The sequence below is a fragment of the Chelonia mydas genome, chromosome 5 (genome assembly GCF_015237465.2).
Source record: "Chelonia mydas isolate rCheMyd1 chromosome 5, rCheMyd1.pri.v2, whole genome shotgun sequence".
NCBI classification, from domain to species: Eukaryota; Metazoa; Chordata; order Testudines; family Cheloniidae; genus Chelonia; species Chelonia mydas.
Genome location: NC_051245.2, coordinates 126,578,369 through 126,650,457, shown reverse-complemented (window position 1 = coordinate 126,650,457; position 72,089 = coordinate 126,578,369). Strand labels below are relative to the sequence as shown.

Here is a 72,089-nt window from a genome sequence, read left to right as displayed (position 1 = left end):
TTTTCATTATACAAATGTACTGCAAAGAAAAGAAGCATAAATGTAGAGGAAATACCTGATTAGGCTAATGCAAATCAGCAGTAACTCTGCTGAAATAAATCGTGTAAAACTGAGCCATGGAATACGATGACCGCATGTGCACAGGATAGTTTCTTTCTGCATGCTTATCTTGGCCAAGCTGAACAAGCTTAAAAAACAATCATTCCAAAGTAGAAGATGGAGAGCAAGTGCTCCAGCATCCTAAACCAGCATGGTTCTATTGACTTCAGCAGCGCAACACAGATTCACCCAAGCTGAGACTTAGCACAACCAATGAATTAACTTCTAAGTTTGCTCACCATCTTAGTGATGAAGGCAGACAGCAGTCCTTTTGCAAAGGCCTGTTTATACTAGCTATGGGACAGAGAATTTATACCTGCTCGTTGCAAGTCTGTGTCTGAGCACACCTGTTCCTGCTCTTCAGGGAGGTTACAATTAGTTATAAATGTTCTTAGGCTATACAGTGGCAGTTTATACAGCAAAAACGTTGTATATTTGGCGACAAAAACAACTTTCTCAACATGTTAAGTACAAGTGTATGTCCCTAAGACTTGAATTAAACATTTTGTCCATCTGGTTCACACATGGGCTAGTGTAATAGAGCTGTAGAAAGTTTGGGGTGAATACAAAAAAGGTCAGGTCATCTGGTGTCAGGTTAAATCAAGTGTGAATCCTGCTGCTGTTGGATTGACATCCCTGATGACTTCCGTAAGTGTTTCCTAAGCACCCAGCAGTTCCTATTTAGCCATCTAAATAAGTGCCCAGATTTGCAAAAGCTTTCAGCATCCAGCACTTCCTATTGAGAGCAATGGAAAATTCCAGTTCAGGACGTAAATTACAAGGGGAATAGATTTCCACTTCTGTGTTTTTGGTTTGCTTCTGGTTACTTATCTAAATTGAACAACACAGAGTTTTGAGGTTCACCTACCACCCTCTATGAGCAGCAAGTGGCAGTTAGAGCTTCAGAAGGCACAAAATTTAATGTTTTGTTTACTCAGGGACTATATAAAATCTACAGCAATCTACAACCTATCCTGAAAAATGATCCCTCACTCTCACAGACCTTGGGAGACAGGCCAGTCCTCGCTTACAGACAGCCCCCCAACCTGAAGCAAATACTCACCAGCAACTACACACCACACCACAGAAACACTAACCCAGGAACCAATTCCTGTAACAAACCCCATTGCCTACTCTGTCCCCATATCTACTCTAGCGACACCATCAGAGGACCCAATCACATGAGCCACACCATCAGGGGCTCGTTCACCTGCACATCTACTAATGTGATATATGCTATCATGTGCCAGCAATGCCCCTCTGCCATGTACATTGGCCAAACTGGACAGTCTCTATGTAAAAGAATAAATGGACACAAATCAGACATCAGGAATGGTAACATACAAAAGCCAGTAGGAGAACACTTCAATCTTCCCGGACATTCTATAACAGATTTAAAAATAGCAATCCTTCAACAGAAAAACCTTCAAAAACAGACTTAAAAGAGAAACTGCAGAGCTACAATTCATTTGCAAATTTAACACCATTAATTTGGGCTTGAATAGGGACTGGGAGTGGCTGGCTCACTGCAAAAGCAACTTTCCCTCTCTTGGTATCGAGGCCTCCTCATCAATTATTGGGAGTGGACCACATCCACCCTGACTGAATCTGCCCTGTCAACACTGGTTCTTCACTTGTGAGGTAACGCCCTTCTCTTCATGTGTCAGTATAATAATACCTGCATCTGTAATTTTCACTCCATGCATCTGAAGAAGTGGGTTGTTTACCCACGAAAGCTTATGCCCAAATAAATCTGTTAGTCTTTATGGTGCCACCGGACTCCTTGTTGTTTTTGTATATAAAATAAATGTCTCTATTGTCAAATGAACTGTGTCAAATAACCTTCAACTAAACTTTAAGACACTACAGTCCACGGTCAGGAAATGAGTGTATCAGTATTTCATTATAATATCCAAACTTTTCACAGAAGAACAAAAGCATACTTGATACTCATCATGGTGGTGACAAGTGGTGCAGACTGCCATGTAGAGAATCTTGGGATCTACTTAGCCAGAGTAAATCGGCCTAGCTGCATTGAAATCAATGGAGCTCGGTTGATTTACACCAGCTGAGGGTCTGACCTGTGGTGGTTAGTAGCAGTTATGAAGAATCATTCTAGAAGTCAGAAAAGCAAATAGCCAAAGCTAATGTCAAATTCAGAATACATAGAAACAAAGTAAACCGCAGGATGAGACTTAACATGGCTGGAGGAAGGGGAATAGATGGCTCATGGGCTTGGCCATGGGGAGCAGTGCCTCACGTCAGCAGGTCAAAGCCAGTCCACATAACAAAAAATCATTTTGCAGCCCATATGAAATGAGTTGGTGGATATCAGAGCTATAGACACCTCAGTACATAGAACTAGTATTTGGCTATACCATTATGCTAGTTGGCAAATTTGATTCACACATTCCTTGTGGAAATACTGATAATAAACCATATCCTTCATCCAGATTTCTGCTTCTGGAAGTCAGGTTTTTAACTGATACTGAATAGCACAAACCTCATGCACCCAGACTAGACATGTGGCTTCTGGGAAGTTCAGTGCATGTGATAGGGAAAATGTCTAGTTTCAGAAATAACACTTAAAAAAAAAAAAAAGCATACCTGCACGACTCATTTATTAACTACAAGTAGAGGGACTCTGTGGCCAAGGTACTAATGTTAAGTTTCTCCCCATATTAATATCTTAAAGCTGATTGCTATCCAAGAGACTACCCATTATAATATGTAATTTAATCTCCCTCCTCCACCCAAAAATGATGTATTAAAGCATGAAAAGTAGCGACATACTGGGCCTACAAACAAACAAACAGCAGAAATAATCACAAACAGAATCATTTTGAAAATACTAATCAATTCAAGAATGCTAAGAAAACATTCAAGTATCCTTCAATCCAGTGAGAGAGCAGGAATGTGATACACTTACAGGCCCAAAACTACCCTCTTTGTTCCCCACTTATGCAAATGTCTTGTATTCTGTGTGGCTGAATGGGTCTGATTTGCAAACTGTCTCTAATCATGTCCTGGGTTGATAAACTCTATACATGTAGGTAAGGGAGTTCCTGTTTTATAACCACTTCAGCCTCAAGCTCTAGTCAATTCTACCAGGCACACTGATGGAAAAGCTTTGTGTTGGCTAACATTTCTCATGCTTGATTCTGCCCTCGGGTAATTTTTTTTTTTATGGAAGTCTGAACTAAAGCAGTTTAGTTACTTTGCCTGTGAGAACAGTGAATAAAATGCAATTCCTGTTATCAAAAATGAACGGAACCTTCTTTGAACAGCCTCCAGCCAAAATAGTTAGCACTTGGAAGGTGAAATTTGGCCTGGAAGAAGCCTGCTTTGAGAAATAGGGCCTTTCATTGTTCTGGAGGGAATTGGTTTTGGTAACGTTGCAAGCCTTTGATAGTCAGACACAGAGCATGTGCAGTAGATTTATGGTCACTAAACTTGTTACGGGTTTGCTCTATGTGCCGGCAGGGCATGCCTTATTCCAGATTGAAAAATCCGTAAGCCACAACAGCTGTAGCGTAAAGATGTAAAAGATGTGACAGGGTATGAGGAAGGCCTCCTGTATGCTTGCTTTGTAAGGTGCGTTGGAGGGATGCTAGTTCTAAGGCAATTTATGAGCTCTTGGTGATTTCCCCAGCTGCTGAGCTCCTCTGAGACCTAGCCAAGCAAACTGCCCAGGAGTAACTTTGTTCATGTGTGTACTCCCATTGCACAGGAGTAGGGCACTAGTGAAGTAATTCAGGAGTACTGAATGTAAACCTGTTACTGTATTTGCATAATGTTGCGAGCCAGCAAAGCTTCACAGTCATGGAAAGTGAAGTTCTCTTTTATGATTTTCCCTTTTTTCCCCCTCTTAAAAATATCACTTCACCACTCTGCCTCTGTTATGCCCTTTCACCCTTTGCCAGTCTATTTGACCTGTCAATTCTTCAGGCAGGGGGTGTCCCTTACTATGTGTATGTGCAGTGTGGCTCTGATGTAGAAGAGCCATGGCTACTGCAATGAATAATGATATATTTAGTATATTCCATGGGAAAAACTACGTGAACAGAACATTTAGGTTGCATGATTAAGCATCCAAAAGTCAGGACCTGGCAGTTAATGATGTCCATGAAACTTTACCTCATCCCTCTTGTGCAGCGTGAGCATTCAGTTCTCAATTGCCTAATCAAAACTTATTTCAGAAATGCAAACAGTGCTGCCAACCCCAAGCATTCACCAATCAAAAGGTGGCCCCTCCCCAAAATCATGAGACGGCTTTAAAATCATGAGACTTGGGTTCCTTTTGCCAGGGCCAGTGCACATTTTTAAAAATGGAAATGTCTTCTCACTGGAAAATGTGGTTTAATCAAACTCAATATTTCCCACAGGAAAATGTGAAAAATTTCACTGAAACCAAATTTTTCTATCAGGTGATTCAACACCAAAAAATGGGTTTCAAAAGGTCAGATCATTTAGTTTCAGTCAAAAAAGTTGAGTTTTCTACATCAACATGTCTGAAGCAAAACTTTTCAGAGGTTTTTGTTTCATTTAAATTTTCACTATTTTGACTTTTTGTTCTGATTTTTGGAATAGATAGTAATTTTGAAATGTCACAATTTGCCATGAAAGGACTATTCCTTTTTTCTGCTTTTTATTTGCCTTCTGTTTTTTGAGTCTATTTTCGAGATCTTTTCTGCAACTCTGAGGACTAGAAAACATACTTCTTTTTTTAAAATGAAAGCTGAGATTTTCATGTATTCACATAATTCCAGCAACTAAGTCTTCAAGAACGATACCAAGTATCACAAGACTCATGATAAAAATGATCAGAGTTGGCAACAGTGCAATGTATTTCTCAAATATTACAATTTGAAAAAGGGTGCATGAAATCACATTTGGCCCCAAACACCCTAAACAATTCCTGTCCCCCCACTTAGAAATAGATTGTGAACTGTCCTTGCCTGGGTGTGCCGGAGGATTGAGTCTCTTTGCATGGCCTCAAAAGGGCAATACATAAGAGCAGTCCCTTGAAAAGAAGCAGGGGAAAGAGTGTAGAGGAGGCAGGACCAGCATTTTGGCCCATAGAATGGGCTTGGTACAACAGAAGGAACAATCTGTGCTCTGCTAATGGGTCCCTGTGCATGCTGAGAAGCCCTGAAAGACCCTGTGCTGCCTGAGCTACTCTATCCTTTCGCTGTTCTATAGGAGAGCCTGGAAGCCACAAGCAGGTAGCGACCCCGCTGTGCTAGACACGGTACAGACATAAAGTAACAGACAGCCTCTGCCCTTAAGAACTTACAACCTCAAATCTTAGTGTTGCACCAGGGACAGCAGGAGGGCAAAAGGTTGCATGCAAATCACACCACATAGCCCTGAGGTCAAGATTTCAAAAATAGGAGCCTAAAGTTAGGCTCCGAAATTCACAGGAAGGCACCTAAATAAGGTGCCAGATTTCAAAAGTGCAGAGCACCCAGCAGCTCCGATGAGCTTCATCTGGGTGTGGAAGTGCTCAGCATTTTTCAAAATGGGGCCCTTTATTTGGGCACCTAAATAAAGATTTAGGAGCCTAACTTTAAGTACCATTTTAGACAATCAGCTTCAGTGTGTTCATCCTTCAGCTGTTTAACAGCTATCCATATCCCTCCTCACTTTCTTAATCACTTCTCAGAGGGGTAGCCGTGTTAATTTGGATCTGTAAAAGCAGCAAAGAGTCATGTGGCACCTGATAGACTAACAGACGTATTGGAGCATGAGCTTTTGCGGGTGAATACCCACTTCATCGGCTGCATCATGCTGTTAGTCTATCAGGTGCCACAGGACTCTTTGCCGCTTTGAATAATTTCTGTTGCTGCTCTCTCAACTCCTTCCACTTTGCGAACAATTTTTCTGGTCTGGAGGTGCTCAGCCCTGCAGGCAGTACTAGAGCAGCAAGCGCATCACTGATGTACAGGCCGATACCTCCCCAAATCATGACCTAATGTCTCTGCACATAGCTAAAACCTGATTTTTTTTTGGCAGGGAGGGCACATCACATGTCAGGACAGAATTAGACAAACTTTTTTGCTCAGCCTTTGAGAGCACATTAAAACTCGTCCATCAGTCAGAGCACCAGCCCAACTCTGATGCCCCGAAAGCATGTGTTGTATTTGATTTACATTGGGAGTGTGACTTAATATTATCACCTGTGTTTGTAAACAATTGGCTCATCAGTATTCCAGTGTTTCCAGCTCTCACAAATTGAACGCGAGCGTCTCAGTGTTTGGTTGTGGGTTTTTTTCCCTTCTTCTTAAAGCACCTGGATTCGTGAGAGAAATTTGGCTTTCATTAAAAATAAAAGGGGAAGTTTGTATCCTTGTGGTTGAAAATGTGAGGCTACAAATGGATGAAAAACCCAAAAGCAAATCAAAAGTACACAAGATGTATAGGGTTTTTTTAAAAACAAATCTCATTATTTTAAAACTGATCTCATGAGTTTTTGGTGCCTGACTCAATTTTTGAATACTGGGGGTTGGCAACACCCACGGGCATAATAACAAGGGGGCAGAGGGGACGGGGGAACTCATGAGGAAATAAAAAGATACTGATCAGCAGTAAAGAGCAGATTTAAGGCCCAGTCTCACAAGACTTTGGGCATCTACTCTGAGGTCCTTAGTGCCCTCAGCTCCCACCAAAATCCCCTCTGCTGGCCTCTACAGTTCTTATGCTTTCTCTCTGCCCCCTGCCCAAGCCCCACAGAGACCACTGCTGCCCTGCGGCTGCAGAAACCCTGCAGAGTGACACCTCTGCAACATGCTAAAAGAGGGGAATTGAGGGGATGGAGGTGCTTGGCAAGAGAAGCTACACTGTTCCCCAGCCAGGCCCATTCCCCATTGAAACAGGGTAGCGCGGGGCTCTGTCCTTGACACCAAATCTCTGACAGTTCCCATGCCTCAGGCCAAGAAGGGGCATTTGCTTAGCTCTCCTGCCTACTTGGCAGCTGTGACAGGGGCAGACACTACTTCCCATACACAGCCATCAGAGAGGCACTCCCTCCCTGGAATCATTCCCTGCCACAGAGGGCACTGAGTCCCAGAACCTGCCTCTGTGGGGAAAGGACAGGGCTGTGTGCCCACAAAGACTGTCTGCAGCTGCTGCTGAGGGTTCCCCCTCACAAATGGAGTAGCAGAGTGTGGGTGTGAGAACAGCCAGACCATGGAGCTGTACACACACTCAGGGACAGTGCCGCACCAGGGTCAGGACATGGCGTGCTGTCATGTTAGAGCCCGAGGGCTTTGCTCACTTCTTACTCTGTGGATGAAACCATTGGGAGTTGGCTGAGTAAGGACTGAAAGGGAGTTGGGACCCAGGATATGGGGCATTGACTTCAGTGGGAGTAGCAGCTGTGCAGCCTCTCACAGGTCGTGTTTTACCCAGAACCATGGCTCTCATCCTCTAAGGGCCTGATTCTGCAAGGTACTGAGTTCAGTGGGAGCTGAGGGCTTTCAGGCTTGGTTGGTTGGGACCCTAAATCATCACTGTTATTTATTTGTACTGTGGTAGGGTCTAGGGGCCTTGCTCAGGGTCTGTCAATTCATGTCTTTACACCAAACACATAACAAAAAAATTTTTTACAAATATGTTAGAAGCAAGAGGAAGGCTAAGGACAGGGTAGGCCTGTTACTCAATGGGGGGGGGGGGGGGGGGGGAAATAACAGAACATGTGGAAATGGCGGAAATGCGAAATGACTTTTTCGTTTCAGTTTTCACCAAAAAGGTTGGCAACAATTGGATGTCTAACACAGTGAATGCCAATGAAAATAAGGTAGTATCAGAGGCTAAAATAGGGAAAGACCAAGTTAAAGATTACGTATACAAGTTAGATATCTTCAAGTTACCAGGGCCTGATGAAATACACCCTAGAATACTCAAGGAGCTGACTGAGGAGATATCTGAGCCATTAATGATTATCTTCAAAAAGTCATGGAAGACGGGAGAGATTCTGGATGACTGGAAAAGGGCAAATATAGTGCCGATGTATAAAAAGGGAAATAAGGACAACCCTGGGAATTACAGACTAGTCAGCTTAACTTCAGCACCCAGAAAGGTAATGGAGCAGATAATTAAGCAATCAATTTGCAAACACCTAGAAGATAATAAGGTGATAAGTAACAGTGAACATGGATTTGTCAAGAACAAATCATGTCAAACCAATCTAGTAGCTTTCCTTGACAGGGTAACAAGCCTTGTGGATGGGGGGAAGTGGTAGATGTGATATATATTGACTTAGGCTTTTGATACTGTCTCGCATGACTTTCCCATAAACAAACTAGGGAAATACAACCCAGAAGGAGCTACTATAAGGTGGGTGCACAACTGATTGGAAAACCATTCCCAGAGAGTAGATATCAGTGGTTCACAGTGAAGCTGGAAGAACATATTGAGTTGGGTCCCACAGGGATCAGTTCTGGTTCTGTTCAATATCTTCATCAATGATTTAGATCAGGGTAGGCAACCTATGGCACGCGTGCCAAAGGCGGCACACGAGCTGATTTTCAGTGGCACTCACACTGCCCGGGTCCTGGCCACCAGTCCGGGGGGCTCTGCATTTTAATTTAATTTTAAATGAAGCTTCTTAAACATTTTTAAAACCTTATTTACTTTACATACAACAATAATTTAGTTATATATTATAGACTTATAGAAAGAAACCTTCTAAAAACGTTAAAATGTATTACTGGCAGGCGAAACCTTAAATTAGAGTGAATAAATGAAGACTCAGCACACCACTTCTGAAAGGTTGCCGACCCCTGATTTAGATAATGGCATAGACAGTACTCTTATAAAGTTTGCGGACGATACCAATCTGGGAGAGGTTGCAAGTGCTTTGGAGGATAGGATTAAAATTCAAAATGATCTGGACAAACTGGAGAAATGGTCTGAAGTAAATAGGATGAAATTCAATAAGGACAAATGCAAAGTACTTCACTAAGAAAGGACCAACCAGTTGCACACATACAAAATGGGAAATGACTGCCTAGGAAGGAGTACTGCGGAAAGGGATCTGGTGGTCATAGTGAATACAAGCTAAGTATGAGTCAACAGTGTAACACTGTTGCAGAAAAAGCAAACATCATTCTGGGATGTATTAGGAGGAGTGTTGTAAGCAAGATGCAAGAAGTATTTCTTCCACTCTACCCTGTGCTGATTAGGCCTCAACTGGAGTATTGTGCCCACTGGGAGCCACATTTCAGGAAAGATGTGGAGAAATTGGAGAAAGTCCAGAGAAGAGCAACAAAAATGATTCAAGGTCTAGAAAACCTTGAAAATTGAAAATATGAGGGAAAATTGAAAAAAAATGGGTTTGTGTAGTCTGGAGAAGAGAAGACTGAGGGAGGCCATAAAAGTTTTCAAGAACATAAAAGGTTATTACAAGGAAGAGGGAGAAAAATTGTTCTCCTTAATCTCTGAGAATAGGACAAGAAGCAATGGGCTTAAACTGCAGCAAGGACAGTTTAGGTTGGACATTAGGAAAAAATTTCCTCACTGTCATGATAGTTAAGCACTGGAATAAATTGCCTGCGGAGGTTGTAGAATCTCCTTCATTGGAGATTTTTGAGAGCAGGTTAGTTACACAAACATCTGTCAGGGATGGTCTAGATCAGTGGCTCTCAACCTTTCCATACTACTGTACACCTTTCAGGAATCCGATTTGTCTTTCATACACCCAAGTTTCTCCTGACTTAAAAACTACTTGTTTACAAAATCAGACATAAGAATACAAAAAGGTGTCACAGCACGCGATCACTGAAAAATTGCTGACTTTCTCATTTTTACTATATACTTCTAAAATAAATCACTTGAAATATAAATATTGTACTTACATTTCAGTGTATAGTATATAGAGCAGTATAAACAAGTCACTGTCTGTATGAAATTTTAGTTTTTTACTGACTTTGCTAGTGCTTTTTATATAGCCTGTTGTAAAACTAGGCAAATATCTAGATGAGTTAATGTACCCCGACAGACCTTTGCGTAACCCCAGGGGTACACATAACCCTGGTTGAAAACCACCAGTCTAGATAATACCTAGTCCTGCCATGAGAGCAGGGGACTGAACTAGATGACCTCTCAAGGTCCCTTCAAGTCCTACAATTTTATGATTCTATGAAATAGGCAATCCCTTGCCCAGAAGAGCTTCTTGTGGAAGTATCTTTTCTCCACAGCTTGCTGACTGGGAATGAGATGGGCCTTATACTTCCTGGGGTCTGTTCCCTGGTTTTTGATGGCTCCATGATAACTGCTGGTCTTTATTATTCTGGTATTCTTGAGATTGAGGTTTGAGGATAGAAAGTTGGGGAGCCAGGCTCCACGGAAGTAGAAACACATTGTAAAATCATGCAAAAAAGGACAGACACATTAATGGAGATAGCTAAGAGTCGGCTGCCATTCAGTTACATTACTGTACATTACTGTATATTATATATATATATATATATATAAATAAATTAAATTGATGTTTGTTGCAACTTCCACTACAGAGAGATGCTGTGATACTAATGAAATTTCAAAAGACAGCAACAAAAATCCTGTAGTTTGGAGTGGGCGGCAATATACTCAGAAAAATAAATTCCTCAGCTCCAGTCACCTTTGTGTTTTTAGACATGCTAGAGCCTACTCATTCCTTTATAAATAACTGGGGGAGAAACTGGCAGTAGCATCACCCACCAGAAAGATGGATCTTACCAAAGTCTACCTACTGACTGTGCCCCCAGAAAATAAATGTGGGTGAGGATCCAGAGTGTGTCCAAAAGCACACTTCATTTTTTGTTGCTTGTGAGTGCTTTTTAGGGGAAAGGTAGCAAGAGAAACTTAACCCCGGGCGTTAGGAAGCCAAACAGCTGTGTGCAGGAGAGGGGGGGAAGGAGCTCGTTAAGGTATCATCCCCACCTGAAGAGCTGACATCATGAGCCGGATGTTCAGCTGTGTCCAGAAAACACTGAGCACAGCTGAGGGTGGGATGAGACATAAAGGAGCCCTTGTGCATTCCCAAATCTTGGGGCCAGATCTGCCCCAGTCCAGTCTCCAGCTGGGTAAAGCAGCCTAAAGTCCACTGGCTGCCTCCAGCTTGCTCTGTGGGTTCCCGCATTACTCCCTCTTATGGGTATTTCATGGTGGAGGAGGGGCTGGCAGAGGGCAATCAGAGCCGACTCTCCTGCTTACAGTCTTATGAGGCAGAGTGAGACACCCCCCAACCCCAAGTTTTAATACTTCACAGACTGGGGGGAGGGGATAGAGGTCAAAAAAGGGGAAGAGGGAGGCACCAGAGAAAGGGGGAATCTTAGAGGATGGGGCTAGAGGAACCCTGGTGGTTAAGGACCAGGGAGAAGAAGAAAGATAAGAGACCCTGTAGGGAAAGCCCATGGGGAGAAGAAAGACACTTGAGACAGATGCCCCAGTTGAGATGTGGTAATGGGGGAACCCCCAGAGGCCAGGGCATAGAGACACCAGAAAGATGCCCTGGGGAATGCAGAGCTCAGAGGGAGGGCGAAATACACACATCATAAGGCTAACAGCCATGCCAAAAGCTGAACACTTCTCCAGTGCACTGTGAGGAAAGCGAAGTCATTAGGCTGCTAATCCAAATGGTAGCATGTGTCCCCTCTGCCTGCCTAAGCGCATCCCCTACTTGCACTGCTAACCTGTCATACACTCCGAGCAGTGCAGCGGGGCACAGGAATTGTGCTCTGGGGAAGGAGCAGCTGAATTCAGAATTATACTCCCCAGCTAGATGGAAGCAGTGTTGTCTGCACACAAGTGTGGTGGCATATCACCAGCATCCACTGTAGCTAGTTTCCATTTCAGGTTTTGGGGCCCCATTCTCTGAGGCGCTGTGCACCTGCAGCTGCCAATGACTTGAAGCTGGACTTGTGGGTGCTCAGCACTTTGGAGAATCATAACCTATCCCTTCTTCTTAAGAGCGTGATCCATCTAAAAGCCTGATCCAGAGTCAACTGGAGTCTTTCCGCTGACCTCACTGTGGCTCAGACCCCACGCTCCCTTTTCCCATCTCTGTAAGCTCTTCCTGGGGCAGCGGGGACAGTCAGTGGATGGTGTAGTTCTCATAGAATATCAGGGTTGGAAGGGACCTCAGGAGGTTACCTAGTCCAACCCCCTGCTCAAAGCAGGACCAACCCCAACTAAATCATCCCAGCCAGAGCTTTGTCAAGCTGGGCCTTAAAAACCTCTAAGAATGCAGATTCCACCACCTCCCTAGGGAACCCATTCCAGGGCTTCACCACCCTCCTAGTGAAATAGTTTTTTCTAATAGCCAACATAGACCTCCCCCACTGCAACTTGAGACCATCGCTCCTTGTTCTGTCATCTGCCACCACTGAGAACAGTCTAGCTCCATCTTCTTTGGAACCCCCCTTCAGGTAGTTGAAGGCTGCTATCAAATCCTCTCTCGCTCTTCTCTTCTGCAGACTAAATAACCCCAGTTCCCTCAGCCTCTCCTCATAAGTCATATGCCCCAGCCCCCTAATCATTTCTGTTGCCCTCTGCTGGACTCGCTCCGATTTGTCCACATCCTTTCTGTAGTGGGGATCCCAAAACTGCACACAATACTCCAGGTGTGGCCTCACCAGTGCCGCATAGAGGGGAATAATCACTTCCCTTGATCTGCTGGCAATGTTCCTACTAATGCAGCCCAATATGCCGTTGGCCTTCTTGGCAACAAGCGCACACTGTTGATTCATATCCAGCTTCTCGTCCACTGTAATCCCCAGGTCTTTTTCTGCAGAACTGCTGCTTAGCCAGTCCGGACAGTAATAACAGAGGACAAATAGATTCTGTTGAATTACACTGATGCAAATATGGAGGAATTTCCCTTTGCTTTTTGCTCTCCTCTTTCAGTACAGGCACCACTCTGCTGCCATTCATCAGTGGGTGCAGGAGATCTATCATCTGAAGAAACAGAGCCAAGTATTTGATTTGGATGCATGATTAAGTTGGCAATATCTCCTCCGTTCCCCCCCCCCCCCCCCCCCCCGCACACCCTTCACTTACATGCATTTTGCACTGAACACTAACTACATGGTGTGACTCATCACAAACAGCTTCTGTGCCTCCTTTGGGGAGATGAAGACTATCCCGAGAAAAAACATGCTGCTTTTTGAGTGGAGATAATGGAAACTGCTATTTCCAGAGGAAGTAGAGTGGTTGTCATTGTTTTGACTTGGATTTAGAAAATGCTGATCCTTTCTCGACCTTTCACTAGGAGGGCTTGAGGTTGGTATTTAGCTTGCAGGTTTGGAAGAAGGTTAGGTTACTGGAGTAATAAATCATAACTATGACTGCTCCCATTATATACATCACCACCATCACAAGGGTCACATTCATAACTGAGATCACTCTTATTGTCATGAGCCTCGATGCAAACTTAGGGGGTTACTGTCATTTTTTAGCATCACTGCTGGGCAGGGACGACAAACCAGTCTGGTCAAAATGCACATCTTCGCCTTCTCCTCAAGTGTTTTTTTTTTAAACCTTTGAAAAGGCTGTGATTAACCCTCTCTTCCTGCCATCTGCACTGTTCATGCTGTGTACCAAGCCCTGATGGAAACTGGGAGGGACACGAGAAAGCCTGTTTTATGAAATTTGCATGAAATTTCCTGCCATGTTTTACAGACTCAGAGTTTCAGACAGTCTGGATGTTCATCTACACCAAATCCTTCCCATCAAACAATCTGGGAATGAAGGTTGCCACACTTACATTGCTGTCTCTACGCTGCCACGATACTGCCTCTACCTCCCACTTCTGGCCTCACCCCAAACCAGAACAGCTACAGGAGTGGATGCTGAACACTTTGGACTCCCCATAGAAGGGCTGCCAGTGTTTCAGGGGAAAGGGGCAGTGGAGACAATACTCTGCCTTTCTATGTCTCTCGGGCTGGGAGTCATGGGATCGCTTTATCTTCTGCACACAACACTAGAGGCCACAATATGGCCCTACATTTTTTGTCATGACAAAGTATATTTATTATCTGTGGAGCACACTCCCCTCCAAAACCTGGACTTGAACCCTTTATATTTGAGTCTAGTCTAAACATTCCTTTGTGCTATCAAGCTGGGAAACTGACAGGCCTGTGCGGCAGCTGGTTATGGCTCCTTGTTTCTCTGCCCCAGACCTGAAATGTTAGAGCAGCCTTAAGGCTGTTCTAACGTATGCCTCCTGGTAATGGTTCCCTAGCGACCAAGTGCCAATGGTAATAGCAGAAATGCAGCATGCTTTAGCAAAAGCCCCACCAGCCCGTGCACACTCCTTGTGCTGGGGGATGTGAGGTGGATATAGGAGCTGGTTCTCTCCCAACTTAGAACCAACCCCGCTCATACTCAGAATTTCCCCTGTAGCAGGGCTTCAGCTTCCTTTATGCTGCCCGAGCATAAAGGGAATGTGCCCTGAAATCTTTCATAAGACTGAAATCTTTACTGCATGTCAAGCCTTACAATAAACACAATATTATGTATTGTCATACATTTCTGATTGACCCTGACCTGTATTTTATAAATCACTTCTGTCTAGAGATGCACCCTGAGTAAGACTAGTTCCATCTCTCTTTGGGGAATAGTCCCTTAGATGTACACTTAGGATCATTCTGATATCACATGTGAGTGAAGGTGTCTTGATGGAGACTCAGGCTTAATAGCTACAACTGATACTTCAGTTTCTGGGTCTGGGCTTGTCAAAAATACTGAAATATTGTCACAAGTATTAGGAGAGCAGAAAAAACTTATAAGATGTTCTATATTTACACATCTATCCACCCACCTACAGAAAAACCAAGCACTATAGACAGATCAAGAAAAAGAGCATAAAGCGGGACCAGGCCCAAATGTTGTGTTATAGTTTTGAGAATATGCTAATAAACTCCATTGTGTACATCATAGTGCATAATAAGTTTTGGTGCATTTGGAAAACAAATGACTGTGGGGATGGCAGGAATTGGCTGCCATTGAATCCTCCTGTAAGTTTTTTTAGGAAACTAAAGAGCAGAATAATTTCTGTAACTACTTTTTAGACCTCTGAGCTTTTCCATTGTCAGACTGTCCTAGTGCATAGTAAATCATATCGGAGTGTATCCGGGTTCACGTTTTCCCAGTGAGCAATGAGGTAAAGCATGCTCCAAGAAAGAATATCTGCAAGTGGGTCAATTATGGAAAACTTCCCATTGACTTGGATGGTGTAGCTTCAAGCCTTCACAGTTCAGCCCCACTGCAGTCAATGGCGAATCTCCCATTGAGTTCAATAGGGACCGGACAGCATCCTGTGGCCCGGACTTCCTGTGACGCTGCGACTTGTGCAGTTATTTACAGCAGTAGAAACAGTATAAAATGTACTTTGCACTAGAGCAAAATGACTGCACAAGCGCAGTGCAATAGAGAACCAGGCCTATGTGCTCAAGTACACAGAAGGAGCTAGCACACTGTGTACAAAGCTATAGCTGGAGAAAGTTTGGTTTGAAACAGAATGAACTTGGCAATAAGTTGCTGTCAGTTAGAGATATCTTACTGTATCTTGTGATACTACCACTTGTTTTAGATTCTAAAACATATTGATCATATTCTGGTTTATCAGATATAGCTGATTAGCCATTCACCAGCGGAAAGGCAAACCTGTCTTGATAAATCACTTGCAGTGTAATACCTATGGGTGAAGGTGACGAGATTCACAGGACGTGCTCTTTATGGAATTAAATTCACACTGGCACAGAGGAATTCTCAGCTTCAGCAAAGCTTTGATAAAAATGTAAAACCACTCTTTTCAGTGACTAGTCTGACAAAACAATTAACAATGCAATTTGTTTACAGATGAGTTCACCTGCCCCTCCCCATTACAACACTTGAGTGATCCTGAGCTAGCGGTCGCTAAAACTGAACACACTAATGCCGACTTTAGAATAATGATGCCATGAGGAATGGGGTGAATGCACAGCTACAGTAATGGTTTTTTTTAAGCTACATATCTTTATTGGCTCAAAGCATCGCTAACTACCCAAGAAATGGTGCTATTTTCTATACCATTGCAGGATGAATAAATGAAGAAGCTACACTCACATTTCACAGCAGATGATGTGGCAACCAGCAATGGAATGCACTCTTTTGTATGCTGGAACAATGGCTATGTGCATCTGGTAATTACAGACCCCTAGACCATTACATCCACTACTCTGGTACTACTCCTAGGGTGTTATCAGTGACCTCCTGCTTCCTTCTGAATTGTTATTAAACCTTATGAGCTAGTTTCTCATTTACACCAAGGACTGTTTACTCTGCTTTGTAAATAAGAATCAGGAGCTATGAATCTTCCTGAAGCTTAACGCCTTCAGAGGTGTAAGATTTACCTGGCACATGGCCCAGGATTTCTAAAAGATCACCTGCAGCTCCAAGATGAGGAGTCTGGTCTACAGCTCCACTCCTCTGGCACAATGGAACTTTCTACTCTAAGAGTAAAGTTCATCTGTGCAGGAGACACAGCTTTCTCAGGGCTGGTCCTACACTGTGGAATGAACTCCCCCAGCAATTAAAGACCATCACAAACCCCTCCAACTTCTGTTCCAAGCACAAAGTGCACCTCTGACTGGGCTTCTCTAGTCAGTGTGGACATTAAAATGTTTATTTAAATAAAATAAACTTACTACAAAATGTCATACACAAGTCGTCCCCCAACCCCCACGGAAAGGATGAGAGAATGAATTGAAGCACACACAAAACTGATGTTAGTGGCATTGCTGAAAACACCACTGCAAGACATTCAGAAACTATGGTGATGAGGGAAACAGAGGAAAAAGAAAGGAGGGGAATCATTATTTCTCCAGTGATACTGAAATGAATAGCTAATAATTAAAACACAATAATTTTCCAGCAATGAAATGCTTTATTTCATGTCCAAAAAGGTGCTTTGGTGGATCAGCTTTACAAAGCTGGGATTGGTGGCGAGGTGGCGGCTATTTTTGTACGATAGAAGTCATAAAGACTAGGCAGCAGAGCGAACATGCCATATTAGTGTATACTAGGGCAGATTCTGCCCTCGCCATCTTTGTTATTAGCAGCAGTGCTTAAGAGCCCAGTCACGGATCAGGACTCCATGGTGCCAGGCACTATACAAACACACAACAAAAAGCCAGTTCCTTCCCTAAACAGCTGTCAGTCTGAGTAACTACATGTACACCCGTGGACACCCAATCTTATCAATGGGATTGCACTGTGGTAAGCAAAGGAAAAATCTGGCCACTGGGTACAAGTTTTGCTCTTTAGCCATCAGAAATTCCTAACTTTATTAAGAAAAATTATCCCCGGATGGTGGTGGTGGTGGTTGTTTTCTGATCAGGGTGGTGGATGCAAAATTTATGGAGATATTACTTAGAATATTACATTTCCTAGCTGTCATCCTTTGAGATGTCAATTGAATAAGCAAATATAATGAATGAATTTTCCATGTACCATCAGTACAATTGCCAAGGGAAGAAGGGAAAGAATCTGCAGAAGTTTGTTATTTCTAGAGCTGATAAAGTAACGTAACTCCGACTCATAGTTTTGCAGCATATCCTACGTTATAAAACATCTTAAACGGGGGCGGGGGGGGGGGAATGCACACAGACAGCCCTAGAGAGAAAAGTGACCTATATGGTTACACATGGTACATCCCATCTGCCAGGAGCACCATGTAGGCAAACTGATTCCTTCTAGCTGCAACGCTGGCAACTTGTTGGAAGAAGGCAGCCTTCCTGGCACTGCCTCCTACCCCATAGATCAGCTATCCGAACTGCCTTGAGGAAAGAGAGGGTCCATAACAGGAAAGGCAGAAGTGCATGCCAATGAAGAGCGGCATTAATACAGCCCAAGAAGGCGCTCACAGGCAGGATCCCTCCCATGGGTGTGTAAAAGAATGTGCTGGCCCAAGGGACACCCTCGATCTCAGCAAGGAGTGAGGCTAAGATGAAATCCTGGTAGTGGGCTCTGCTGCTCCCCAGGGAAGGATGAGGGAAAGACGAGATCTCCTCCCACTGGCTCCTCTCTACCTTCCAGTGGACATCACATGGAGGGGCAGGTGTAATGTCACTCGTGATGATACCAGAGCAGCAGGTGCATGCACATGAAGCACATGTGGGTATGCAGCACTCATCTCCGTGACATCAGTGTTTAGTGCTACTCTAATGGTAGGTGCATGGAAGAATGTGCAACCACCGGGATTATTGTCAACCATAACGATGGACACTCATTCACAGTAGTAGACAGTTTATTTATATTAATGATCGCTGCTTTTCAGGAACTTTGTAAAAATCATCTTGATGTAATCAGATGGGTTAAAGCACAAAAATGAAAAATTTAATTATGGAGAGGCACTGATTAAGGTTTTAATGGGGCTGGCATCCCAGGGAGGCAATGAACTCCATTTTAATGGATGGAACAGATTACTCATCCTCTTGGGACAGGGAACAGCCCTGGGAGAGATTTTTGCATCTCTAATGCACAATCCCCTAGTGCTCCTCTGCACATGGTGGGGCTGTGCACTGCTCCTTTCACAGGGCTATGTCATAAAAGCCACAATCTAGACCCACACAATTAAAATCTCAACCTTAGAGGAGACAATTTCTTCTTTGAGTAGATGCAGATTCCTGGTAGGTGTGCGTGTAGGAGCCCAGCATGCTGGAGCCAGAGAACTTTTGTCTCGCAGTACCCCATAAGGGCGGCACTTGTGGTCTTAGCCCCTCCCCTGGCCATATAAAGGTGGCCCTGCTCCATCCCTGTCAGTGTAAGTTTCACGGCTTGTCTCTCGCACCAGCAGAAGTTGGTTCCCATTTTGAACATTTGCAAGGCAGCCACTTGGTGCTCTGTACATGGTTATGAACAATACCATTGCCACGGCATCCCGCTGAGATGCAAATGTTGGGAAGGCAATCCTGCAATCCTTGTTTAAATAGACTCTGAGCCCCACCTCCTGTGGGTCCTGCTTGTGAATCACCTACATGGAACACATGGCTGCATCTATGCAAAGAAGAAAACACGGTTAATTACTCTATGGGTTATTCTTCGAGATGCAATGCCCATGTGTATTCCACAATCCACCCTGTCCCCTCTGCATTGGAGTCTCTGCTTCTGATGTTCAGTGCGAAGGAGCAGATGGGGGTCAGGGCACTACCTCCCTTATATGGCCTGGGGAAGGGGTAATGTCATAGGATGCGAGTACTGACCCTACAAGCACCGCTAGGCAAAGTTTCTCCAGCTCCTGAGTGCTGGGTGCGCGCACACCTACATGGAATACACATCTGCATCACATCTTGAAGAACAAAAGTTACAGTAAGTAAGTGTGTTTTACCCACAACATCTAAATTAATAAAAATATATTAGTCCATTATGTGTATCTACATTTGTAGGATAAATTGTATGATGGTATATTGTATTAAAGAAATAGTCACATGCTATGTAATTATAGACAATCATAATGCATCTACATGAGGGGGTAGAGTTAAGGTTACCATGCAAGCTACACCTGAATTCTCTTTAATACCTTATGAGAGATGAAAATGATGAATTATCCATTTCTCAGCAGCAATCAGTTCTTCTGCCAACCATGAAATTGCTATGCAGAGAAAATGCTCTTACAGAGAACGTAAATAATATTGAATTATTTCATAGTACAACAGTTTCTCACACTTATTGGAAAGCGCATTGAGGATGAACCAAATAGGGTTCTATAGAAATTACTCTATAAACCAAGACCACCAGATTCTTGACCTCTCCCACACTCTCTGCACAGCTCAGGCCACGCAAAGAGAGGGGAAACTGCCATCAAGTTCCCTGATGGGGTTATCCACAGCACAAGGGAGTCCCTAGCAGGCAAAGGGCCAACAGAGCTAGCTCCTATTCCCCTCTCACTGCAGTCACCAGTGCAGGGGGTGTACTGGGGAAAAGGAAGGGACAGGAAGGAAGAGTGTCCTTAGGGGAACATACATCACTGGTGCAGTTGAGGGCTTGTCCCTACTTTGCTAGTCTTTCGTGGCCCGCAGGGCTGATTTGCTACCTCACGTGGCTCTGCCCTGGTGGCTGTAAGAGAAGAGCTGCTATGCTGAGCTGTTCCACGGGACAGCTCCCTCTGGAGCACAGCAACCCCTGCTCCCTCAGCTCTGCTCCTTGAATGACAATGTCATTTGCTTGTTAATGCTGCACAGGGGATCCTGGCAACCGCTCTTCTCTGGGCCTCCTGCACCCCCAAGCAGTCACTGTATCAATAGTCCAAGACAAAAAATAATCCAGCATTCAAGTCTGAAACTAACCGCCTCATTCAGTCTCTGAGGCAAGACCATTTAAATTGATCCTTTGCCCAGAGCAAGGTTGAGGCCTGACTTCAAGCCAAAGAAGGTAATGATCTGATCACGGAGAGTGCAGAATGTACACCTCTCCTGTTTCAAATCCCATCCAGAAAGCAAGCGCTGAGTGTTTCCGCTTCTGCCTAGGGGTCACGAGCTACTGAGCTGAGCCCCAAAATCCATCATTTTTACAGATATTGGAGTCATCCTAAACAAAACACAGGCCAGACATGGCTCCTACTGATTTCAATGGCAAAATCGCCCTTGCCTTCGATGAGAACAGGAACTGATCTACACTCTAAGGCCAGATCAGAGAAAAACTTGATCTGCTTTATTAGGGGGTCTGAAGCATAGAGGCACCTAAACATCAATACAATTCCAATTTGTAACTCCATCCCAGGACTCATGTAGGCTGTAGTTTCCTTTACTCTCTTTTCTGAGCTCTCCGGCAGTGTTGCTGCACAGTCAGACAGCTGCTGCTTTTGAACCACTCAATAAAAGAAAAAGAAAAAAGGAGATGGGCAATTCAGTCTTCATAAAGGAGCAGAGCAGCCTTCCAACTTCGCTGTCAGAGGAAGAGGGCAGTTTAAAATGCAGTGTTTTCCTTTGATGTTTACCAGCTGGCCACCACATTCATGAGTGATTTATGGAAGGCTGAGTTGCTGCAGTTTGAACTTTTATTTAAAAGGTGAAATTAGGTACATTTTACAGCTCCTGATGTAGTCTCCGGGAACTTCCAAGGAGTCAAGCTCTTTACAGAATGTGTTGATTGCAGCACTCAGGCTATTTTTATATTTATTTTAACTTTTATAAAACATACCTACCTAATGCTCTAAGTAAATTGCACATGTACTTAAATTCAAAAGTGCATACAGATGCCACGATGGACCAATGTCCATATAATCCTCCTGACCAATGACGACAATTCCATCCTCCAACACACCCATGCCATTCTCTGCTAACCACTCAATCATGCTCCCATCTACTAGAAAGCGTGGGGAACACCACCACCACATATCTTGGGCTCTGCAGCCTAACTTTAAGGTAAACAAATTTGACGTCTGTTAGTTCAGTGGGTGAGAATATTATAAGTTCCAGCATCAGAGAACCTACACTGAAAATGCCCTGCCGCCCAACCCCACCAATTTAAACCTGGGAGCTGTTAGTTTGGGCTCAGTTGCCATGTCTAAACTAGCGGAAAAAAAGTTATATTTTAAAATATGTTAGCAAACACGTTTTAAATGAAGGGAATGTCTAGACTAGGAAAAGTGGCCAAGGTTATGTTGAGTTTCACAAACACATTATAGGTGTTAAAACCTGTCTGCACTAGATGCTAACACCTTTTTAAATACAATTCAAATATCTGCTAAAAATATCTCTTTCCTACTCTAGACAAGGGAGATTATTTTCCAAAGTGTCTAAGGGTCATAGAAGGACCCTAAGCCCCAAATCTTCAAAAAGCAATGGAAGTTAGGAGCCTAAATACCTTTGAGGAGTTGGACTGAAGTGCCTAAGTCACTTTTGAAAATGAGACATAGACCTTGGGTAAAATTTTCCAAAGTGCCTAAGGTAGCCCAGACCCAAATCTGTGGTGCACGTAGCTATGACTGTTTTCTGGGTACTGCAACTTTAGATGCAAGAAGTTGGCCTATCTGTGAGGGGGCAGGGCAATTCAAGCTGGAGACTCTAGGAATTAGTCTTCACTGTACCTGGAGCGAACACTACAGGTACAACTCAAGTGTTACCAGACTCCCAACACACAGATTTCTGGCCCTTATGCTTGAGCTGGCTGGCCTCGTAGGAAGGGTGGGTGGGAACTCAAGCGCCCCTGAAGCTCAAGCTAGTAATGCAGTGGGAACTCAGCTCTAGCATAAGGCACACTCTCCTTTCTCTTGTTCTTTCTTTGCCTCAAACTAAAGCAAAGTCACGGGGTGTGGAAAGTACAGGACACGCTTTGCTCTTGGTGGGTGGAATACACGACAAGAAATCATTTAGAACTTTATCAAACAAACGTACCACTTGGAACTGCCCCTGTGAACCACCCGGGCACCAGTACACCACAGAGAGAGAGAGAGAGAGAGCGTGCAGCCCTCTGCCCCACACGACAAGCAACAGGAGGGAGAGTCATGATGGAGCACAAAGCAATAGATTAGACAGTTCCTAAAGCCTCTAGCATTGCACTGACTAGATACAAACACCCCTGGAAAGCATGTGACCCATTCTCCACTGCCCATTTCCCCACAGACTTGCCCAGCTTAGATAAAGCAAGACTCAATAGTGACTTAGGAAGAGATGGCAATTCTGGCTAGACTGTGTGAAACCCTTACTCATGCTGGTGAGCATTAACTCGCAGCAGCAATCTCGACTGACTTCCCATTGACTATTTTTCCATAATTCAAGACAAATGTCTTGCACTGATGCTGACTCTTTTATAGTTCAGCTGTCAGGCTGTATTGGATAACAGAATCAAAATGCCAAGCCTTATAAAACATACAACCTTCCTTGCTCTTATAAAAAATTCTTGCCAGAAGAAAAATAACTTTTTAAATTAAAGAGGAAAAAGCTCAACAACTTAGTATGCAAATTTGGAACTCTAGCAGATCCGATATCTTCTGCACCAATCTCGATTAAATAGAAGCCCAATCATTTTCAAAGGGAAAAGGACGGATTCATTTCAGGATGCTTATTCAAAACAGAAGAAAAAAAAAAGATGAAAATACGTTTGCCATCCACAGCAGTTTATCCGTGAAGAAAAATTACCAAGAAATCAACTCTTCCAATAGCTGGAACAAGACTATTATTTTTAATGAGCAAAAGTAGTATTTATATATGAGGCTTTCAGAGAAATATTTCATCCAGGTCAGAACCAATATATTACTGTCCATGACGACTTTGCTAGAAACAAGGTTAAAATAAAATTTCAGCCAGTTACTGATCTGGATCGACAAATGGAGGGAGCCAAGCACCTTGCCGAGGCAATGGAAACTCCACTGATAGACCTTGCAACCACTGCATCTGAAACCACTACTTGAATTAAAACTAATTAAAGTAAATATGAGCTTAGAAACAAGAATAAAATCTCTGGAGAACCAAGACATTACATTTCTGGTAAGTCATCAGATGTACTGAAGATGATCTTTCTAGATCTGTGTAGATCTTGGAGAAATGCCTCTTGCCAGCTGTAAGCACTTCATTATCACCAGTGGAATCTGTTCTGCTTCAATCTCTCTGACTAGAATAATTCCTAGGTGCAGTTGCCCTCAGGTTATAAGCAGGCAAGCAAACAAAACATTATATGGTTCCAAAGCATTACTGGTCAGATAGGGGCTGTTTTATGCAAATAAATCCTAGACCCTAATTAATGCACGGAAATTTTTGTACCTCAGCTCACAAGGTTAAACTCCACCTTCAGAGAGGCATGCACAACTGCCATTGCAATCAGTAGCCATTTCGCTCTTTCCCTCTGAGAAACCTCTGGAGCATCCTCCAGGCAGTCAAACAAACAGCATCTCATAGCTTGGTGAAACGAGAATCAGAGGGCTCTTCAGTCCAGGATGTATCTCCTCTTAGAAACCTGGGAATTGTTTCAACGCATTCAGAGAATGACAGCTCTGCAACTGAAGCCCAAGAGAGAAGAAGCAGTGCAGGTAATTACAGTAAAGTCACTTAATAAATTACAGTAAAGTCACTTAAAGTGACTGTTTAATAGGGATGGAGGAGAGGCAGCATAATAGTTCTGTGAGCTCCGGCTGGAGGTACTGAGAAATTTGAGTATTTAGAACTGCAGCTGCTTGTACGTGGAGTAAAGGAAAATGCATTGTTTCTAGATAACATGCTTGCAGAAAGGAGAGAGCTGAAGAAAAATCAGAGGGATTTAAATAACAGTGTGTCCACCATCTCAATTAGCTGTGATGACCAACATCAGTGGATATCTTGATCACCAGGCACAACGCCCTACACTACAGAATTGTAAACAGACTTTTAGCATCTCACCCCCTGCTGAAGATCCAGCTCTCCATTATCTCAGTACCACACTCAGAGGAACAAATGTTCCATTAAGACACAAGCTGCAGTTGAACCTGGTGACTAGAGCTAAATTTTGCCTCAAGTACCATCTCCTGTCAGTCGGCTGAAGCCCATGGGCTGGCAGGGGGGTGAGAGGGCAGAATTAGAACCCATGGTGGGTTTATATTGGGTGTCTATGTACTGACTGACCTCTGCAATGTGATCAGCTCTTTCAGTTTATAGGTTGTTGCCTTACCTAGTCTTCATGCCCAGCACTGCAATGTTGGGAGACTGCAACACACAGGTCTATGGTAGGAGAAAAACTGAGCTGCATCTGATGAAGTGAGCTGTAGCTCACGAAAGCTCATGCTCAAATAAACTGGTTAGTCTCTAAGGTGCCACAAGTACTCCTTTTCTTTTTACGAATACAGACTAACACGGCTGTTACTCTGACACCTGAGCTGCTAGTGTATCTGTAAACCTGTTGTGTCCTCTCTCATGCCTCAGCTGCTGTGTCCATGGAAGGTCCTTCCACCTCTATTCTACTCTATTTCACTGTGTAAATTTCCATCTATCCTCCCTTCTCCCTCAGTCACCATCTGTCTCTTTCCTCCCAGACCACAACCTTCTATGACAAGTCCTGACCCAGTTCCTCCGAACTGACTGTTTGCCGCCCAGGGGAATTTCTAAATGGTGCCCCCCAGCAATGACAGCTATAGTAGGTGCTTGCTGCTTTCAGGCATCGCAGATTTACCTAGTCTGTCCCGGTGACCTAGACTGCTGTGGTCCCGATGTGAACCCCCCGTATTCCACCAGACATCTAAAGTGATTTCTTTTTAAAGTGACTAATCCAAATTTAGTCTAGAACTAACTTGATAATATTATAAGACTTGTTCTGCTTCAATTGTACAGGTGTCCGGGGATTTAGAATGGGTCTCATACTCCAAGACTTTGGAGGGTAACCACTAGCAACAGGTTTGCAAAACAAGGTTATATAATGTGCCCTCACATGACCCGCTACAATCAAAATCTAAAAAATGGACACATGGAGGAAAAGAGAAAGGAGACTGATTGGGGTCAGAGAAGGACAACGAAGCTAGCCAGAAGGCAGATAGAATCTGCCTAATGTCATAGCCAGCTCCTGCAGTCAGAATACCATACAGATCGCAGCAAGGGAATTTGGTGTTTGACATGTTGAAGGAAAATTAAAAATGAAGGATGCTCTCACCAAGTAACACCTGTTTTGTTGTACACATTCTCAGGTCTAAGTGTTTCCTCCTTGGCCCCCATGTGAGGCTGCTTCTGTCTCTTTCCAGGGTAGTTGCAGTTGACGGTTTTTCTCCCTCTTTAAATTAAATTTGCCTTATACTTCAGAAAACAGAAACAAGGTGATGATATGGTTACACGTGAGATCAACATAAAAACTATGGGCTAAGTAAGTGCAGGAACCATAGGATTACAACACAGGAAGTGAGTGATACAAACAGCAAATAGAAAGAGGAACAATTTGTATATACAGGAAAAATACTTCAAAATAACTACTACCTCCAGGAGATTTCTAGCCCTTATTTCTATTGGAAGACCTATAATGGTCTGTCCCAGAGATTTAGATCACCTGGGTAGCAGTCTCTGAATGTCTGTGGAATTGGCAACACCCATCCTTTTATTAACCCTGGAATGGGTTACCTAGAGAGGTGGTGGAATCTCCATCCTTAGAGGTTTTTAAGATCCAGATAGACAAAGCCCTGGCTGGGATGATTTAGTTGGTGTTGGTCCTGCTTTGAGCAGGGGGTTGGACTAGATGACCTCCTGAGGTCTCTTCCAACCCTAATATTCTATGATCCTTCAGGCAGCCTCAGTAAAGAGAGGGTACTAGTATACAGATATGCACTGTATTTTTGTGATGGAGAAGCTGGAAAGTGAAAGAGACAAGGAGGAAGGAGGCAAAGAGAATGCACCTGATGACTGAGGACAGAGAAAGGCACAAGGACAGACCTTCAGCTGGTATAGAGTTGCTATAGCTGTGAGAATTTATAGCTGCTGAGGATCCGTCCCAAAATATCCGAGGCCTGGAGTGATTTTACCATGTGTGAAGGCTTGTGACGTTATCCTAAACAACACAGGATGCGGGAAGGAGATTAACCAGCACGAACATGCACCTGGGGCACAAAAGACATCAGTGGACCAACCTCTTGGTCCGGTCCCCATAATGGATGGCTTCCCACTGGTTTTTAATCTGAAGCCAAACATTACTGCAAGCGCCCTGTGCAGGCAGTGCATTGCACACAGGCACGGAGTGGCAGATTAAACCACGAGAGAACACCAGCCAGATAGGCTGCTCACCTACACAGCAAGTGACTACGGACATTTCAGAGACTGAAGTGGGGCTCATTGATGAACCATTTGGCAAGATCCTCAGCTGCTTTAAATTGATGTAGCTCCACTGATTTTGGTGGGGATCTGGCCCACCGTGCATATAATAGATAACATTAAAGTCATGGAAACGGAGAGAAAAACAAGGGTCACCCCAATCCACTCATTCAAAGATGGTTTATGTGTAAAGGAGCAGCCAAATCTAACTGGTGGTCAGTTATGCCCCTAGAGATGGAGTGTGGAGAAGTAGTTTGGGGTTTTGGATTCAAAGGCTGTCAAATATGGAGTATCTCCTGCCCAGCTGCAATTCCCAACCTGAAATGGCTGTCTTCTTTTCTCATTTCAGTGGTTCTTGGCCTGCTTGTAGAACGACAAGGGCAAAAGAAGGAACTGCAGGTGTTTACAAGGGACGAGGGTATAAAGCATACAGCAAACCAGCCTTCCTGAAGCAAGCCCCAGGTAACTAACCTCAGCAGCAGCAAAACACAGAGAACTAGGAAGGTGGAAACCTCAGAATGTTTACACCCTGTCCACCCACACAAGTCCCCTTCCCTCAACAGGTTCTGCAAGAGACCTTCCCTCCAACAACCCTCTGGCCTCTCCTTTGGACTAGTGTCTCACAACTCTTTCCTCCACAGTGAAGTAAAGTGGCTCAGATTGCAACTCCAGCCATAGGAACGAGCACAGGGACAGCTTGCCAGATGCGCTCTCCTTTGGAGGGGTGAGGGAGGAACCCTTCTCTACTTGCTGACCAGGTAGCTGGCTGGAATAAACTGCTCCATGACAAGGGGTGAGGTAATTTACCTTTCACATAAAGCAGAGTGAGGAGCAGAGGAGGAATTGTTACTCATTCGCTGTTCTGTTCCTAGGGTGGTACGTGCTACCTCTTACTCTAGGCACATTGCAAGGTTACAGTCTAGCCCTTTGTATTGGCTACATGTTGTCGAACCACCGAGTCGTGATTTGTGCTTTCCAGACATTAGCTGGGGAGCTAATAATTCCTGGAGATGACAGCATTTTTTAACAAACCCATGTTTTCTTTGTATTCATCTCTACACCTTTACATCTTTTCACGAAATAAAGTAGATCATGCTCTTTCAGTGGACAGTAATAGGCTTCAGGGGCTTGAAGCGGATGCATCCAGTGGTGAAATTGGAAAAGCTGCACCTTTTTTCACTTTAAAAGAATATTCTCTATTTGATGGAGGGAGTATAATTAATCTGCAGTCTATTTACAGGGTACATTTCCTACCACCTGACTGAATTGCAGGCAAGGGAGCTTGCCAGTAGCTGGCAGGGTGTTACTCAGTCCAATATCTAGCCAGTACAGGGCTCCATAATCCTTAGAGCAGTGGTTCTCAACCAGGGGTACACGTACCCCTGGGGGTATGCAGAGATCTTCCAGGGGGCACATCAACTCATCTAGATATTTGCCTAGTTTTACAGGCTACATAAAAAGCACTAGCAAAGTCAGTATCAACTAAAATTTCATATAGACAGTGACTTGTTTATACTGCTCTATATACTACACACTGAAAGGTAAGTATAATATTTATATTCCCATTGATTTACTTTATAATGATATGATAAAATAAGAGCAATTTTTCAGTGATAGCATGCTGTGACACTTTTGTATTTTTATGTCTGATTTTGTAAGCAAGTCGTTTTTAAGTGAGATGAAACGTGGGGTATCCAAGACAAACCAGACTCCTGAAAGGGGTACAGGAGTCTGGAAAGGTTGAGAGCCCCTGATCTAGAGCACAGGCAAAGCCAGTAAAATGCTGAGGTCAGAAGGGGTCAGGACTGGGCAGACAGCAGGCTGGGGGGCAGCAGCCTGAGAGCTGGGGTTTTACCGTTGAGATCTAAGCAGGGAAGCTGTCTGTTGCCAGCGGCAGGGCGCCAGCAAGAGCCGCAGCAGGAGGGTGCAGGGCAGGAGCCTGCTAGCAGGAGACATGGGGATAAGTGCACGTGTGATAGCAGGACGAGGGTGCAGAGGGGCTCTGACACGGCCATGGGTATGTCTACACTACAAAGAAAAACCTGGGGCAGTAAGTCTCAGAGCCCAGGTCAACTGACTCGGGCTGTGGGACTAACTATGGCAGTGCGGATGTGCCCCAGGTTCAGAGACTCTCCCCCCTCACCGGGTTTCAGAGCCCTGGCTCCAGCCTGAGTGTGAACTCCTACACTGTTATTTTTAGCCCCCCAGCATGAATCTATTGATCCAGGCTCAGAGACTCAGTCCCACAGGTTTTTCTTTGCAGTGTCGTCATACCCCAGTTGACCCGGACTCTGGCCAATGGGGTCTGTAGTGCATGAACATATCTAGGACAGAAGTGGACTAGAGGGAGCAACCAGTATTGCCAAGCCCCAGATTTCAAAAAGGCACAAGTCAGGCCGCAAAAAAACCATGAGATTTAAAAAATATAAATAAATGTTGGGCGCTTTTGATTTGACTTCTGGTTTTGAAGCCTTTCCGGGGCACGTTTCCAAGCTTGTCTTTGAAAGCCTGCGGGCTAGACACTTCCATCTGGAAAAAGTAGTAAGCGGAGATTCTGACATAATCATTTGACTTCAGGAGCTGGGGCTTGATGAAAAAAAACCCCAAACACCAAATAAATACCACATAACTCCCAGTAAAAGCATGAGAGCTGGCAACACTGGTCAGTAGCCCAGGCACAGTCTATGGAGACCTAAAGGATCCAGTAACCTTTATATCCTGCACTGGGGCCTAGTCTACTTGGGGTGGGGGGGGAGGGGAAATCGATCTAAGTTACGCAACTTCAGCTACGTGAATAACGTAGCTGAAGTCGACGTACTTAGATCTACTCACCGCAGTGTCTTCACTGCTGTAGGTCAACTGCTGACACTCCCCCGTCGACTCCGCCTGCGCCTCTCGCTCCGGTGGAGTACTGGAGTCAATGGGACAGTGCTCGATTTATTGCGTCTAAAGTAGATGCGATAAATCGACCCCCGCTGGATCCATCGCTCCGGAGGTAAGTGTAGACATGCCCTGGGCATCCCACCGGGGTTGGATAAGGAACTCCTGGGTTGATCTTGTTAGTATCTGGTGAAGTTGTTGTGGACTCTGTTATGGGAAGTCCTAGTACTGCAACACTCCACTACTTAAAGTGTGAGAGCATTTACGGGAGCCCGCAGAGCCAGCGTTTGCTTCTCAGCTGATAGTACAGAGAGCTCATCAGCAGACATCGACCATCTCACTGCAACATCCTGCAGCAGAGTCAGTTATGCTATAGTAGAACCTCAGTGTTATAACAACAGAGTTATGAACTGAGTGGTCAACCACACACCACATTTGGAGCCGGAAGTATGCAGTCAGGCAGCAGCAGAGACAAGAAAAGCAAATACAGAACCGTACTGTGTTAAACATAAACTACTAAAAAAAAATAAAGGGAAAATTTTTAAAAAAAATTTGAAAAAGTAAAGAAACTGTTTCTGTGCTTGTTTCATTTAAACTAAGATGGTTAAAAGCAGCATTTTCTTCTGCATAGTAAAGTTTCAAAGCTGTATTAAGTCAATGTACACTTACAAAGTTTTGAAAGAACAACCGTAATGTTTTGTTCAGAGTTACAAACATTTCAGAGTTAAGAACAACCTCTATTCCTGAGGTGTTCGTATCTCTGAGGTTCTACTGTATATGCAGAATACCAAACATTTCTGAAAACGTCACATTTCTAGCATGTACACACAAAGCCGTGTGGGTAAATACTGAGCAGCTGTCTAACTTTTTAAAACATTCATTTAATTGTTATTAGACATTACAGTTAAAATTATTCCACTGTAACCATGGTAATTTTTATTACTGACACACTGTTGATTGTTCTATGTGGACATGTCAGTTTGTTCCATACTGATCACAGATGACTGGAAGCACCATTACAACAGGAGACCTGCCTGTTCATTTGGGGCTAGAATGCCATGTCAGATCTCTCCCAACTGAGGGATGGGTCACAGATCCATAGATTCCAAGGTCAGACAGGACCATTGGGATCATCTAGTCGGATCTCCTGTATAAACACAGGCCACAGAACATCTCCCAACTAATCCCTAAAGCAGATCTTTTAGAAAAACATCCAAGCTGGAATTAAAACCTGTCAGTGATGAGAATCCAACACGAACCTTGGTAGCCGCAGTACCCCAGGAGCAGACTAGAGAATGAACTGTGATTCCATTTTCATGCAACAGCTGACTCCTTGCAACCAGCAAATAGGGCGAAGAGATAGGCAGACCAAGGGCTCTGCGAACACCCAACCCTGGTCTGCCTCCTCTCCACCCACATGTTTCAGTGAGGAGGTACTGGACCAGCAGCTCCTGCTACACCTGCCCCCACCAGATAGAGCTGCCATCTGGGCAGGAGGAGAGTCCAGGGGGTGCTTTATTTCCCTTTACTCCGTTGTACGGCTGAAGAGGAGCTGTGATACGCTAACCCTAAGGTGATGTCTACCTGTGACAGGGTTCACTCACCATGCTAGCGCCACCTGCTGGCCCTCTTGAGGATTAGCTCCGCAGCTTGGTATGCCCTCTCCCATGGGTGCCTAGCCTGCCATCACATCTGCTCTCTGACCAGTGTCACTCCAGGGACTGCAGCGTCCTCTTCATGACACGATCTGCTGCTTTGCTCAGTGCTGGATCTGTAGCTCTCTCCTCCTGCTTGGCCCTCTGGCCAGGTCATTTAAGTCCTCCCCTTCCCGGGAATCAGAGTCTTTCTAGGCCCTGCTGTCTGGTGGGTATCTCCCACACCCATATCCACTACCTGGTCCTGGCTCAGGGACCCTTTGAACTGTAGTCACCTACTGCATTACTTTTCCTCAGCTACCACTGCATTTTCCTGGGCCACTTCCCTGTGGCCACAGATCCCTACTTAGCCCCAGCAGTCCATCCAGAGTGCCTTTTCTACTCCCTGGGTCTCTGCCTGCTCTGCTCTGTCCAAGGTGCTACAGGTTTGCGGCCTACTAGGGACACAGTCTTCCCCCCTCAAGCACCCAGAAGCTACTGACCTTCCTCTGCACCTCTTCTTATATGGGCCTGCTGGGCCAGGATTGGCTGCTCCTCACAGCATCTCTCCTATTGGATACTTCCTCACACAGCCTCCCTAGGCCTTTTTTAACCCCTTCATGCCAGTGTGGGCCGGATGCCCCATTACACTAACTTCCAAGGGGGGGATGTGATTCCCAGCTCTAGGAGATATACCCAGGCTAGCTCTCATCAAGCTAGCATTTTAAAAATAAAGAGTTGCCATCTCAAGAATGGGCCCAGCATCTAGGCTGAAACTATACTGAGAGAGGCTAGCCCCTCCTGCCTCCAGGGCTACCCTCTGTTTTTAGTACATTAGCTCAAGTATGTCTCCACAAGCTGGGAATTACATCCCCTGCTCGAAGTGTAGACATACCCTTAGTGTTATCAGCTGCAATAACAGCACCATAGCAGCAGAGTATCAGCTCAGGGCATGCGTACAAAGAGCATATTCACACAAATGCTGCCAACGTTTGCTACGCAGATTCTGCCGCCCGCAGATTGCAAAGTACCTTACTCAATGAGGATTAAGGTCCTACCCAGCTGAGGAAAGGTGGCTGAATTTGGCTCTTCATGTACTTCTGCTGGGGTTCCACAAGGCAGAGGCCAGATTGTGCACCCCTTGCCCCGACTGATGAGCAGTCATGCCATGAGTGCTCCCCTTGATTTCAAGTGGAGAACTTGTGTGAGTAGCAGTTCCCCATGGGAGGAAAATGTTCACCATCTGGTCCTAAATTAAGAGATTCAGTGTTCCCTAAGAGAGGGAGTGTCGTCCAGTTGCTGATGCAGGAGCATAAGGCAAGGTGTTGCTGAAAAGCAGTGAAGACAGTGCAGTCCTGTTGATTGAGTGATTTGTGTTACAGAAGGGGCTAGAGGCCCCAGATGACACTGGAACTCCTATTGTGCTAAGCACTGTAACAACACAGACCATCCAAAGAACGTTCAAGCTAAATAGGCGAGACAGACATGATGGGAAGGGAAACAGAGGCACAGAGAGGGGAAGTGGCTTGCCCAAGGACACCCAGCAGGGAAGTGGCAGAGCTAGGAACAAAACAGGTCTCCTGGCTCCCATTCCAGGGCCCTATTCAGTAGATCATGCTGCCTCCTTTTCTAACAGAGATCACCTGATCCGCAGGATAGATTCCACTGAGTGACAATGACATTCCCATATCTGCAGGGAAGGTGGGCTTTGGAGTGGATAGGAAACATGCATTCTTGATTCCTCAAACTGCATTTGCATTCACTTCAGCCATCTAATAATAACGGCGCTGACATTTTTTCTGATTCTCTGCTTTTTAAAAAACACTTCTAAAAGTGTTTTATAAAAAACCTCACCATTGATTCAAATTCTGGCAGGCAGAGTCTGAGTTTCCCTGAGAGGGGACGTGTTTTCATTGAGCAGCAGGCACTGGAAGTATTAAATCTAATTTAATTGGAAGTTCAAAAGGAGTTCAAGGGATTTGGGCACCCAAACCCATCTAATTTCAGCATGATCTCGGCACCCAATTCTTTTTGGGTCCTCTGAAAATCCCAGTTTAATCTCACAGACGCAACATGACATGAATGTTACTATGTGGGGAACACAGTCTGATTGTGATAAAAAGGTTCTTACTGAAATGAGAATGTACAATTTTGTCTTTATTCTTAGTTTCTCAGTTGATTCAATTCCACTTCTTCAAAGTGCGCTCAAACCAGTATGGAGCATGGATCCTATTGCCATTAAAAGCCCTGGACTGTTTTTCCTCATAATTATGTCTGCGCTCCACAGCCGAGTAGGGAAGTCAGTTTGGAACTTGCTTAAATGTGATGGAGGAAAGCTGAGCAGAGCAGGATCTGTGTTTAACTATCAGGAAGTGAATCGTCACTGTCCGAGTTGTAAATTCCATGTAGATTTTTGGGTTTGGATTGATTTTAACTCATTTATCCTTTTGGCCAGAAGCACTTGCAGCTTCCCACTTGAGATTTGTTTCTTCCACTCTCTTTGCACTCCATGCCAATGCTCTGGGTTAGTTCATGTCGTCATTTGAGGGACAGGGGCGGCATTGCTACAAGTTCTGAGTAAGGCGCAACATGCAGTTGTGCTGTCCTAGGAGCAGACTCAGAGTCTGAATCTTCTTCCTGGCTCCCTCATGGCTCCCGGGGGTGCCAGTCCTCAACCTGATGGAGATGACTTCCCACAATGCACCAGCTCCGTTGGCTGCAGACTCAGGAGGCGGAGCCTATGCTGCTATCATTGATGCACATAGCCAGTGCATGAGTTGGACCATATGTTGGCTTTTGTGTGTCTAAAATGTAAAGTGCCTTGAGGACATACTGTACATCTTAGTTCTGAAAACAAAGCACTGGCTTTTGATATTATTATGAGGATCAGGGTCCCATTGTGCTAGGTGCTGTACAAAAACAGGGCATCAGTCCCTGCCCCCAAAGAACTTATAAATGAATGAGAACATTGATAACAGGTAAGGCTGCAGATACTAATTAAAACATAATAATATCTTACTAATAACAAAATTAGCATTTGGAAACCTGGAAATTCTTCACAGAAAGAGTGTGTGACAGGCTCGAAGCCAGGGGTGGGGAAACTTTGTGGCTGAGGGCCAATGAATGCTCACGAAATTGGGGTTAGGGTACACCAGGGGGTGTGAAGGCTCTGGGGTGGGGATGAGGGGTTCGGAGGGCAGGAGGGGAATCAGGGCTGGGACAGGGGTGAGGGTTCCGGCTGGGGGTGCAGGCTCTGGGGTGGGGCTGGGGATGAGAAGTTTGGGGTGCAGGAGGGTGCTCCGGGCTGGGATCAAGGGGTTTGGAGAGTCAGAGGGGGATCAGGACTGGGGCAGAGGGTTGGGGTGTGGGGAAAGGCTCAGGGGTGCAGGCTCTGACCGGTGCTTACTCCAAGTGGCTCCCAGAAGCAGTGGCATGTCCCTTCTCCAGCTTCTACACGTGGTACGGCCCCTGACCCGGTGCCCCGGCTGGAACGCCGGAGCGGCCCCCAACCCATAGGAGCTCGCGGGCCAGCTTAAAAATGGCTTGCGGACCACATCTGGCTTGCGGGCCGTAGGTTGCCCACCCCTGTTCTAAGCAGAAAGTGATTTCTGAGGAAGAACTTTAAAAGGAGAGATAATGCGGCCCCTAATGCACAGTGGGATAGGAATATGTGGTACAGCGGCAGGGGGCAATTTTACATCTCTCAAGGGAGAAAAAAAAAAAAGCAACACAAACCGGCGAGAAACAGCATGAAAAGAGGGTGGTTGGGAAGAAGTCAAGCAGACCATGCAGTGACAGTGGGACCCAACAACCATGCACATGGGATGAAATCTCAGCAGCGGATTTTAAATGTGGGAAGTGGGGAGGGAACACAGATTGAAGGCATAGCTAACAATGCAATTTAACCTGGATGGGTTCAACCCATCACCGCTGTTCTTTGATGACAGCAGTGAACTGGACGAGATGGGAGCAATGCTTTCACGGTGTGATGAAAGGCTTAAGGGCAGATAAAATAGAAAAGGGTTTTTGAAGTAGCTATTTAATTTCATGTAGTGGGTGAGGAAGCTCTTGAAGTCTATAAACAGACACTGCCTGAGGAAGACAAATGTATTTGGCAGGAAGTCTTAAAAATATTTAAGAATGACTCTAACCTTAAAGAGAACATTGTGTTTGAGTGGCATCAATTTGAGTCTCCTCATGTGGGAGCAAATAGGATTGACAAGTCTGGAGCCAAATTGAGACAGAAAGAGTGAGAGAGTCTGAGATTACTGAAAATGATCTGCTTAGAGAGAAAACTGTCCCTGGTGTGATTGACAAAACCAGAGAGAAAGGTTATTAAGGGAGTCTGATTTATGCTTGCAAAAAGCAATAGATATCTGCAGGGCCCTGGAGGCCACACCACGCTAGAGAGAGATAATAAAAGCACTGAAAAGTTGGTACAAACTGTCAGACAAAACAGTACTGGGAGTAGCATCACCAGAGCTTAGCCACGTGAGACTGAACAGGGGGTGCAAATGAACACCATAAACTGAAACATAACAGGCCTCACCAATTCCTAGCGTACCTCTGCACAAGAAAGCTAGAGGCTGTTTGATTCACAAACAGTGATGCTGAACATAGGCTGAGTTGAACACAAGGAACTTTATTAAACCTTGTGCACTGCTTTGTCCATGTGGCTGGGTTGCTTCCAGCCTAACTCCCCAACTTTCCCTGATCCACTAGCATCCTGTCAACAACAGTCCCTCTGACCCCAGTTCCACTGATCGTGATATATTTCCCCTATTTTAGAAAAACACTTTATGGAAACATTAAAAAATAACTAACTGACACCACCCCACCCACCATCTCCCTTTGGCCCCAGGTTGCTAGCACACAGCCCAGTCGGAGTCTTGTCTTTACCACAGATTTAGCTGGTCACATAGCTTCTGACATAGTTTGGTCTGCTCAATGGGCAACCACACCAGAAGTGACCTCTGTCAGTCTCTCTCTCAAAGTCTAGCAAACTCTTTCTGTGGCGTCTCCTCCCCCACCATGGGGTTGGCCTCTGGATGGTTCTCTGTCTCGCCATTCTGTGAGGATCTCTGTGTCTCTGTAGGCTCTCTGTGGCTGCTGTCTCTGCTAGCTTGTAAGCCTACCACTTGTTTTTCTTTTATAGTCACCTTGTATGCACTAGATACAACTCTCTAGTGACTGGATCCTCACAGGACAGCCTGTCTCCAGGGCCAACAGGTCCTTCGTTGACCTGTCGTACACTTGTATTTGCTTTCTCTGATTGTCGGCCATCTCCTCTCAGCAGTATCTCCATCCATCTGGGTGCAACAGGTCTCCCCTTATGGGTAGCAAGGTTTTGGTCCTTTGGGTACCCCTGTGATGGGGTATTTCTGTGTGACAAGAGTGTTAGCAAGGGTTCTGAGCCAGAAGAAACAGCTTTGTCTAACAGCCTTAGCTGTTTTCACAGCTGATTCCACCTTACCATGGCTCTGTGGGAAAGTTGCAGAAGTGGTGTGCCAGTCAAACTCCCATTTGCGTGCAAATTCCTTGAATTCTTCCCAGGCAAATTGGGTTCTGTTGTCAGTGAATACGCTATCCGGAATGCTGTGTCTTGCAAAGTGGGCCCTCAGTTTGCCAGTCACTGACTTGCTTCTTGTGTCAGGCAGGCCATTAACCTTCCAAAAATTTGAATACCAGTCTACTGTAATCAAGTACTGCTTCTCCTTGAGGGTAAATAAGTCTGCTCCCACCTTTTCCTATGGTCGGATGGACAGCTCATGTGATAAGTGCCAGCAGAAAGACTGGCCAATGTCACACTCTCCTATTAAAGGAGCGGAGTTGTGTATTCATTCCCAGCCAGTAAACACACATTCAAGCCTGTCTAAGACAGCTGTTACAGTCCAGGTGTGAGTCATGTATTTTTTGAATGACATCCTTGCATAATGAGGCAGGGACAATAGCTCTGTGTCCTTGAAATAGGATTCCGTTGCTGTACGCTCAGCTCATCTTTAATTTCAGAATATGGCTCTGCTCTCACCAATACTTGGCTTTTGTCATCTGGCCCTCCTTGAATCATTCTCTCGATTGCCTGTAGTTGGACATCCTTTTCTGTAGCCTCTGATCACCAACAGCTTTGCAGTCAAAACTGGGTGACAGTGCAACATGTGAATGGATTCAATGTCCTGATCCCCTTACACCAACTTGCTGAAGCTAGGTATACGCGCTGCTCAGAGTGTCAGCGAACAACAGTAGCCACTGTGGAAAATATCTGATCTTTAGTTGTTAGTGCTGGAGTCTTTGTGGCATGAATAAGGGTCTTGGCCATGATTGTCTCTTGGGGTTTATGGTCTGATAGCACTACTAGTGGGTGGTCATAGGTATACCGATGGAATCGTACCACTCCAAATACCACAGCCTGAAGCTCTTTTTCTATTTGAGAGTACCCCGTTCAGTCTCAGACAAGGCTCAGCTGGAATAAGCAACTAGCTGCTCCTGCAAAAGAGCTACACCCAATCCCACCAGCCTGGAGTGTCAGTGGCTCTCATGGCTGGTAGTATGTAAGGACAGGGGCATCTGTTATCATTTCTTTGTGCGTCAAATGCTTGCTGTTGGGAATCTGCCCAGTCCCACTAAACATTCTGTCTTGTTAACTGATGTATGGGATCCACTACTGCAGCCAAGTGTAGACAGAACTTGGACACAACATTTATCATTCCTATGAAGTGCTGTACCCCTTTCACATCTAATGGAGCTGGCATATCCGACTACCCTAATCTTCTTAGGATCTGCTTTCAAACCTTCTGCTGTGAGCAGATGTCAAGTGTATGTCACCTCACGCTTTGTGAGACACACTGTCTGGCTTGAATTTTATGTTCTTGTCCCTGCATTACTGTAGAAAAGCTTGTAGTTTTCTGCCATGGTCTCATTCAGGTTTCTATCATTACTCCCTTCACTTACAGTGAGGATATCTGCAGTTATTTTCACCCTGGCAGCTCTTCTAACACTTGGGTGAGTCTTCTCTGGAACACTTCTGGTGCTGTGCTTATGCCTATCGGCATGTGTGGCCATCTGTAGCAACCAAATGGTGTTGCAAAGGTCGCCAGCATGCTAGTCTTCTTCCAGGCTTATGTGCCAAAACCCATTCCTCACATCACAGAGCATAAAGATTCTGGTTTGAAAAGTTCTGGCAAGATGTCACCAGTTGTAGGCAGTGAACAGTGGCATCTTTTCACTGCCTGGTTCAGAAGCTTTAGGTCTATGCAAATGTGTAATTTGCCTGATAGCTTCTTTAATAGCACCATGCTGCTTATCTAGGGTTTGTACTGACCTCTACAGGTGCTATGTTATCGCTTGCTCTGCAGTCTTTTGAGCTCCTTGCATGCTGGAATTTTTTTTTGTAGTAAGCACATTGAGATGGGAAATGGAAACAGCTTTACTTTGAGGCACCTGTTGCCTTTGAAAACATCCCCATATGCTTTTTAAATTTTCTCCATTGTCCATGGGACTCCCCTTTTTTTTGCTTCTTGCACTGCATCTATAAAATTCTGATACTGCACCCTGATTAAATCCCAGCTTCTACGGCTGTATTCTCCCAGAGAGGTCTGTGGTGCTTAACATCCCATCACCAAAAACTTCAGCTAGTACCACTGGTTATTTTTCAGGTTTGTTACTATAAGGTCACATTCTCCTACAATCTGCATTATGCTCTCATTGTATATTAGATTGCACCTGCTGTTTGTAATGGGTGTGTTCCATTCCAATTTACCCCGAGAAATCACAGTGCAGGAGGCCCTATTTTTCAGCTGAAATTGCATGAGGTGTTTCCCTAATAACATTGTTGCAGACACGGAGGTTGGCATTGTCCCTTGTTGCATTCCTGTCCCAAATGCCTGTACCCAATATGCTCTCCAGATCAAGGAGAGAGTCATGATGTCACCATTGCTGTGCCATCCCCTTCTTGTACAAGTTTGATCATCTTTCTGAGACCTTCTTCTGCTCTTGGACACACTGATAAAATGGTTCAACTTGCCACATTCCTTGCAATGCTGTCCTAGTGCAGGGCAATTCTCCTTTACGTGCTCATGCTGCCTCCCACAGTAAATGCACGTCACGATGGGCATAGAACCTTGGCCACTTGCTCTTCTTTGCTGTTGTCTCACTTCATGTACTTCTGGGGGCATTGTGCCTCCTAGGGCTTTCAGTGTTTCTGGGGGCTTTCGATGCACACCCAGGTCTAAGTATCTGTCTAACGTGAGGTCCACTTCCTGAAAAAGCTGCTCCTGCAGGTGATGATCCCAAGTACTGCAAACTATCCTGTCCCGAATCAGGGAGTCTGTCATTGGATGGAGCAGCCAATGTGCATAAAGCATAACATAGAGGGTCCACCTCCTCCTCTTCAAACTGGTGTCTAGTGAAAAAGCTGGGTCACGCCACAGTTTTGTTCTGCTCTGGGGAGCAATAGGCCCCCATGGATCTTAGGACTGTTGTGAAGCTTGAGGCAGTGGTGAGTTTCAGAGCATGCAGCTCTCTTTCTTGTGCCCCAGCAAGGTCAAATCATCCTTTTAGTTTTACTTTCCTGCTGCTGTCGTCGCCCTGCAAGGCCAGGCCCGTGTACAGCTCCAACTCCTTCGTCCACTGGATCTATCCCTGGGCTAGGTTCGTGTTTGCAAAAATCTAGGACTCCAGAGTGAGTTCCGTGGCTTATGCCATCAGCAACTCGCTGCTCAGACACATACACCATGTTTCATTTACAAAAGCTGACTGCAGGTGAAATTGAACGGATTGGAACAAATTGAACAAGTGAAACTGATTAAATCCTGTGCACTGCTCTGTTTATGTAATCCAGCCTAAGTCCCAGTGTTCCCTGTTCCCCTAGTGTCCTGTCAATAACAACACTGCAGGGAACATGGGCTCTCTGACTCCCGTTCCTCTAATCCTGGTACAGAGGCACTGGAGAACTGTGTGAGGAATTCCTATCTGCTCATAACAAGAGCCTTTTCCAAGAATCTAGAACTTACAGCAGCAAACGCAGCAATTGCCAAAGCAGAAATACCCCTCCTGAGACATGGCAGGCCAAATATTTGAAGGCAACTAGTGATTGGGTACCCACATTAAGACACCTTAAAGGCACCTGATTTTCAAAAAGTGCCAAGAAATGAGGCACCTTTCAGCTGTCTCAAGTTGGGGATTTAAAAATTGAGGCGTCCAAAATCTCTTTGAAAAATTTACGCCAGCATCACTAAGGAACTAGTGAAGGACTATGTACCATTTGCATCCAGAGACGCAGTACATTTATAAGGCTTCAGGGAGTGAAACTCCACTATTTCAGTTCAGGGACCCCTAATTGGATAGAATAGCGGAAACAGTCATGCAGGAACATTCATGTTTTACAAACCCAGATCCGGGCAGAGGTCCATAGGCACTTGTTCTAGTGTTTGGAAAGACCACTGACAGCAGAGTCAAAAGCACTGTGACGCGGGCAGCCAGGCCTCCACTGTCTGTATAAATAGAGACACTGGACCAGCATAAACAGTGCCCCTTCCCCACGGAGAGGGGATCGCAGACGCAAGTTTGCTATTGTTTGCACCCCTCAGTGGTGTTTGCCAGCAATCCTTTCTGAGCACCAGTGACTGGAGCCTATGCACAGGGAATAACCCTTGGAACTCCCCCCCCCCTCTGACAATGCCCCAGGCACAGAGGAAGAGCTGCCCTGCCTCTCTAGTGGATTGATTTGCCTGACTGAAATGGGCCTCTCAGTTTTTTGAAGAAGAAAATTTGCATGACTTTAGCAGAGCACTAAATACCTCCCTTGAACCAAACTAAACCCCTTGGTGTACTGGCCCAGTGGGGGGGTTTCTGTTAGGGCCAGATGTGCTCTTTCAAGGGCCCAGAAGAGGCACTGTGTCGGAGATACACTCCTTGCCAGCACAATTCCTCCTGGGGCTCCCCTGTTTTGCTGAGGGGGAATGATCTGTATCACCCCTTCACAACGCAGCATATTCCTCCCCATGGCACACCCAGCTGGCTCTCCTGGCTGGCAAGAACCATGACTCTGCCTACTCCCCCACCCAGCACCTGGAGTTTAGATCAAAATAGCCCTCATGTGCATAGGCAAACTATGTGGAGTGGGGAAAGGGCAATCAGTGTTGCCCCCTACTCCTCTGCACTGCTGTATCAGGGCTAATCACAATCCTGTCTTTAGAAGGATGGGTACTAAAGGCTAAGGACCTGATGCAACCGGCACTCAGATAAACTAATAGACTGGCAGGTAGATGTCAGTGGGAGTTGGATGGGGCCCTAAAAGCATTATCACCTGGATCACATACAGGCAGGTCCCTTTCTATACAGCAGGAAGCAGGATATATTTTTAAAGACATAAAAATCTCAGAAAAGTTTAAAAAACCCTCTTGTTTTTGGAATTTCCCAGATTTTAAAATGACCCTAAACTTCTCCCTAAGAAAACGGTGGGTACTTGCTTTTCTCACATATTTACTCTCTGAAATTAATTTCTATTTTAGGCACGATTTCTCTTCTCTTAACTAATTGCTCCCAATTTACATCCGACACTTCCTGATAAATTTTGTTAGGCTTGTCTGCCACATCTGCACCATACACAAAATTATCCATAATACTACAGACTGAACTTTGCCAGATGGGTGTTATTTAGATGTATTTATTTAACATTTTCTACATAAGACTGAGGCAAATGCAATTTAGCCTTGAGAGTGCTATGTTTGGCAAATCTATTGCACGTTGTTATTAAGAAGCAAATTTAAATTTAAAATAGGAAACTCAACACTGTGCTTTATATGTGTCTATCACAATATTTTCAAAAGAGCTTGTGTGTGATAGAATGTGCACCATTCGCTGAGATATATTTTATATCAATAAACCGATTCCTAGATTTAAATGTCAGAAGGGACTGAATACTATGATAATTTAGTCTGATCTCCTGCATAACACAGGCCATAGCATTTCACATCATAGAATATCAGGATTGGAAGGGACCTCAAGAGGTCATCTAGTCCAACCCCCTGCTCAAAGCAGGACCAATCCCCAATTTTTGCCCCAGATCCCTAAACAGCCCCCTCAAGGATTGAACTCACAACCCTGGGTTTAGCAGGCCAATGCTCAAACCACTGAGCTATCCCTCCCCCCTGTAGCTTGCATAAAGCCCATTACTTTTGATTGAACTACAGTGTCTCTATTAGCGGCATCCAATCTTGATTTGAAGACTACAGGTGATAAAGAATCCACCACACTGAATAATGTAAGTGTGTGCAAGGATGCCTTGATCTGGCGAGACAAACGTTAAAACCGGTAGTAGAGAGACACTTTTGGAGGTACTGGGTATGAAAGCAGAAGGGAATGTTAAACTACACTGAGATTTGCACTTCAGTCCGGGATAAGGAATATTTACATGTTAATTGACCTTCAGAAAGGGAGAAATCATTGGTAATGAATTGCCTATGCATTTTTTTTTAATATCACATACACTTTGAATAGGTCTGAGTGTCCACTGAGAGAAAATGCCTCTGTTTTTGTCGCTAGTTGTCCATGCTCTGCTGAGGACTTATGAGTCTCTCAGAAAGAGTCGCTCTTTGCTTCATGTCTATTTTTCTTTGCCTTTATTCTTCACCAGATTGGTTTTCTTTACCGCCCTCCGGCCCGTACTGCTGCTCGCAGTAACACAACACGTGGCCGTTTTCACCACCAAATTAAAGCACACTCTCAAAGCACCAGGATCCATCAAAGAGTTAAGAATGCTCCTGAATATGCACTCACATGGCTGGTTCACTGGAAAGACGACGTTTTCCGCCGGTGCAGGAGCACCTGCATTTTTATATCAGACCCCTATTGATACATAAAAAAGCAGATCCATATCTTGTGTCCTGAGGAGGGAAAGAGTCATATGCTTTTAGCCCCTGAAGTCCTCTCCTGTCAGTCTGTCTGTATAATCACACATACTTGCTATAGGAAACTACTGACTTGCTAGCTCACATATGAAGTATCTTGTGTAATTACCTTTAAACATAATTTAATAATTAATACAGTTACTCCTTCGCTGAGCAGTAGCAGATCCCAAGGCTTGGCAGGTTGGTTCTGGAGGGAAAAAAAGAAAAATTGGCTCTGTGGAACAGGCCTAGCTTAACCAATATGCACTGGACACACTTGCTCCTGACCACCTAACCAATTTTTAACTGGCCATGTTGATCTTTCCCCTGCGTTGCTGGCTGCAATAGTGCCAGGGTTTTTCACTTGTAACTTACACATCACAATTGGCAACTGTTGTTGCACACATGCTTGGGAACGCCAGCAGCTGCTTCCACTCTGGCGCAGAGGTTGCATGGCCCATAGGAGCGCTGCTGGCGCTGCACCCGGGTCCTGCTCCACTTGCCAGGCTCTCAACGTGCAGATGTGGCAGCTGAGGCTCCTGCTCCTCCCAGTGCTGGAAATCAGGGTGGACCCAAGGCTCGCCTGCAGGAAGGGATAAGGAGCAGGGGTGGGGCTCCTGGGAGAGGAGCTCCCTGCACTGAGGCTCTGGGGACAGGGTGGGTGCAGAGGCTTAGGGCCGGGCAGGGGAGGGTGTCTGAGAGGGGAAGAGGAGGATCAGGCTGGTGGGGAAGGTAGTGCTCAGTTTTTATGCCTCTTAGATGTGACAACCCTACTTAGCTCCCAACCAGGTTTGGTCCAGCTGCCCCAGCCCAATCATGACTCACCCCTGGCATGAATGGTCAACACTTCCGTGAATGGTGTTGCAACCTGGCACATGGGGTCGCAGCCCCACTCAGGTTTCGTGCCATAGGTAGATCTTTGCACCCTGGGGAGCTGCGCCACCGCCTCTGGGTGCTCCCCCAGATGCCAGAGCGATCAGACCATGTCAGAGGAAGACCCCTCCCAGGAGTCCCATTTCTCAGAACCCTTTTCAGGGATCAGTTTGTCTTCAGCCCATTCTGCCTCTTTCCTGGTGTTGGTGTCTGTCATGAGCCACGGTGGCCTCTTTGGGGTCTTGGTAGCTGGCCATCATGTTACCCAAGTTCACCCTTTGTCCCAAGGAAAAGGGCCTGCTTTCTTGCTTGCTTGCCTGCTGACATGGTCTGATCGCCCAATCAGTGTCTCAGAGTCAGTCCCTTATTTGTATCGATTTGAATCTAATTTCTGTCCCAAGCCAGCTGAGACTCAGTGCCCCTTTCCCTGAGGAGCTGGTAAAGCTCTTCTCTTAGCCCTCCCAGTGTTTCAAAAGGCAGGAAAGCACCTCTGGCTCAGAAGGCTCAGCTATCAAATGCACCCAGGTATTTGCTCTTTTCTGCTTTCCATGGTCTCCGACAAGTCCAGCTTTAATCAGGAACCTGTCCCCTATGACTGGGGAGCCAGCTGGGCACAGCTGAGTTCATTGCTATGTCACATTACATACGTGCACCCCAGCAATTAGCCTACTTAGCAAATGTCTCCCAGAGCAAAAGGAGAGAATGGGTATTAGATTTTTTTTAAAAAGTCAAATTGTCATGTATATTTAAATTCAATATTCTAGATTTATACTTTTCATTATACTTTTAAAACACTTCTCTGATCTAATAAAGATGTTCTCTTATTTATAGATTGTATAATCACACACTCTAATTTATGGAAGGTGTGGGTCCCTCCCATTTCCATAGTGCACAAAACTGCAAAATACTTTAATCAGTCCCCGATGTGGAGCGTGTACCTTGTTTTCTTCACATTGTACATACCAGTCCTCCAACAGACACAGAGGGAACACAGCCAATCCTGTCTTTCAGAAACCACACTCCCAACACCAATGCTGGGTTCCCAGCGAACACCTCTACACCAAGAGTCAACTCTAGTTAGAGAGCAGAGAAAACCCTCCTGCCCCCTGCAGTTACTTTTCAGGGAAGATGTTGCACCAAAACAGTAACAATAAGAGCATGCGTTCAAGGACTGTACTTTGCTACCATGCTAAAAAAAAGAATGCAAGTCTACATGTAACAGCACCACCTGGCGACTGTCACAAGACTATATTCCTTAAACTTAATAGGCTGGATGACATGAAACATTCCCAAAGTCTTGTGTCACTGTGCAGTTCCCCCAACGTACCACTTTACACGTGCATTTCAACTAGTCTGTGGAATGTCTAAGACTAAGGGCAACACCCTCACAGTTGTGCTAGGGTTACTTCTGGCTTTACCTTTGCAGCTTCCTGATCCTGGGGATTTATAGGAACCAATTTGGCTAGTAGTGCAACTCAAAACAGCCTCAGAGCTGGTCTAAACAGTGCCAAACTACAATGCCACCAAGGACCTGTTCTGGTAGCCAGGCAACACTAACACAAAATATGCTCCAATCCCTGTTCCCTTAACCATGCCCCCAACATCAGGGCCAGCAGGCAGGCCTGGAGTTGGTACTGCCTGTGTCAGGGACAACTGAAAGAGTTCACTGAGCTTTGTTCCAGCATAGCAATCTAGGAGGTCCTGTACTATGCACATTGCATGATGTGTGCATGATCTGAGCAACGTACTGTGTGAACTGGTTTGGTGTTGGACAATGGATAGGACAGCTATGGAACTTATGGCACTGCATACCAGAGAGCCTGGACAGCAGAGTAGCTACTTGGGGGTTTACCATTATTCTGGGCCTCGTGGCAATGTTTTCTCACAGAGACAGACTGAAGCTGAGGCAGTGCATTTTGCAGAGGATACATAGGGCTTATCCTGGGTGCCCCCTAGCTACCTCATGATGCAAGATAAACAGGATCTTGGACATCTCCCTAGCGTGTGCACAGCTTGTAAACAAACCAGCTGCTTCGCTGAGCCCTGCAGAAGTAAGGTCCATGCATTTGTCCATTGCTGGTGTGTTCCCTCAGCTGCAATGCGGTCACACTGCTGGCTAGCAGAGGGCGAGAGCATGACCCTAATTGCAGCTGAGGCAGCACAGAACTCTGCGAGCAGAGGGCTTGGAAGCACAGTTGCACATTCCTTACGTCTATTGCGCTTACAGTGCTCCTGACAGCCCCTGCCCATGTCCTGCACCCAGGCGGGGCGGTGACACAGCAGAAAGCCAAAGCTCTACTGTGCCAGTGCAGCACACCCACAGAAGCACATCCACCACCGAGCCCTGAATCCCCGAACTGACAACATCTGTAATCTAGATTTGTAATAAATTATTCAACTTTTCTTCATTATTTGCCGGACTTTCAGAGCTGGGGGAATCATTTGTGATTTTATAACTTGCACCATACTATAAAAGATACATTAGTGAATAATGTTCAGTTGTTACCCAATTCTAATATGAAATAACACTGGACCCAATATCCCCATTATTAGCCTGTTTCCACTCCCCTACACTGCTGTTTCTTATCACTTAGTTTCCATAGGAACACGGGATTTGCCATATGGAATCAGACCCGAGGTCCGTCCAATCCAATATCCTGCCTCTGACAATGGCCAAGGCCAGACACTTTGTACGATACAAGAAAGCCTAAACAGGCAAATAATTCAATTATTATCCAATCATGCAAGTCTTTCCCCCTTGACTTACCCTTCTTTATTCCATACAGAGCACAAGGCCTTCACTAGTGCCTTCCCTCTTCAATGAGCTCTTGCTGCAATCTTAGCTTTTAATTCTGCTTCAGTTGTGTGTTTCCATGTTGCCCTTGGTCAACCTTGGCCCCTCTAACCCTGAGGATTTCAGTCTAATGCTCGTCTTGTTATGGTCTTCAGATCTTTCCTCCATGTGTATTCTGGCCAACTCCATTTTCATTCCATAATTTCTTCTCCTGTTTGTTTCTGTTCCATCCTCCTCCAAAGCGCTTCATTTGTGATTTTTCTGGCCATCTGATACTAAGGATTTGTTTCAGGCAGCTGTTTATGAAAAGTTGGAGTTTATGTAGTAGTGTCTTAAGTCCCCAAGTTTTAGCCCCTTTCCCCCCCGCTACTGTATGTTTATTTTCCTGATCCTCTTAATTCCTAATAGCCATGGACGAGGTGGTGCCTTTTGCAACTGGTTATTGAGAATTCAGGAAGGAAGCAGTTAATAATCCCTGAAGGAGTTCGTTAACATAGTAGGAAGGATCATCCTCCTCCCAGCCAGAAGCTTGAGACACCCTCAATTACCTGGAATAGCAAAATGCAGATGAAAGCAGCTCTTACTGAGACCCTTTGTATCAGGGCAGCTTCCCTCTGGATTCTGATTTACATGACGTACAGAACACACCCAGTCCCTGCTGCACCCTACTGCAGATGCCTCAGGCCTAGCACATCTGCTCTGTCAGGCAGAGCTACTTTGTACCCTGATGCTGAGGTTCCCATATAGGGACTAGGATGGGATGGTCACATGGTCTAGGATTGGTACTCAGATGCCAAGAGATGCAAATAGGAGGTATTAATTCTCTGTTCTATTCAGCTTTGTCAGCTCCCTCATGCTTCTCTGGCCAATTAAAATGTAGAACACTTGGGAGTGACTGTTCTGTTAAAGTACACCTGCCAGCTGACACACACAACACATGGATGCCAGTACTCCTCCCCTCTTGCATGGAGGAAAGATGCTACAGTGATAAATCACAAATGGGTATGAGAAACTAAGAATAAAAAAACCCCCCAAACCCCATGGCTCCTAAGGGTGATATTATAATGATATGAAATGGATGCATCAGAAATAGACTACACCTCCTGAAAATGAATATGTGTTAAAGAAATAAGTGCTCTTGGCAGCAAATGAAAGCCTGCACAGTGTAATACAAGGGAGCGCTAATACCTCAGTAATTGAGTCAGGGGAAGATAAGCATTTCGGTGCCAAGAGCATGTTCAACCCTCTCTGCTCCAGGAACGTGATTCTTCTGAAATAGGCACATTTGAGTTCTCTTATCAATTCATGCACTTTTTAGTGGTACCCACCATTTTGATCAGGCACCACTCAATAGCCTGATTCAGCAAAGTACTTCAGCGCATGAGTAGTCCCACAGAAGTCAAAGAGACTGCTCACATGCTTAAAAGTTAAACATGCATTGAAATCGGGTCTTCAAGCAATCCCATTGACTTAAATGATGGAAGGGAATATTCAGCCTGGGTAAAGGAACCACCTAATACATCTAGGACAGTGGTTCTTAACAGGGGGTGCGAGATGCCCTTTCTGGGGGTGTGAGACATGCGAGATTTTTTTAGAAGGTAAATCATCGAAAACACAAATTAAGCACAGGCACGTTAAGTACAACTACTTTGTTTCATCAAACCTATGTATTTATTAACATTATACATTTAATGATTACAGTAATATACAAAAAATATATCTAGGTTTAAAGAACTGACCTACTTCAACGACTTTCGATAAGGGGCACGAGAACATATTTTGAGAACCAAACGGCTGTAGGCTGCAGTAATGGTTAAGAATAACTGATCTAGGATGTTCAAAGGTATTTGGGCACCTAACTCCCACTGAAATGAGCCAAAGAGTGCAGGCTACACCTACTGGATGGGGGACTATATCCTGGAAAGCAGTGACTTTGAAAAGGATTTAAGGATCATAGTGGACAAAACTCAACACGAGCTCCCAGTGCAATGCTGTGGCAAAAAAAAAAAAAAAAAGGCTAATGAGATCCTTGGATGTATAAACAGGAGCATAGTGAGTAAGAATACGGAGGGGATTTTACCTCTATGTATGGCAGTGGGGAGACTAATACTGCATTCAGTTCTGCTGTCCTCATATTTAAAAGGATGTTGAAAAATTGGAAATGGTGAGGAGAACCACCACAAAAGTGATTCGATGGCTGGAGAAAATGCTTAATAATGAGAGAGACACCAGGAACTCAATCTCTTTAGCATGTCAGAAAAGAAGAAGCTCAAGAGATGACTTGATTATGGTGTGTAAGTACCTTCACAGGGAGAAAATACAGGAACAAAAAACTCTTTAATGTAGCAGAGAAAGCAACGACAAGACCCAATGGCTAGAAGTTAAAACCAGACCAATTCCAATTAGAACTTGGGCACAAGTTTTGCTGAACAACGAGGCTGGTTAACCACTGGAACAAAGGATTAAGGGAAGAGGTGGAATCTCCATCTCTTGGAGTCTCCAGGCCAAGACTGGACGCCTTTCTAGAAGATGCTTTAGCCAAACGCAAAAGCTATTGCGCTCAATACTGGAGTAACTGGATAAAATTCTCTGGCCTGTGTTATTCAGGAGGTCAGACTAGGTGATCCCTTCCGGTTTAAGAAAAAACAAACAAACAAAAACTATGAATTTGGCCTTAATGAGCATGGGTCACACATTTCTTCCCAAAATTCAGTGAAACTACTGTTTAATAAATGTGATTTGAGTTCATGTAAAATCTGTGAAACTGTTAGACTGCAGGATTGCATGAGGTGGAAATTATTTCTAAATCCCTCTGGTGACACACTCTGCCAAGAATTTATAACTGTAAACAAACATTTATATTGTATAGCTATAACAGATCTCACTGTACAGAAAACATTTTAAAGAAGTACTGGGAGTTTATGGGAGTTAACCAAAGGATTTCAGGGACTGGCATTCCATTGCCCACCTGTTGTATATAGTCCTACTCAAACCAGGATCAATATAACAATAACAGAAAAACTTATTTTCCCCCCAACATTTCCAATGAACTGCATTTCTGAAAATGGTGCACAGCTACGGTACAATCTCCAATTTACACAGTCCAAAGTCCATATCAGCTGGCTGACTGCTTCCCAAATCCTAGTCCATTTATAGTAAACAAACAAGACAATAAAAGTGTAGTCATCCCACATATTCCAGGTGCAGAGTGAACATTTTCAGCATAAACAGAAAAACTCAAATTGTACAGTGCTTCAGTCGTCTTAGTTTTCCACAATCATGTACACTAGGCTAATGCCAGTGACTATGCCAAATTCCAGCTAGGGCAATTATATCCTGTCAATCTAAATTCTGCATGCAGTTTCAGTTCAATACAGAATTTTTATCCTACATCTCCTGTTGTCAACTTTCGCATAGGATTACTAGACCTTGTTACACTGCTACCTCACTCTATCTCAGAGGTGGCTGCATTTCACTGGTGGGTGAAGTGATTTATATAGCTAGAGATGGATATAGGTCCTGTCTATCTCCAAAGTTACACTGGTTTAATTAAAGGTGTTATTTTAAATATTTTCTAATAAATTCTATGTGTGTTTGCCATGTGATCTAGAGAAAAAAATCTCTGAATTGGAAGGAAATCTTTGCTCTGTTTAGCGTTCAAATACTGTGCCAGCAAGTTAGTTCAAGTGTGTAACACTAACTTTATTTTTGTCAATCCAGTGTGTGCGTTTCCGTGGAAACGGGAACCAACAGAAGAACGCTGGCTCTTAGTTTTTGATTTGCTCTTGTCTCCATGGAAACAGTGATCTCATTGGTGAAAATAAGGATAAGGATTTTTAAATAATGACTTTCTGAAAGCTTCCGTCTACTTAATTGTGCCTTTGTGATCTTTATTGTCACAGAAAGAAATGCAACAAAATTACAATCTGAGAGCTTCAAACCCAAGTTATTTCCCAATTAATACAAACAGCAGGTCTATCAAGCTCCTTCCCCAATCAGACTATACCGTGGCACTCTTGGGACTATCCCCAAGAATTTCCTAATTCATTTTTTAACCTCTTCTTTACAACCGATTAGGAACAACTCCAGTGTTTTACATTTTAAATAAAGGCAGCACTCACGGCCTGGAGTCTGTACCTTGTTGTTTTGTTCAGCTATTTGCCAAGTCTGGTCCAGCTGCTTCATCCTAAATGATCTCTGAAATGCTCCACCGCCAGCTCCTGCACTGTTCTCTTTTAAAGGCATTCTTCAGGCTGCCCAAAGTGCTAGTGACATTACTTTGCTGGGTACTGCTGGCGTCTGTAGGGTTAATGTTCAAAGGTGCACAATTAGAACACTAGGGGGTGTTGTGGTGGCTGTTTCACTTCCATTGAAAGATTCATGTGAGCAAGGGCCATTCTGTTGAGGCAACTCCAGATAAATAAAACCCATAGCTAAGAATTACCTAGCCAAAAATGCACAGCAGGAATTAATTGAGTCATACAGATTAGCTGCTAAAATGCCTTCTGAATCCAGGGGACTAATAGAATGAGAGCTCCTCTTCTTCATATTATTTATAACTCGGTGGTAGCTATCAGACAGCCTCCACCAGCCACCCCCTTTTTAATGGGCATCCATGAATTCAATGAGTTAAAGTACTTTATGTCCATAAATGACTATTATGATTTATTGTTGGTATTGTGGTAATTTAGCAGGGCAGTTACCCCGCTCCTGTGAAAGGCTAGGCTGACTGGGGAAGCAGCCACAGCTGGGGCCATGCCCCAATCAGGCCACAACTGGCCCTATAAAAGGTCTGTGAGCCAGGAGCTGAGTGAATCTCTCTCTACCTCTGGAGAGAGAGAAGGGTAGGTGAGGTAGAGTAGTGCTGGGGAAAGGCAAGAGGGAGGTGGGGAGTGCCAGCCTGGTAACTCCCCAGGCTTCAGGCCTTGTGCAAGGCTTAAAGAAGGTACTGGGGCTACAGAGGTGCATCCTGGGAATAGGCAGAGGCAGCTGGTCCTAACCCCTTGCCAATGATGAGTAGCCATGACAGACTGCAGCTTGCCCCAGTGAGCGGGGGCTAGATGATGACTGGCAGTAGTCACTGAGGTGAGGTGGTGATAGAGGGTTGAGGGATCCCCTGGGAGGGGAAACTCAGAGTGTGGGGGTACTGCAGTGGCAGAACCCAGAGGTAAAGGGCACCAGGGTCTCGGAGGGACATGGGGGGGGGGGGGACTGAGGCAGGTGAGCCACTGGCCTGCAGAGGGCACTCTGTATGCTGGAAAACAGCTAACTCCCAAGATGACCAGCAGGAGGCGCCACACTGGTGAGGCTTCGCTACAGGTAGCATCTAGACAACTCCATTCAGGACCCATTGTGCTAGGCCTTGCATGAACACAGAACAGAAAGATGGTCCAAGCATAAGAAGACAGACAGACATGGCAGAGCACAAGGTAACAGGTTCCACACATGTGGCTGGGGAGAGAAAGGGCAAAAATGAAGTCAAATAGCTGCAACGGACCTTTCAGGGCAAGGATGTATCTTATTCTATAGCTGAAATTCTGGGTTGTGCGTTTTGGAAGCTGGGTAAGGGTGGCTCTATGTATTACATTACAGTTAACTGCCAAATCAATGTCCATTTTTCTTCTTTACCAAACACAAAGGCAAGCCTGGCTCACTAGAGATGCCAGTGTAAAGTCAGAGCAGACCAATTAAGAGTGCTATTGTGGGAACACTGAAAGTGCCAGTAGCCTCAAAGTCATGCCGGATTAAAGAATTTTGAGGCCCTGGGCTCTATGGAAAAAAGCCCTCCCCCCCCCCCTTAAGTGTTCTCCTCTGAGTTCTCAGCTCCCTCCCAGGAGTCCCCCTACTCTTACATGGTCTGATCCCCCTGGCATCTGGGGGAGCACCAAGAGGGGACCCAGTTGCCTAGGGCACAAACCTGCCTATGCATCCCCTAGGGCACTGAAGCTGAGCACTGTTGTGACCCCATGTGCCAGGCTGCAAAGCAACACACTGGAGTTTGTCCGGCCCACCCCCCAGCATGAGTCATGACACGGGGGTGGCTGGACCAAACCTGGTTGTGGCCCAAATAGGGGGACCAACTCCAAGAGGCAGAAAAACTGGGTACTGCCCCACCAGCTTGACCCTCCTCTTCTGCTCGCAAGTGCCCCTCCCCACCTGCCTGACCCTCCTGTTCCCCTATCAGCGGCCTCCAATCAGCCTGAGCCCATGGGCTCCTACAGCCACCCCCTCCCAGAAGCCTCAGCCCAGGGAGCCCCCCTACCAACCCCTCCCATGAGATTCTGCCTCCTCCACCCAGGTCCCCACTCCGTACCCCTCCCTGCTGGCGAGCCTCAGGTTTGTCCTGCTTTCTGGGGCCATGAGGAGCCTCAGCTGCCCTGTTTACACATTGAGGTACTGGCATACAGAGTAGGAATCAGGTGCTTTGCCAGCAGCGCTCTCAGCACCCATGTGACCTGCACTCCGTAGGAGAAGTAGCCACTGGTGCCTCCTGCACTTGCACACAGCAACAGATACCAGTTGCAACATCCCAGGGTTTTTTCCCCCACTTGTAACTTACAAATAACTTTTAAGTTACACATGAAAATATCCCTGGCACTTTGGAACTGGCAAGGCAGGTGGACAAAACAGCCAGGCTAGTAAAAAATTGACCAGGTGGCAACCCTAGTCCCAAACCTGGTCATGAGCACCCCAAGATTGGGTGTCCTTGCATTTGCACAGAGCGCACATGGATTAATCCAGTCCTGCACATGCCCTGAAGCCAGCTTGAAAGTTATGATTCATCAAGTGCTTCCTAGTTCTTTCAAGGTGTTCTTGATGCTTTTTCTTTGGTGCCTCCAGCAATTTTAGCCCAAACTATTGGTCTCCTCCTTTACAGACCATTGGGAGTTATAATCTGAACTTGAGTCAACAGAACTATGCCTTTTGAAGATCTTTATTCTTATTTGTATAGAGTAGCCTCCCCTGGAGACCTGAGTCAGAATCAAGGCCCATGGAACTGGGCACAGTACAGAAAACACATTTAAAAAACACTGTAAGCACTTTGGGGAAAAGGACTAAATCTAAATTAAGACAAGACACAGCAAGAGGGTCTAACAGAGCATTGGAAGAGGTGGAACAGAAAGGAACGCGTGGTTACACAAACTTGCCAACTTATGTTAACGAGGCCAACCAACAATACTCCACCACCACCACCTACTATAAAGAACACAAAGACAACTCCATGCCACAATCTACCCAGGAATTTGGGGAAGGATCTGATGATATCCTTAAACAACTCCAAGAGAAACTCTACAAAACTCATCCCCCACAAACCCACCCCAGGGACCTTTTACATGCATCCCAAGATATACAAACAAGGGAACCCAGGCAAGCCCATCATATCTGACCACAGCATTCTTACTGAAGGAATATTGGGACTCATGGAAATCATCCTCAAAGCACTCAAAGGGCCAGCTTCCTCCACCAACTCTGCACCATTAACAACCTCTCTCGCCACCATGGATGTCATTTCCCTATACACAATGACAGCATAGCTGCCTATCTCAAATATTTACAAGCCAATGCACAAGCTTGAGATATCCACCCCAAATATCGCCAAACTCATCCATTTCATCGTCATCTGTAACAGTTTAACATGCAACAAACACTTTGCCCAAACCATGGAAACATGCCCAAACATGCCCAAACCATGGGTACTAGGATGGCTCCCCAATACGCCAACCTCTTCATGGGCCACCTTGAAGAAGAATTTCTGGACAAATGCATCATGAAACCAGTGACATACTGGAGATACATCAATTACATTTTCATCCTCTGGACAGATGACAAACTCCCACATAGAATTTCATGGATGGGTGGTGGTTGTTGAAATTATGATGGAAATCTCTCTGGAACACTCCTGTACCAGCATTAACTTCCCAGATACCATGATCAGTTTAAACAATGGAACCCTTCAGACAACTGTACACAAGAAACCCATGGATCACCTCACCTACCTTCATAGATCCAGTAACCACCCCAAACACACCAAGAAATCTGTTATTTACAGCCAAGCACTCAGCTGCCACAGAATATGTTCCAAGGAGAAAGTCTGGGGTGTATATCTTAACACACTCAGAACCACCTTCACCAAACAAGAATACTCCATCAGAGAAGTAGATCACATCATGGAATGGGCCACCCTAAGAGAACCTGCTTCAGTACAGAAATAAACCTCCACCAACCACACACCCCTAGTTATCACCTACCACCCCACACTGGAACCCCTATTGGAGTATCATCAAAAAAACTACATACCACATTCAATGGGAACCCCTGAAAGAAATCTTTCCTGAATCCCTTCTTTTGGCCTTCAAACAATTCCCATCCTCTCCAAACTCATCATCAGAAGTAAGCTCCCCACAGACCAAGACACACCAAAGCAAAGTGGCTCCAGGCTCTGCCAGAACAACAGATGCAAAACCTGCAGACATATCTCCACTGCTACAGTGATCAACATCCGCTTCCCCACCCACCCACAAACACATCTTTCAAGATCTATGGCTCTTACACATGCCTATCCCAACATGTGGTGTACCTCTTCCTTTGTACTAAATGCCCCAACAGCTATTTGGGTGAAACCAGACAGTCACTAAGCTCTCAAATGAACTCACATAGGAAAATGAAAAAAGACAAGAACACCCTATCACCTGTGGGTAAACTCTGTTCACAAAGCAAGCATTCTGCATCTGACCTCTCAGTTCTCATCCTCAAAGGAAACCTGCATAATCCTTTCAAAAGATGAACTTGGGAGCTTAAATTCATAACTCTGCTAAACGCTAAAAATCATGGACTGAACAGAGACACAGGATTTATGGCTTATTACAACAAACAACCCCCCCCCCATCCTCTTATGACTGGAGCGGAGTTAACAGGCCACTTCACCTTGAATGGTCCCTGGGAATGTGTTAATTAATTACTTATGCTAAACAATCTGTTCCACTTTATATTTAGCTGTGACACTCTGAATTAGTTTCCCAGACCTGAAGGAGAGCTTTGTGTAAGCTCAAGAGCTTGTCTCTCTCACCAACAGACATTGTCCAATAAAAGATATTACCTTACCCACCTTGTCTCTAATATCTTGGGACCAACCTGGCTACAACAACACTGCATACAAGCTTGCCAGTTAGCAACTTTCAAGTAAAAGCAATTGCTTTTTAGACTATAAATAAGCCAGAAATGTTAAGGATTTCAGAAAACTATATTAGCCACCAGATTAGCCATAGTCAGCCGGCCAATTCTTTTTTGAACCCAGTTATACTTTCCGCCTTCACAACTTCCTCTGGCAATGAGTTCCACAGATTGAATGTGCATTTTGTTTTAAAACTGCTGCCTATTAATTTTGTTGGGTGACTCCAGGCTCGTGTCATGTGAAGGGGTAAATAATGCTCACTTAGTCACTTTCTCCACCCCAGTCATGATTTTGTAGATCTCTATCGTATCCCCTCTTAATCATCTCTTTCCCAAGCTGAACAGTCCCAGTCTTTGTAATCTCCCCTCACATGGAAGCTGTTCCATCCCCCTCATCATTTTTGTTGTCCTTCTCTGAACCTTTTCCAATTCCTATATATCTTTGTTGAGATGGGGCAACCAAAACTACACACAGTATTCAAGGTATGGGTGTACCATGGATTTATATAGTGGCATTTTGATATTATCTATCCTTTTCCTAATGGTTCTGAGCATTTTGTTAGTTTTTCTGACTGCCATTGCACACTGAGCAGATGTTTTCAAAGAATTATCCACAATGGCTCCAAGATCACTTCCTGGAGTGGTAACACCTAATTTCGATCCCATCATTTTATAGGCATAGTTGGGATTATGTTTCCCAATGTGCATTACTGTGTATTTACACACACGTTGAATTTCATCTGGCATTTTGTTACCCAATCACCCAGTTTAGTGAGATTCCTTTGTAACTCTTCACTGTCAGCTTTGGACTTACCTATCTTGAGTAATTTTGTATTGTTTGCAAACTTTGCCACCTCACTGTTTTTTCCTTTTTCCAGATCATTTCTGAATATGTTGCTTAAAGGTATAAGGTAATTTTGCTTAAAGGTATAAGGAATCAAAAACAACTTACTATGGCAGTAATGGGGTTTATAAAGCATATATAAATTCAGCTACAAATCACATGCCATAATATCAGAGGTTTTTGGCAAATCAGTCTGCTCTCATCATTCAGATACATTGATAACACAATCTTCATCATAGAGGTGGTACTTTAAGCTCAGAAGCCTCCCTCTAATGTTAGCTTCCTTATCATATATTGTAAGATCCAAGACAGCTGCTATATAATTGGGACAGCCATTTACTCATCTAGTTGGAGAGTAAAAAAGCCCCACCAACTGATTTATTTCATTATTTACATGTTCTAGAAATCACAGCTGGGGACCAGAACTTTCAGACCAGCTGGACAGAGACAGTGGAACTCAGTCTTGCAAGAGGCAAGACTGACTGTGCTCCTCACCACATTCAAAACAAAACATCTCATCTTTTTGCTTTGGCTTCCCCTCAAGAAGACACTCAGATATTGTGATGATGTGGGCTGTACAAGTACCTACACACACATTCCCTCCCCAGATAGTCAAGATTGCAGCAGTAATATCACTGTGATCATGGTAACTCTCACTGCATTCAGGGTCTAAACCAGCTCCCACTGAGGGAGAGTCTTCGAGAGTCTTTCAATGGATCGGGCCATTAGAGTGCAATGGGGAATGTGCAGGAGAGGAGAGAAGGGTACTGTAAGTCATTATACAGAAGTCTTAGCTGGAACCCATAGTGAGTCATCAGCAAAAGCCTACACAAAAAGTCCCCAGGAGAGAAATAAGTGACCAAATCCCCCGTACTGGTTTCTTAAGCAAAGAAGGATGGAGGGAACAGGAAGAAAGGATGGAAAGCAAGCAAAGTAAGCAGCTGATACCAGATGTTGGCCTGCTTTTTATAGCAGAGCCATCACTCTGCTGGAGATACTGCAAAAAGCTCATATATACGTTAAACAGACTGGTGGAATACAAGTTGGATGGATGCAAAGACGTACTAGAATACAATTATATAGCTAGCCCAACAGCATGTAATACATACAGTCACATAGTGGTGAAAAGATTAATGGAGCTTAGCAATAGAGTCAGGATTGCATCATTTCTGTTACTTAGCAACAACAAGTAGGTAAGGATGCAACAAACCCATGGATACAGACACAGGACTGTGAAACAGTTAAGGTAAACTGCAATGACAGAGGATTCATCTAAAGGGCCCAGGGTGCTATATGACTGAATGCCGACACCACAATTAAACAGCCCCTTGGCCCGAGCCAGCTGGCACAGGCCAACCACGGGTTTTTAATTGCAATGTAGACATACCCTAAGGTATACCTGGCAGGCTAAAGGACAAGCCTGCCCAGATCTCCATTTACCACCCACAGATAAACTGCAAATTGAAATAGTTTAATGACATCTCAGAAGGAGATCTGCCTGTGCACACTTACTAAGGAGTCTTTCCCTGCCCCATTACAAGAGATGTTGCTCCCTTACTGAGTTTTAGTGCAACTGCAGCTCAGTGCCCTTCCTGACCCTCAGGAAGCAAGCAAGGACTGCAAGTGGCATTACAGGAGTCATTCAAACGGACTCCCTCCCCTTCCTCTGCCTTGCATGACCTCATTTTATGCTGTTACCAATACTTCCCTGGTACTTGATTTTACAGCAGATTCGAGCACCTGTTGGATTTTAGACTTCTGCATTTCATGGTCACCCTGGTAGAAAAATCTAGTTGTTTCCCTGTGGGTAGCATCTGGCTCAGATGTTGTTTTTAGTAAATACACACATTGTTTGGGAAATTCCTTCTGATTTGTAGATTATGCTGGGAACAGAGAGGCGAGTTCCCCTCCCCCCAATACTTTCTCCAGATTGGAGTGAAATTGGAATTTAGCTTTAGGACAAATTTTGGGGGAAGCCTCTGTTTCTGATCAAACCTGATTCTGCATTGGCTACCTCACCCTCCCTCAGTGATTCAGGGCATCCTTTTTTATACTCAGGATAATATGTCCTGATATTAGCCATATCACAGAAGGCAGTACAAACATTTATCCTCAGCATCGCAATTTTCCTGGTGCCTCTATCATGCACCTTTCTCTCTGTCTCAGAGTTATGTCTCCAAGAAATATCTTCAGGGTTTTATGTCTAACACCACTTTTCTGTGTCTCACCAGATTCTGTCACTTTAAATTACTCAGGAAGATTAAAAATGTTTCCTTCTGTCTCTTCTATCCTCAAAGCAATGGCTAAAAACAAAACAACCCACACCACTTAATTCAGATTAAAAAAGAAAAAGCTCTTTTGTCACTCTTCCTCACACAGCCAGCAGTGAAATAAGACTCCACGCATCCTTCCAAAATTCACATGTTTTGGGATCACTCCTATTCAGGGATTGGCATTCAGGCTAATGGCCATAGTAAAGAACACTTTGGGGAAGGGAGTAGATTCTGGCACTGGGCTTTGGGCTCATCTCCAGGGGCAATCTACCTGGGACAGGCAAAGGTGAAGTCCTCCCCCCTTTCGGGGAGGAAAAAGGAAATACAGCAGCTAGCCAGCTGTTGTTGCTCAGCCCTTTGCTCTGCTTGCCAGCCTCTGGCAGGTCAGCATTGCCACAAAGACACACACAACCAGACGAAAACACAACTGTACGTGATTCAGCAATGTACCCTTCGTAGCTGTGGGAAGGATGTAACAAGACAACCTGCCGCTTACTTTGCCCTGTTGTCTTTGTTGGTCACAGAGCTCCCACCGAACCCCTCTGTCCAATGGCCATAGGCAGCTGGCTGTATGGCAAGCAGCTGCCACCTGCTAGCACAGGAGTGGAAGTACTCTGGTGGGTCCATTTTCTCTCTCAATATTAATTCCTCCCCTTAATATAGTGTAAGTGCAGCCTTGCTCTTTAGTTCACCTCCAACCACACACTAGGGAGCCACTGCTCAGGCCTGGATCCGGATGGGCTGCTCACTTGCCATGGGCCACTTTCAGGTCACTGTTGCACCTGCCCTCGAGTACAAATGCCACGGGCCAGCTTTCAAGTTTAGTCAGCGCCCACCATCGGGCTGGATTTTCCATAGAGCTCAGCTTCTATTTAGGAATCTAAATGAAGTGGCCAAGTTTTCCAAAAGTGCTCAGAGTCCCATGGGAGCTGCTGGGTGCAGAGCTCTCTGGAAAAAATCTGTCCCTAGCTGTACAAATATCCTCTAGACGGTCTCACGAGGATCGTGTCATGAATTTTCCACCGGCTCTTCTGTGAGCAATGCAGCCAATACTGAATATTGCCAAAGACCTTGGCCAAAACATTTTCTAATGGTTGGATCCCTACACCTCACTAGCAAGAGCTGAGCATCTTAATGGGAAACACTGTTCTGGGGCATGGCACTGGACTGTCTTAGTTATCATAAAATGCATCAGTTAAGAAAAGATTCCCTGTTTGGGGGGAATACACCTCACATCTGTAAAGTCTCCAAATGTCAGTCCCAGCCATTATTACACTTTCATTAGCTGTAGCTTGGAATTTCTAGTATGACCAATGGCAGGTGGGTGGGTGGGGGCATCTTAATTTGCACATAGTGTTTTTCTCTAGATACCATTTTTAAAATCTATGTTCTCTTGTACTAACCTAATGCAGGCAGAATAGATCAAATCTGAAATATATATAAAGGAATTCTATCTGGATTTAGAGGCCTGAGATGGGATCCGTTAGGATGAGGGCATGGGCAGGATGAGCAGACAGAGGGTGCGTAGGAAGAAAAGAGAGGAGTCAGAGTTATTCAGAGCCTTGAAGAGAAGGATTAGTAACTTGAATAGGATGAGAAGAGAGGAGTCAGAGTTATTCAGAGCTGTGAAGAGAAGGATTAGTAACTTGAATAGGATGAGAAGAAATTATCGCAGGGAATGGCATGGCCAGAGCAGCGGAGGAGAGAGAGGACTAACCTTTTGGATAGATGGAGTTCGTAGTTGTTATGGTGAGAGATGAACAAGGAGCTGAAAAGGGTTTTAGCAAGAGAGATGGAGAAGAAAAGATGTTATAGAGGGAGAAGTGACAAAACTTTGGAAGAGCTGTTGAAATATGCAACTATTTCCCTTGGTCACTTGATCTTCTAGTCCATTGAATCAAGTATTTTCAATAAAACCTCTATTATGGTTATACATTTCAATGGTGTGTATATGTTTGGAATATTTTAGGTTATATATAACAACTGGCATAAAAACCCAAGAATAATATCAAGAATCTAAACTACTAATTTATCTACTCTAATCAATTGGAGATTAGAAATAAAGTTAACTGGAAACCTAGGGTTAACTATTTTTTTTAAATAGCCAGCACACGTGCATGTGTTGGCACATGCACAGAAAACAGACAACTATCTATATTACACACACAAAATACCACATTAAAGAGCATTCAAGTTGCAAAGTCAAGCACTCAAAAGTTAGGAAGTGCCTGAATTAACATTGCCTGTGCAAAAAACTTTATTGGGTTTGTCTGTGAAAAGCACCTGGGAGCATATGCACTGCAACTGGCGTATAGGAATTGCACGAGGCTGGAAAGTGCTCAGTACATTGACATGTAGGACTGCTGTAGTGATTTAAGTGTAGATGAAGCCAGAGACTTAGGCTTTTGGCTAGGTCACTTATAGTTCTAGCCCTTCTACGGAACTCAAAATCCACAAGTATGATGAACCATAAACATCTCCCATACCTCTGGGAGATCTACGAAGCAACAGTTTGGCCCTGGTCTGACTTCTCTCCCGAAATCTGTTCTCTCTGCCTGCTCCTCTCCCATGGAGCAGGGCTCTTCTTTTAAAGCCCCTCCCTGGAAACCTGCCTTCTGCTCCAGTTGTCTCAATTTAGGCAGACTGCCTTTAGTAGGTCATTAACCTCTGCCTTGCTTGGAGGCTCTGGAGCTGATACTGGAAAGTGACAGGCAATCTTAATACAGGCATCATTGTGATTTTTCCAGAGGCTTATAACTTGGCCAAATGTGGGCAGATTTTCACTGAGATGCCCAAAGGCACATCCCTGACCCCTTGCCAAATTTCAAGTCCCTGCTCCAAATCTTGGGGGCACAAGAGCTATCCAAAGAAAGGTCACCATAATTTTTTAGCATGGGCAAACCAGTGTGTTTTTCCCTGGCCTCATGCTTGGTGATGGTTGAGCCATTTGGGGCTGAAATTAACAATCAGGTGCTCATCATGGATAATTGCAGCCCAAATGGTTAAAGTTTGGCAAAGGTATAAGCAACTGAAAACAGGGTCTTAGGATGGGAAGTGTCAGTCAGCCTTAATAGGTGGAGCTACCAGCATTACCTAAAATATATTCAGCCCAGCAGAGCCTCTTAGCTAAACCAGAGAATGGAGAAAAGCAGAATACTCCAAAGAGTCCAGGAAGGACTTAGCTATATTGATCCAATGTATCTGGTATGCACTTAGATATTATCATGGGAGATCCTACAGAAAATCCTAAAATAGGCTAAAGTATACTAAGAACATAAGTGACAGGTACATAAATATAAAACACAATCAAGCAAAAAAACTGTACATATATAACCCTGATCCTGAATCCACTATTCATGTGAGTAATCCTTACCCACGCAAGTAGTTCCACTGACTTCAATCGGATTATTTATTTTAGTAAAGGTTGAAAAAAACGGTTACCCACCTTTTCGTAATGGTTGTTCTTTGAGATGTGATGTCCATTCCATGCATGTGCACCCCAAGTGCATGGTCATAGGAGATTTTTACATTAGTGGTATCTGTATGACCAGCCATGGCACCCCCTTGAGTGCCATGCTCATGTGCTGGTATATCAGGTGCCGCTGGTCCTGTGCCCTCTGTTCCTTCTTGCCGACAACTCTGATAGAGGGGCGGGAAAGGGAATGGACATGAGCAACACATCTCGAACAACAGTTACGAAAAGGTGGGCAACCATTTTTTCTTCGAGTGCTTGCTCATGTTGATTCCATTGTAGGTGACTCAAGCAGAATCCTCGAAGGTGGGCTTGAATGTCGGTCTGGCTGAGCAGTGCTCCAAACTGCAAAAGCCAGCATCGTTGCAAGATTGCTGAGTCAGTGCATAATGTGATGCAAATGTGTGGACGGATGACCAGGTCACAGCCTGACGGATGTCCTGGATTGGCACCTGTGCCAGGAAGGCTGCCGATGATCCCTGTGCCCTAGTCAAATGAGCCATCACAAATGGTGGCAGGGACACCTTTGCCAGCTCATAGCAGACCATGATCCAGGATGAGATTTTCTCAGAAGACAGTGGGCGACCTTTCATCCTGTCCGCCACCACAACGAACTGCATCGACTTACGGAATGGCTTCGTTCTGTGTAGAATGCCAGTGCCCTCCTGACATCCGGAGTGTGAAGCCTATGCTCCTCCTCCAATGCATGAGACTTTGGACAGAAATCTGGTAAGTGTGTCCTGGCCAGTATGAAACTGTGAAATGACCTTGGGCAGAAATGCCAGGTGCAGGCACAGCTGGACCTTGTCCTTGAAGGTGAGCACCCTGATCTCAGACACCCTGTGAGCTGATGTTATAGCGACCAGGAAATAAATCTTCCAGGAGAGAAGCAGGTAGCCAGAGGCTCCACGGGGGATCCCAGGAGCCTGGACAGCACAAGGTTCAAGTTCCAGGGAGGGACAGGGTCCCAGATGTGCAAACAGAGGCGCTCTAGACCCTTTAAAAATCTTGATGTCCTCGGATGGGCGACGAGAGACCTGCCCTGGAGCAGGGGATGCAACGCCGAGATGGACCTTGATGGAAGAGAGGGACAACACTTGAAGCTTGAGATGCAGCAAGTAATCCAAGATGTCCTGCAGTGAGGTCTGAAGGTGCCACTCCAAAGCCCAACACACAAGGGTTGAGGGTTTTCTGCTGCTCAGCAAAACCTATTGAACATGGGCCAAGCATGCCTGTTCTTCTGTGCTCAGCCACCCAGGAGCCAAGCCAAGAGATGCAGCACCGTCAGGTTCAGATGCAGCAAGTTGCTGTGTTTATGTGACAGCAGGTCTGGCCAAAGAGGCAGTGGAAGAGGGGCAGCTGCCGAAAGGTCCAGCAGCATGCCGAACCAGCGCTGACATGCGGAGGCCACGAGGATAACTCTCGCTCTGTCCTACTTGACTTTCACCAGGACCTTGTGGATTAACAGCAACAACGGAAAGGCATACATGAGTGCCCCCAACCAAGAGATGAGGAAGGCATCCAAAAGGGAACCTCTGTCCAGACCCTGGATGGAACAGAACTTGTGGCACTTCCTGTTCTGTTTGGACACGAACAGGTCCACCCGGGGAGTTCCCCACCTTTGGAAGATTATGTCGACCAACTCCAGATGGAGAGCCCATTCGTTGCAAGATGAGAAAGTCCTGCTGAGGTGATCTGCCAGGATGTTCCTGGGTCGGTGGACTGCAACCAGATGAATACCATGCTGCACACAAAAGTCCCAAAGGCTGAGAGCCTCCTGAGAAAGGGTCGAGGATCTGGCACTGCCCTGCTTGTTGATGTAATACATCAGTTGTATTGTCCATCAGGACCTGTACCATCTTTCCTCTCAGGTGGGGCAAGAATGCCTGGTAGGCTAGGTGGACCACCCTGAGTTCCCTCACATTGATATGGAAGGCTAGGTTGTCCCATAGCTAGCAGCCCTGGGTGTGCGGCACTTGCCAAGGTGGGCTCCCCAGCCCAGATCTGAAGCATCAGAGACCAGGGTTAGAGACTGGGATGGAGTCGCAAAGGAGGCCCCTTGGAGCACTGACCCGGAGTTCAACCACCAGCGTAGGGACAGTATGACACCAGTAGTATTACACAGGTCAGGGTAGAGGCCGACACTGAATAAAGCGTCCACCTGTTTGGCCATCTCCTCCACCTCAAGGCCCAAGTTCTTGGCCACCTGCCGAAGTAAGGCCTGGCGGTCCTTAAAATCATCAGGCGGGCTGGCCCTGGAGGGTCCCACAACTGTCTCATCCAGGGATGAAGATGGCATCTGTCCCACTGGAGGGGGGCCGTAGTCATCCTCTTCCACCGGGGAGAGTGGCTTAGGGGTGGGCACAGACTCCTGAGTCTCAGCTTCTGGGAGAGTCTCCAGTACCGGGCTCAGTGCTGATAGCTGGCGCTCTGAGGCAGCCGCTGACAAGTGGAGCAAAGGGGGCATAGCCATGACTGGAAACACCCCCCCCCGGCGCGTTGCAACAAGGCCACTGCCCCGGCTGCCACTGCCCCAGCACTATTGATGCTTGGTAGCCCACTCTCACTGCCAGGGTCTAGGCAACGGGCTAAAGCGGCCCTCGGTTCTGGAGGAACCCCCTTCCGGAGACCACGGAGGGGCTGTAGATGCCTGAGTCTGTCTTGAGACCACCAATAACGGTGACTGATGCCCTGCACAGAGGGGCCGATACCAATGGCATAGAGACTGGGGCCGGTGCCAAGGGGACCAGAGGTGGGAAGGAGAACTCTGCCATGGCACCAGCAACTGGGATTGGGGACAAGACGACGACCTCCAGGATAGTGATCAGTGCCAGTAGTAGAGGGACCGTGCCTCCCTCTTGGCAAATTGTATCAGGACAACTGTGACCGTGACACTGGCAACTGATGGCGAGTATCTGCCAACCTGGACAGAGGCTCCAGCGTCTGTCAGTGCGGAGGTGCAGAGAGCTTCATTGCCTCGGGGCATCGGCGGCACTCCACTGTTCCCTAGGGAGCCATATCAGCTGGCTGCTGGGCCTGAACGGGTGGAGACCTGTGCTCCTTCGATGCCTGGGGAGTATGCATCAGTGTCGGTGCCAGCAGGGGAGTCAGTCTAGTACTGCTCGCTGGAGTCAGAGGAGGACTCTTTACTGGGCCAACAGCCCAACTGGAGAGGGCCGACTGTGGGGCTCCAGGGTGGGTGGATGGCCCGAGGCAGTTACTTTGCCTGCTGCCACCTGGCTTTTCTTCACCAGTGCCAGGAAGCCGTGTTTTCTCACCTTCTTTTTTGGTACCGGCGACAAGGAGCGGTGCCAGGCAGAGCCTGGTGCCGGTGGTGCACTTCTCACTGATGCCAAGGTGCTCAGTGACTCGTGCCGAGACGGCTCAGACACCAGATGGAGGGCAGGCTCCGTAAGGAGAGCCCAGAGTCTAATATCCTGCTCTTGTTGTGTGCTGGGCCGAAAGTTCTTACAGATCCAGCACTTGTCTTTGACGTGTGCCTCCCACAAGCACTTGAGACAACTGCCCGATATCAAGTGGTACCAGAACATCCCAGTATCAAGGACTGTACAAAAACATTCCCCAGGGATAACAGGAACACACTTACCCTCCTAAAAGATAAGGTCAGGATGACAGTATGTAATAGAAATGTTTTGATTGAACCAACATGTACAAGGTGATGGGTGATAACTAGTCACGTCAGGGGGCAGTAACTAACTATGTCAGAGGGGCAGTACATAACCGGTTTGTAGGAGGGTATAAAGATGTATTTCAGAGGGAGCGTCTTTGTCTAGCCTAGGAAGGAATGGAAAGTCCCACCATTCACTGAGCTGGTCCATTGTTACAGGCATACACGTATTCATGGTCCAGCAGAGCCTGCGGGATATTAGTACCATGCTTCGTCGACAATAAACCTGGCCTGGTGTCTTCGTACCTTAACGGATCTTGTGGTCATTGGGTGGTTCCTTCGAAGTCTGCCATGCCGGCTGTCTGCGCAGAGCTGGGGCAGCACACCAGAGGGAACACACACAGCCAAACATCTGAGCACAAACAGCACTGGTCAAAATAAACCAAATATGGTACAGAAATCCCCTGTGAAAACCTGTACTTATAACAGATGCAAGTCTCAATGGCTCAGTCGTAAGAGTCTAAAACCAAGGATGATAAGCTTCCCAAATCACCAGCTTTTCCCTTTCAGAAATACGAGCCAGATTCTCAGCTGCTGTCAGTCGGTATAGCTCTAGTGACTTCAGAGGAGTTGTACCCATTTATACCAGCTGAGAATCTGGTCCTATTTTTTCTAGGCTCACCAGCTCATTCGTTTCATTGCACTATTTAGTAATAGTCCATTTATCTGCTGTATTCCAGCGTCTTGAGATAGTTCTCTTAGCAACTGCAGATGCTTTTAACAAAAACTCCCTTGCAGGATTATTAGAACCTCCATTTGACCCCAAATCTTCTCAAACAGAAATCAGAGTGTCGTTAGGGGTGTTGCTATGGAGAGCCATGTTTTTTCTTTTGCTAAACTCTTAACAACACTTAAGCATCTAGTATCCTCTTCTTCAAAACTGCCTCTTTTAGTAATTCTAACATAAAGCAGATTCTCTTGTTGCAGCGTCTCTTCTTCTACCTAGTATCAAAACAGCCGGAAAAGATCTTTTGTTGTATTAACCAAAGTGTAATAACATTGAAAAAAAAAAATCACTTGTAATGTCAAATATTCTCCCATCTCTTTGCTAGAATGTCAATATCAGCAGTATGAGCCCGGTGAAGACATTTTTACAAATTCACTTGGACTATATTCATGCATCTTATATGTTCACTTTCTCAGAATATTCTAGCAAACAAGTTTATTGGCAGGAATATTAGTGGAACCAGCTAGTTTTAAGCAAATACTGAAGCATACACAGAGAAAGTTCATTCTGAACTCATAATTGCAAGCATTTGCACTGCGGCATAATTCTAAGAATTAAAGGGAACAGGACCTATGTAACCAATACAATCTAGCCAGCACAGCTCTAGTTTAAATAATATCAACTACTAAAAATGAACAATTTACAGGCCAAAAATCATTCATGGAAATTTGGCAGATAATTGTTAATAACAAATTCAAGATAAAAAATTAAGCTGCTTGCAGACAATTCATTAAATAATTTTTTTGCTACACGTTATTTGCCCAGCTTCGCCTCGCCTCCGCCCCGCCCCCAGCAAACCTGATGTATTTATTGTGTTAAAACAACTTAACACCTTCAATAAAGAATTACAAATATTGGACATAATCAAAACCTTAGAAAAATATTAGCATTTCTTTAAAGTTGGCAACTGGTTCAAGTTCCTGTGGTGTATTAACTGAACATTTGTGTTATAGCCATTCTCATGTTAGATATTCCTAATGTTGTTATCTTTGTAAATGGATCTCTATAGTGGCTATTCATTTGTTCAGAGTGAGTTTGTAATGGGGTGGCACCAACTTCTTGTGAGCACCCCACCCATCCCCCGGCTGGGTGCATCTGCACCTCTTTCAGTCTGTGGTGACCCCTTCTGGCAGTTTTTCTGGCGGTTTCTAGGTACTCAGCTCTCTGGCCAAGTCACAGACAGTCTGTATGGAACACAACTCAAACAGACCCCTTCTGGGGTCTTAGTATAACAAAGTCTTTATGCGTTCCTGGCCCTGGTAGGGGGCCATGCCCCCAGAGCTTCCTCCCAGGAGACACTTTGCCCACTCTGGTCTGTTCTGGCCCCAACTCTCAAGCTGGGCCTCTTACAGTTCAGTTTCCCTTCTGGAGTTTATCACTGTCCAACTGTAGGCCACTTCCCCAGTGGCTTCTGGGGATAGGACCTGGGCCCGCCCACTACACCAGGTCCCAGCCCAGGGACCCTAAGAATAGCAGCCACACACCACTGTGTCCCTTTAACTAAAGTGCTTTTAGTTCCCTCTGTCACTTCTCCATGGTGCCAGCCTCCACCAATGCTTCACCCTTACCTCAGGGGTGTTCTACATTCAGGCCCAGCAGCCAGCCAGGAGCTTACTCTCACTCCCAGTAGCACTGAGCTGACTAACTCTGGGCTGCGCTGTGGCTTCTTTTATACTAGCCTGAAACCCACTGATTGGCTAGCCCCTTGCAGCCTCCCCTCGTGATTGGCTGCATCCCACACAGCCTCTTTAGGCTGCTTGGAGGACTTAGCTCCACTACTCTTTTCCTGGGACAGGTGTAGCGGGACTCTGAGGCCTCCAGCAGGGAGACTCTGGGCCTAATCCACCGTGTCACAGAGTTATTTCAATGAAGGGCAAGAATAACTTGTGTTATGATTGTGTCAAACAACAACAATAACAACATATAAAGAAGCCACATGGGCACAGGTGGGTCCCAAATAACCAGGTTAACTAAATACACACAAACAAGCCATGCTAGCTGTATACACATGGCTGGTCTGTCTGGTTTCTGTCCGCTTCTAAAACACAGAACACAGTGAGCATCACTAGAAGGCTCACACAGTATTCCTGTGCACTTGTTAACTCATACTCCTGAAACAGAATAAAGTGCATTACAAAAATCAAAAAGCACTATGTTTCAAATGCTTCCATATCATTGTCCTTTTGGAGCTCCACTGTTATGTAAGATGGAGACAAGAGTGCCTGGAGCTTAGCACTCCTTAAGGTATGGCAGAATCCTTCGGATCTTCAATTAAATTAAATCTTTAATGGTGTTTGCTTTTCAGGAAACATCTGTGAATCTGGTGCCAGAATTTGATGTTGGCAATTATAAAATTAATTCATGGGACTATCTTCTTCCTAAAATTATGTACATGTAACTCCCATTGATTTCAACAGGAGTTTTGCATGCATATGACAGGGAAGAATTTGACCTCACATGGACTGTTAGTCCAAATTTTACTGTGAATTACAGTGAGCACACATTCGCTGCAGAGACATTTTGCAGAGAGATGTGGTAGCTATGGAGGAAGGAGCACACCCTTGTATTTGCCTTTACACTTTGCACAGCCCATAGCCCCATTTCCATGGAATTAGGGTGGTTTTGTTCCCCACTGTGCTGTGCCTTGTAGGGAACCTATTGGGCAATAACTTTAGCAGCATGAGTTGGCACCATCTGACTGTTTTTGAGATAATTTCTTCATGTGTGATGTTCTGCTGAAATATTCATGGAGTTCTGGCAACATATCTGTGACGGTCTAACTAAAAAGCTGGAAAAGGATTCTGTTACACAGCTGCTCTGTGCGTTCTGGGACTTTCGGATGGCTTAGGGTTTATTGTATTAAGTTTGAAATCCAAAGCGTGCAGTTGGCATTAGTTGTCACTGAAGCTCAGAAACTGCAACATTGGGTATCATCATTTCTCCAAGTATCTAATTTTAATCAGATTACAAACAACAAGAAGCCTGAGGCACCTGCCTCTCACACTATTTACTTGGCGTTCCAAATGGTAAATACCTCTCAGGATTTGGCCCTCCCAATTTGGAAGGGTGGTCTAGTGGTTTGGGTCCTAGCTGCAGACTTGGGAGACCTGGGCAAGCCACTTAGTCTTTCCCGGCCTCAGATTACAAATGGAGATAACAGCACTTCCCCACAAAAAGGGTTTTGTGAGAATAAATACACCCAAGATTGTGAGGTTTTCAGACACTGTGGGAATGGGGTTTATATAGAATCATAGAAATGTAGGACTAGAGGGACCTTGAAGGTACAATGGTGGGGATTCCACAACCTTCCTTAGGAGTCTATTCCAGAACTTAACGACCCTTATCGTTAGTTTTTCCTAATGTCTAATTTAAATCTCCCTTGCTGCAGATTAAGCCCATTACTTTTTGTCCTACCTTCAGTGGACATGGAGAATAATTGATCATTGTCCTCTTTCTAACAGCCCTTAACTGATTTGAAGATGTATCAGGTCCCCACTCAGTCTTCTTTTCTCAAGATTAAACATGCCCAGTTATTTAACTTTTCCTCAGAGATCAGGGTTTCTAAACCTTTTATCGTTTTTGTTGCTGTCTTTTGTACTCTGATTTGTCCAATTTTTTCCTAAAGTGTGGTGTCCAGAACTTGGCACAGTACTCCAGGTGAGGCTTCATCTGCCTAAGTGAATGGAGGGTGGGGATAGGAAAAGCACCCCTCAGACTTATGGACTTACATATAAAAGAAGGAGGAGCTGTGCACTGATGTCTCACAATGGGTTCCGAGCCGTTTTCTATAGCTGGCTTCGATCGGTGTCTGCCTGGATTTTTTGGCACTTGTTATGTTTGAGGAAAGTGAACCCTTTTCTAAGCCATATGTCCGTGTGGCAGCAGAGGAGGCTACATCATTATGAATTCTCTTTCTAAGCTGGAAGGATGGTCCTGTGGCTCAGGCAAGAGATGAGGACTTGAGAGGTCTGAGTTCAACTCTTGGCTGTACCAAAGACTTCATGTATGACCTTTGGCATTACTAAGGGCCTGATTTGGCAATGTACTCAAATGTAAGCAGGGCCTGGAGGAGTTATCCCCTGACACCTAGTGATGAACTTGGGGGGAGCCTCAGGAGCAGACTATTTGCATAGACATGCCTACTCCGCCGAGGGGATCAGCAGACAGACCTAAGTTGCCAAAGTGATCTGTTTTGGGTTAAAACTCACATTAGTTTGGTCCGATGGTCCAGGGACATCTACACCGAACACATCACCGGCCACCAAAGTACCAGGAGACGTGAACCAGAGCGACATCATGCACCGACTACAAGAAAGAGACTGAGAGACTTTTTCCATTGAACCATACGAACTGGAACTATAAACTCACTGAACGTTAAAATCTCACCAAATGAGGGTCAAAACATCCTCACCATCGTATCCACTCATTATACTCCACACCTGAACAAAGCCCTCATATGAACAACATACCCTCATATCTCAATGTCTGTACTTTGACCCCCTAACCTTTTACCCCAATCAGAGATATTGCAGATTATGTATTCCTTACGCCATCTGATCTTAAACCGAACTTTGCACCCCTTGATAATCTGTATGTCATTCCCTGATAACCAGAAACTTCTACGCTTAAACTCTGTACCGTTCACATTTTTTTAAAACATCATTTTAATAAAATTTTTAAACTTGAATACAGGGGTAATTAAATGTTATGATACTTACTGTGTGCGTAAAGGGCAGCAGGACTGTACTTTAGCATGCCCTGATGAAGGGGGTCACAGTCACTCACCAAGCAGGGGTAGTGATGCCAAATGCAAGTACAGGGCAGAGGGGGGGTGGGCATAGTTGTTGCTATGTGATGTGTGGTCCTGTTTAAAGGGTCCCAGAAACGCTTTGACCCTCCCCCTCCAGTGTTTAAAGACAATACTCACTAGACTCACATGAGAGCCCTGGTTCTTTTTCAGTGATCATTAGAGCTGAACTCACTGATAAGCTGATTTTAGGGGGGGCTGAATGTTACACCTGGTATGGAGACA

General features: G+C 45.1%; 1 long non-coding RNA gene across 1 annotated transcript; it reads right to left on the bottom strand.

The window, feature by feature from the left end:
• Nucleotides 1-18,187: 18,187 nt before the first annotated feature.
• On the bottom strand, nucleotides 18,188-68,774 carry LOC122466064. Its single transcript, XR_006291284.1, has 3 exons — nucleotides 68,626-68,774; nucleotides 46,856-47,178; nucleotides 18,188-19,119 (listed from the first exon to the last, which is right to left on the bottom strand). It is a non-coding gene; the product is annotated as an uncharacterized LOC122466064 (long non-coding RNA).
• Between the last annotated feature and the right edge of the window lie 3,315 nt (nucleotides 68,775-72,089).